The 71795-nt window shown below is 39.7% G+C and overlaps 4 protein-coding genes across 4 annotated transcripts; 2 read left to right on the forward strand and 2 right to left on the reverse strand.

The window, feature by feature from the left end:
• Positions 1–20205: 20205 nt before the first annotated feature.
• Positions 20206–25244, forward strand: mrps22 (mitochondrial ribosomal protein S22). The gene is made up of 8 exons (XM_072392992.1): positions 20206–20353; positions 21003–21160; positions 21256–21420; positions 21603–21746; positions 23187–23270; positions 24276–24421; positions 24529–24637; positions 25136–25244. Exons 1-8 carry the CDS (start codon positions 20227–20229, stop codon positions 25226–25228), a joined length of 1026 nt encoding a protein of 341 aa, XP_072249093.1. The 5' UTR covers positions 20206–20226; the 3' UTR covers positions 25229–25244.
• A 412-nt stretch (positions 25245–25656) lies between these two features.
• LOC140314666 (coatomer subunit beta'-like) lies at positions 25657–36554 on the reverse strand. Its single transcript, XM_072392990.1, has 22 exons — positions 36531–36554; positions 35981–36118; positions 35718–35804; positions 35301–35427; positions 35051–35199; positions 34628–34774; positions 33130–33229; positions 32877–33019; positions 32110–32309; positions 31251–31361; positions 30709–30797; positions 30492–30598; positions 30270–30413; positions 30047–30177; positions 29694–29901; positions 29321–29431; positions 28683–28897; positions 28497–28589; positions 28158–28338; positions 27926–27997; positions 26375–27370; positions 25657–26242 (listed from the first exon to the last, which is right to left on the reverse strand). Exons 1-22 carry the CDS (start codon positions 36531–36533, stop codon positions 26153–26155), a joined length of 3642 nt encoding a protein of 1213 aa, XP_072249091.1. The 5' UTR covers positions 36534–36554; the 3' UTR covers positions 25657–26152.
• A 1616-nt stretch (positions 36555–38170) lies between these two features.
• LOC140313802 (retinol-binding protein 2-like) lies at positions 38171–40055 on the reverse strand. The gene is made up of 4 exons (XM_072391780.1): positions 39943–40055; positions 38825–39003; positions 38601–38702; positions 38171–38322 (listed from the first exon to the last, which is right to left on the reverse strand). Exons 1-4 carry the CDS (start codon positions 40013–40015, stop codon positions 38269–38271), a joined length of 408 nt encoding a protein of 135 aa, XP_072247881.1. The 5' UTR covers positions 40016–40055; the 3' UTR covers positions 38171–38268.
• Positions 40056–70344: 30289 nt separating this feature from the next.
• LOC140313803 (lysophosphatidic acid receptor 6-like) lies at positions 70345–71327 on the forward strand. The gene has a single exon (XM_072391781.1). It carries the CDS (start codon positions 70368–70370, stop codon positions 71241–71243), a length of 876 nt encoding a protein of 291 aa, XP_072247882.1. The 5' UTR covers positions 70345–70367; the 3' UTR covers positions 71244–71327.
• The last annotated feature ends 468 nt before the right edge of the window (positions 71328–71795 follow it).

Here is a 71795-nt window from a genome sequence, read left to right on the forward strand (position 1 = left end):
ACTTACTTAAAAAACGGCATCTTCTTCTGGTTAAGGTAATCAGAAAATGCTCTTTACATGGCACTATCTCATTCATTCATTCATGCATTTATCTACATATTACCAATTAATCATCCCGCGATCAATTGCAGAACACTTTGCTGGAAAAAACGTGTCTCTACATAGAAGCATTCTTCAAATGTCTATTCTTTTCCACCTGTGATGGATATATTTCTATTGTAATAAATTAGGCAATTGCATTGACCTAACACCAAATGTCTGTCAGGTGCATAGCCACTGTGGTTGTGGGTTGAGCTTCAAACGCTGCCAAAACAAACAAGTTTTAACAAACAAGTTCTGTTCTTTTATGCTGTTTATGCTGCACCTCCAGAGCAGACAGTTTAATTTGAACTAAGTATTCTCCCAGTGGTCAGTTGCAGCAGAGCTCTGTAGCACAAAAAGACAACAGCTAAGAAGCTAAATCCCTAATCCTTGCTCCTTTGGTCAAAACACAGGTAATGTTTCTAAATTCCTGAAATGGTTCTGAGTTGCCTGGAAATGTTCCTTCTGTGAGAAGGGCTTATATTTTTGTACTAAGCTCCCTAATGGTGTTCAACTGTGAATGTGGAGCATTCATGTTCGGCATTCATGCTCAACCCTCGGTGAGTAAAATATTTGACTAAAAAAAAAAAAAAAAAGTTGAAGTATCGGTGTTGCTGGATCACCTTAGAAGACAGAAAAAAAAGAGAAATAAATATATATAAGTCCATACACTAAGCCCATCTAAGCAGTGTGAGCTAATGTCTTAAGGCAATGAGAGCTTAGCTGAATGTCCTGTTGCATTTTAAGTGGTACAGAGAGTGTAAGTAGATGTCAGGGTCTATGGTATTTGCAGTCTGTTTCCCTCTGCTTTTGCTTTCTATGTGGTGTCCTGCTTCCCTGTGGGCGAGCCGTCTGGCAGTATTTCTGATTACTTATTCTACCCACCTGTGGCTGATCCTGGTGTGGCTGTTAAAACCTCTGGTCTTATCAGTCCAACCTAACTAACCTTAACAGTAGATGACATTGGTACAGAGGAAAAAAATAAAATCCAGCATGGACACATTTACCCAAATTTCCTGATAATGCAATATCTGGAGATAAAAACAATATGAACTTGAGGTTCCCGAACACTGACACGCTGAGAATGGAACTGATCAACTAAAAAGTCTCTGTCATAATATAGATACTGAGGTATGAGGATAGGTGTGTGTGTGTGTGTGCTGGTAGGTAGGTGGGTGGGTGGCTGGTTGGTGGAGGGGGTGACGGTTTCTCAGTCAGCTCAGGATATTTGACCAACATTTGCACCCGTCCACCACCCCACCTCCCCTCCCTGAGTCTCCCCTCAGATTGATTAAATTGGATCAAGATGACACCGATAATTGGCTCAAGCTGGGGCCAGTGCGCAGACCAACGATCCATATCTAACTCCTTTTGTTGCAATGGTGTCCCTTTTCCCGCGCCGTGCTCCATTTGGAACGGTTTACCTTGGCTCCGCCACAAGCGTTTTAGCCCAATCCCCCGCTGAACACAACAGCCCGCTGACATCATGAGAGCGACGGAAAGGTTACATTTCTCGCAGATGTCTGGGAAATTATCGACGTACTGGCTTTTTATGGTCACTCATTTCATTCTTTTTGCTCAGGATTCCTAGGGGAGACGCACTGGGAGAGCAGATGAGGTGTTTTGGTGTGAAATGTTACTGTTTGATATCACAATCCGTGACCTCAGGGAAAAGAGACAGAATAAGAACTCCAGGAGATGATTTGTCTTAAGTGTTATGAATCCGTGATAGGAATATGTCTGCTGATAAATGCATACAAAAAGGAGATCATATGTGGACAGTATACTTTCTGGCAAAAGTGGAAAGAGCACAAGTTAATCATATCGGAATGATCTGGTGCACCAAATGCAGATATGGTGGATACAGTAGATCAGAGAGGAGTGCTGCTAAACAGCTCTCTGCTTCATTTCTTCCACATGGCTGATTTATTTTTTAAGGTGATGGCAAAGCAAAATGTTTGAAGCTCTAATGACGTAAAGTAAATTGTGAGAAAGTGCAGCAACATGAGCGTAGAAAAGCTTAATCAGAAACAATATACACCTCACAACTCTGGCTTGTGACCTGCCATTGCCTGCTAAATAGGTCTGACATGTTTGTTATGCTTAGAAATTCCTAACTACTGGAATCTACTTTCACCCTTCATGTTGCTGATTTTCCTGGCCACTGCATCGGCTTGGCTATGCTTCCTGTAAACCTTTAAAAGACACACATATATCTCAAAACTTCTGTGACATTGTCTGATAGTGCTTAGATATTTAGTCATCCAGTGTGTATGAAAAAAACGTAGGTTATACATGACACTAAGGGTACACAGAACGGTTAAATCAGGCAAGTTGTGCGAGTTATTGGTGCACAATCAGATGTCTGTCTTCCATTCTTGGCTGATGCATTCAATTACACTCTCCGGCACTTTATCTAATGTTGTAACTCAGCCCTATAGGCTGGGTTGATCCTGCTGTGCTAGAGCTGTGGACAAAAACTTGGCCTGTCACATCTGATTGAAGCAAAGCCTCATGTATCCTATCGCTTTGTCACCAAGGTTACTAATCAGATTTCCATCCAGTTCAGCCATATGTGAGATTTCCCGATCAAACGCTGTGACTTGGCCCCACTGGCCAGCCCGGGCCCATTATATAACATGTTTTCTATGTGGCGGGGTCAAGCACAGTGTAAAGCTCAGTCAGAAACACTATATCTGTCTTTTGGAGGTAGAGCCACCGTCAGGTTAAAAAAGAAAGGATTTGATATCAGCAGGGTCAAAGTCAGGACTCAGCTACATCAGGGGACAAATCTAAATAAAACAACCAAAGCCCTATCAATCTTAAAGTCTCTATTCAGTCATGTAGTGTTCCCAGAGAAAGGTGGTAAACTCTGTCTATGGTATATTTCTATGTCTGAATTTTCACTGTTAAAGTCACTCATTGAAAGAATATTATAGAACTGCTAAACTTGGTTTGAACCAATCAAAGAAGGCTACTGCAAGGTTTTGAGTCACCAAGAGCCAATCACACGCTCCCTTGTTTATTGACACTGAGCTGACCTTTAAACTCAGCCTGTGCCTCCAAAGAGGTAAGATATTAGTCATGGTAACGTAGTGTGTGTGTGTGTGTGTGTGTGAAAGCGAATATAAGGTACCTTTGTGGTTGTGTGAGTGTGTTAGTGTGTCTGTGAGGTATTTCACTGTGACTGAGCCTCCAACAACTGCAGCCAAAGCTGCTACCTGCCTGATTATCCAAATGACAGGAACTGGTAGAAGTGTAGACATAGACAAACCAAATTATACCAACCCTGAAACTCTGAGAAAGACTTTACAGTGTCTGGGATAGTTATTTGGAGAAGGAATACCCCAACACTAACTGAATGTCCTCACGCAAGAAATGAAGTTGATAAATGGAGCAAAAACCAAAGGATTTAAATTTTGTCTCACAAACTAAAGTAGTGGAAACCAGGAGAAACTACTGCATCTGTCCAAATGTATCACAGTTAAACATATTCATTAGATGGGCTAAAGTTAGGCTTGTGATATTACATTCTATAAAATGTATTCATAATATAAAATATACACATTCACCATAAAAAAGCCCATCAGCATGTACAAAACATAGAAAATGCAAATGTGCACACATTATCTAATTAGCTGAATCAACTCAAAGGGGATTACACTCAAGCATCTCTAAGTACAAGTCTTCATACAAATAAAGACAAACTTTACTAAAGCAAGTGACAAATGCCTTCTCTGCAACCCTGTACATGACATGCACCTGCAGCGTAGTGTGAAACATGAATAATAACCAGACCCCGACAACACCGATACATTGGTTCTGCGATGGGAAATTAAAGAGGCCTTTTTAGATTACACACATTGTAGAATGACAATTGCATGAATTAACAAAAACAAAATGTCATCAAACATAAAGATTTCAGGGAAGTTTGATCATTTTACTTAGTGACTCACTGAGGGGGGGGGGGACTGTATTGATTTATTTTTCAGGAGTCTAAAAAAGCAGTCAGTCTGGAGAACGTTTGGACTTACTGTAGTTTAGATTATTATTCAGCATGAAGCACTACATACTTTGGCTTGTCAGTAACTCAATATAAGATATGTAAATCAAGATAACGCGAAACCTATATCCTGCCTCTCCAAATCCATTTTTGAGACTCAACAACAGTGGATTTAATATTATGGATCTCTGGCACACTCCCCAGAACTGCATCCAGCTAATATTATCACGCCTACTTGAGAAAAAAAGTTACTTAGAACTTCCAGAGGAAAGTAAGCTATTGATGTTTTTGAATAAGAGTCTAAAGGAGCCACATGTATCCTCAGTTGTATTTGACTTTACGCACCTTCTTTGATTTCAAGCTGTGGTGTTGCTGCCACACTTCCAGGCGCAGTGTCAGTCAAACTCTGAAATCCACGATTTCTGATGGCTTGCATTGGGCATTAAAAGGTTTTCACTATATCAACAAAGCAAGTCCTGCTGGTAAGTGAGCTTGTGTTGCATGGAACAAAGTATGTTGTTGTAGTTGTAGGAAATTGTGTAATATTTGAATGAAAAAGTTACAACACTGTGATGTCAACTCTCAGTGAACACGTTGCTGTTGTTCTTGTGCTCGTTTGTCTTTGCGACCTGGAACGTTTGTTATGTCATTTAACTATTAGTCTGCTCTTCAAGTTGTCCCATTTTTTAAAGGCTGAAATCTTTTGCATGTGATTTGCCTGGATTTTAGCAAACATCTGCCCATTATTGTAATTTGATATAAAACACTGAGGACTGACAGAGTTGTAAATAAAGTTGATGGAAAAATGATCAAATATCTGCACATTTGCTATAAGCTGGTTTGAAATCCTTGATACATTTTGTTGACACGTTAACTAGTATACTTTTTACAGATGGCAGATTTAACTCTGCTGGATAATCAATTCTCACCAGTTTTATGTAATAAAAACAGAATATAAGCGGAAAAAACAGCTCATTTTTGTGTATGGCAAATTTATCAATCAAAAAGTCCCTTGTATTGTTTTTTATTATAAACTATATGCATGTTAAACTAAATGTAATCCTAGATGATTACAATGAACATGACCTATTTTAGGTGTAGTAAATGAAGTAAAATTGTCCACATCATGTGCTAACAATTGGATTTTTCTTTACCCTTAGATGTAGTTAGGCTAGCTGTTAAGTTGTGCTTGTCTTATTTACTAGACAGAGTAATAGTCATCTTCTCAGCCATTCCTCAGATATGGTCTAAGAAAGTTATTATAAATTCATAGTGAATTTATTTGTATCAGAGGTGGGACCTCAGCATATTTTAATATGATGTGCTTGCCTATTGATTTGTTTTCAACAAAAAACTGCAGTATAGTAAAGATGAAAAAAGTAAAAAGTGGAGGTGAGGCCCAGGTCCCATCCTGCCAGATGTTAAAACAAGATCGAGAGTGAGCCAGAGCCAGTGAAAGGCAGTACATTTTACATGTGACAGATGAGATGATGCCCCTGCTGATGTTAAAACACATCCAAAAAACTGACACCTCATGAACTCACAAGTTTGTGTCGCAGGTGATAACATTACCAGCGTTGCACAAAAAAAGAAAAGCAGAAATTGGAACGGTTCCAAAGTGACTAAGTTACTTCAGAAATCTTGTAGGATATAATGAAGGCTGTCTTTGGAAAGAGTGGAAAGAGACAGACAGAGTGTTGGGACAGAGACAGTGTGTGTTGAGTGGTGAGGGTTAGGCTGATTCTATTTCGCTTAATGTAACGATGGAGGGCTGGGAGCCCCAGTGCTGCCTATTTTGGGCTCTTTAATGTAAATAGCTGTTACTGCCTCAACGCTCAGGCACATGTGAATGCGCCATAGATGTGTTATATGACCTGTCTAACCAAACAGCACTCACAGACACAGAAATTCCTGCTCCGGCTCTTTTCCCATCACTGGATTGAGACACAGGCTGTTGGGGGCTGGGGGGTGACGGGTTGAGGAGACGAGACAAGGAGACAGAATGAGAGAAAAACTGAGAAATCAGGGGCAGGCAGAGAGGAAACATTTCTTTGGCATGAAACAAAATACAATTATCAGAGAGACATACTTGTCTTAGACAGAATTTATGTTAAGAGAAAAGGAAGCAGAGATCTCCTGGAGTGAAAAGTTCATGATCTCTTCAGAAATGTCTTCTGTATGGAATTCAGCAGTCTCTTGGGAAGTTGAAGTGCCATGACCTGATTGGCTGTCGGCCTTAGAGTGAGACGCCTGATTGGCTGTGACACATTCCACACTATAACCCACTCCAACTTACATTCCCATTGATGTAGCCCTATCAAATTATGCTTGGCTGTTTAAGAAAGTTCAAATCTGCTAAACTGGTATCAAGACCAAGTTCAGGGGGAACCAAAAGATTTCAGCATATCGGTATCTGTCTCAGTGGCTGTTTCACCACAAAATTTAAAAAAGCCTTCTTTAAACTGCTCAGTATTAGTATATTTTCATATTCTTTTCTCCCTCCATTCCTGATCTTGTTATGTCTCTGATAAAATGCCATTATATAGACTTCAGCTTCACAGTTTGGAACTATGTCCACATGCACCAATTCAGCTTTTACTACCATCAGTCATCAGCCTTGTCACATGTGTCAATCCATGACATTCGCACCCTGGCAGTCCTCACCCCTTTGCCCCATGAACTAAAACAATACACTGCATCCTTCTATTGTGCCCGCTGTGCCCGGCTCAGCAATCGTCAACCCCCACATTTTGTCTCCAGAGCCTCAGCAGTGGCGGCATAGCCGATGTGTGGGTGCCCATCCTGTCCCCAGGCACGGTGCCTGTGCGTGGTCACGCGTGCCTGCGGCGCTGAGTCAGCAATGAAGGGAAACGGACGTTCACACATGCATGCATAAGCGGGAATCCATTAAGCTGCATGTAAAACAAACTCAACATGGGCCGTTTCCTTTTCCTATGATGGAGGGCTTTTATCCTGACCCAGAGGCTAGCAGCTCGAGGGCCCGTGCCTATGGGTTAAAAGACCAGGCCAGACCCTGAGGTTATTTCATGTAGGTGAGAAGCCAAAGATGAGGCCAGTGCAAACTACAGCTGTTTCACATTGTTTGATGCTGCACACAGATAAGTTCTGAAATATTAGCCAATGGCTACTATACTGAACTGTCAAACAGTAATCTGATCATTTTGGATGTTAATGGGGACATAAGCTATCTGTTTATATTATAGAGTTTTACATTTTTTCCTGAAATTTTTTTCTGAAATGACTGATCCTACATGTTACTGACCCTGAGGTAAGTCATCTCTCCAAAAATAAATTTATTTAGACTGTCAAATTCTGAAATTCTATTGACTAAAGAATTATGGTTTGTTTTGGTGTGATGATGTGAAAAAGGAAACTGGAGCTTGCTAAACACTACAGAACAGCTGAGCCTCACCAATGGCCTTTCATAGCTGAGTCTGCCTCCCATCTGACCTAATAGTAGACGAGATTTAATCTTTGACTTTATTTTGTTTACACATGGTTACTTCCTCTTTTACTTGCTGTTTGGTTAAAGGTAGACACTTAAACCATCTTGGAAGGATTATGCATTAAAAACATCTTGTCAATGAGTTGCAATTTGTAAATTTGCCACTAAATACCACACTTGTCTTTTGATGAATTGATGCTTCAGTCTAGTTTCATGGCAAAAAAAAAAATTTCTGGGTCATGTGACCCACACATTTAGAATTTAGCCGAGGGGCTACATTGCCATAGGTTATTATATCGTCTGTTTTGATTATTCTTTCCTAACTGTAACCAAGCTGTTTGTAAACAGTGATGTCACATTAATGGGTAATGCAGGAAAAAAATGGAATGCCTTCTGAATGGGACATTTCAGTAAAATCTTTTCAAAACGCCTGTGGCTGGGACAGGAGTCAAACTCAAACGGTCGGCTTTGTGTCGTGTGTGTAGCCTCCAGAACTCCTCTGAGCTCTAAACCCAGACGTTATTGTGATTTGATACTCACTATTAGCAAAAAAGGCAGTTTCAAAAATGCACTGAACTGTCTGTCAGTGTAGGCACAACTGCATTAAATGTATATTTTATGTAAAAGTAATAATTGCCATTGCCTACTGCAAAGTCATGAACATAAAAGCCACAAAGAGGCACGAGTAATGTGGGGATATAAATATGCTGATAAAATATGTATGCAGTAATGTAGATGAAATGTTATGGTTGCTAGTTTTGTTGCATAAACCTTAGTTAATTAGTTTGCTGGTTGGTTGATTCAGTTTGTTAGATCATTCAGTCATCACATGTGATGCGATACGCGTAAATGGTTTTAAAGTCAACACAAAATTGAAAATTTGTAGCGACTGAACAGGCTCAGGAAGTAGTGCTTATTTGTGGTCAGTCTTCATCTGTATCAAGTGAAGCTTCCTGTTAATAGTAATGACAACAAAGAGAGGAAAAACATTAAGTCTCGCAACCTTCAAAAATAACTTAAAAGCTAAGTGACGTTAATGCATTACATATTTACAGATTTACATTAGCATTGTTCCATGATTTAGCCCTTTTAATTTAGTAAAAAAAGAAAGGTTAATTAGTCAAAGTTTTTTTCAATTCCCTTTATTAGCATTTTGTAGAGCAAATGTACATACAGTTACCCTTCAAATTCAACTTAAAAAACAAAATTGTACAGCTTCAGAAAGTAATTTTTTAGTGCACAGGGAGAACATGCATATTTCAGTAGAACTATCTTTGTTATGAAAATGTTGAGTCGGTGTTGTTATAATGGTTGAACCCGATTATTCCTCACAATGAAATGTGAATTGTAGTAAGTGAAAAGAAAACAATTAGGCTTTATGATTCAATATCTCTAGTTTTTATCGTGTGTGTGTGTGTGTTTGCAAAACATCTCAAACTGTGAAGAGTACTGATCTGAAAATGATCTGCCATCATCACAACAGCCCAGTGTGTAACTCAGCTGTTCAGGAAAGTTTTAACTGTCCTGCCCTGTGTGCAGCTGCAGCCAGGTTAGACGCCATGAATCCTGTCTCCTGTCCTCTCTTGTTTATCAGACTCCAACATCAGCAGTGATCCTGCACTTCTATGAGCCAACGAGTCTAACTGTGTGCTTTAGAGCTGGCAGAGCATCAACAGAAACTGCTGGAATGATGAGGATGAATAGAAGCTTGCCCAAAAGGTAAATGAACAAATAAGCTTGCGGAGCAAGGAAAACGATGAGAATGAAAGTGGCAACACGAGGAAGGAAGAAAGCGTGAATGAGGAAGTGAAGTCTTCCATGAGTCAGGGGTAATGTCAAGGCTAAAAGCACGTACAAACGCCTTTCTGTGACTGCCTGTGAATGCTGGATATTGGGCTTGTCATAACTTTAACAATGGGGCATGTGGGGCTTAGGTGCAGTCAGAGAAAACAAAACCCCTTCAAATTACATCATGAAGAGGATGAAGATATTTAATGAAATGCCTTCCTTCAGGTTATAAAGAACAGAAACAAATTAAACTCAGTGGAAACAAGATGATCTCCACCGCATACTTTCACCAACAGTTTTAGAATATTGGGAAAACACTGTTCCATTCCATCCACTTATACACTAAGATCCACATCACAACAAAGACGCCATGCACAGGGCTGCATATTATTCAAAACAGTCTCCAACTGGAGACTGTGGCTCAATAACCAAGCACAAATTTTCAAAACAGATATGGATCTGATCTATTCCACATTTTGAAAGCCCCAAAATTGTTATCAGTTATGTTGTTACAGTTTTGATGAACCCTTCAAAAAAAGTCAAATGATTCAGGTGGAATTGCATTAACATGGCATTTAAAGCATTTTTCTCTTCTACAACTGATACAATGTGGTAGTTGGGCTGTTTCCCTGGTAATACGAGAAGGGGGGGACTTTTCAGAGGAAAGCAGCTCAAAGCTAAGTGAGAGCAGCTGATGTTGCATCATACTTCAAACATTCTTCAAATTAACAATATGTCAAAGGCTATGGAGTGGTCTCCAGCACACACACAGATGCGCGCACACACACACACAAACTTGTTTTTCAATCTTTGTAGTGATTTACCATTGGCATAATGTATTCTCTGGGCCATTACCCTAACCCTAACCAGCACAGATGAATTAACTAACCCTGAAACTAACCTTAAAACTAACTATACCTTAATTCAAACCCATACCATGAAACCAAGTTTTGAACCTCAAAAATTATTTCAAACTTGCAGGGACCAGTATTTGGCTCCCATAAAACACAGTGGACCCCACAAGTACAGAGGGGATCGCATTTTCTGAACTTATGAATATAGAAATACAATTAGACACACACAATAACACATATGCACACACAGATCTGCTTTAAGATGAGGTAACAACCCAGCACCTCTACAGTACACATGTTGTACAATAGTACATGGTGTCTAAAAGTCTAAGTCTAAAAACTTAATACACTCCTACAACTTTTCAAAATGCATTATGGGACGTAAAACCAGCAGATACCATAGCAAGAAATCTGCCTTTAAATCCCTAATCCACCAACTCTTTTATCATAAGGTTATGTTCTGAAGAGGCAGGGGGGAGATTCTCACCAGTGGTGGATATTGCAGATGTTTCTGAACTGTCTGAGGCCAGCTGTTGGAATGTTTTCCCACCGCATGAAGAGGCAAGGGTAGCAGCACCATTGGCTGCCCCTACTGGGTCACATGACGTGACCGAAGAGAACCTGACCAGTTGGTTTAGCAGCTGAACATCGTTGCTGTGGTCATCTCAACCAGGCAGACCTACGCAGGCTCTGGCCACTGATCTGTAGCCAGAGGGAGAGAGGAGGCGACAGTCAGCCACATCAAACGCCTGGAGCCTCCCACTCACAAGGGAATACAGGGCTGCAGGGCTTGAGATTCACTATGGTGGATAGACTGAGATCACTCACCCAGATGGACACACATACACACACGCATGCACGATTCAGTACAGGCATATTGTCAACTACTAAATGACTTTCATGAGCACAATACTGTGGCCGATTTTAATTCTCCATGTTTCTATCGTTCTTACCTGCTGCAGATTGAATGGGTAATCATCAGAAGGAACAAGTTCAGCTGCAGCTTAGTGACTGGTGCTGACAGACATGTCCAAACATCTTTAATGTTGGCTGCTAATTAAGATTAAATCCTTCTACACAGCACTGAGAAGCAATTTTACATATGGGTGTAGCATGTGGTGTAAGATGTGTTACACAAAGTTCGAAATGACGGAGTGTGAAACATCCTTTGACAGTACATTTAAACATGGAATAAGACTAAGTGCACTCAGTTAAAACTTTTCCTTGTGACTATTATTCCAAATATTTCACTTTATTCGAAGAGTTGACAGCAACATTGTAAACCCTAAGAGTAATTTATTTCTAAGAAACTCAGCTTTTTGTGTAAAAACGGAAAAAGGCCAGTAGTTCCAACTAAGAATCACATTACAGACAGACTGCTGTGTGATCAGCTAAACAGAAGAAGAAATTTGACAAAAAAAACAGAAGAAAAAAGGAATGACCATAAATTTAGATTCCACTTTTCCTTAAATTGCCAAGTTTGATTTCTCTAGTACATAATAGTATATAATAGAACTAATAATAATAGAAATAATAATTTCTTCAGGTTTAGCACAACTTAAATAATTCAGTTCAACATTGACCGAGGAGGTGCTATAGAGCAGATACACCTTCACTTCATAAATGGTCAAAAAATGATTTCACAAATCAAGTGAATAAAGTAGGTTGAAAGTAATGTTGAAATCAGAGAGAAGCATTCTGTTATCACCCGTAGAACTCTGACTTGATGCCCTCTAGTGGTGTGTCTTCTAAAATGCATTAGACAAAAAAACCCTGAACAAATTATAGAGATGCAGAGAATATTCTTATGTAGCTTTTACGGAATTTTCAGAGTGGGGAATAATCAAATAGTTGGACCAGAGAATCAAATATAATATTATATAATTCATAAGAAAACATACATACAACATATTGAATGCATGTATACAAAATACTGTAATAAAATGCCCTCTTTTTTTACTTCGCTGTTCTTCTGAATTTCTATCCTTCTCATTTCTTCTCAGTTGCTAAACCTTCTGAAGCTCATGCAGTGTAAGTATGTAGGCTAGTGTAACCCCTGTTCTCTTTGCATAGCTGTGAGAAATCCAGTAACATGCACACAATCCAGCTGCTTTACTCCCTGGTCAACAACAACAACAACAGCTGTTAGCATCTTGCGTGTTGCTCCATTTCCTCCTTGGCCTCAGCGCTGCAGACCCACCTTTCTCGTGCGCAAATCTGTCGTGACAGACATGACAGTTATTAATCACCTTCTCTTCCTTCTGTTCCCAACTGGATCCGAGTATGTGGCTAAAATTAGTGGCCGGCTCAATCAACAAGTTGATTTAGTGGTAGCAAATGTGTGTGTGTGTGTGTCAGTGTGTGTTAGTCTGTCTGAGTGCTAGGGCAGATCAGAAGCCTGATCCCTCTGGATTTCCTGTTCCTACGGGACACTGATTCGGCTGTCTTTCTGTGAAGAAAGCATTTACATTTTTCTCTGCAGCCTTTTTCTTGAATTTGTACTGGTAAATATCAGATAATATGAGTAAATCCCTCCAAACAAATCACACTTGATTTCCCCAAAACTCTCTATTCCTTCCCCACACACTCCATGCACACAACACCCCAACCACTACCAGTCAAGCAGAGGTGACCTCTGACCTTTTAAAAAGCTGGGTATTAGCTACCTTATCAGTGCCACGCTCCCCCTGTCACCTCATCTCCAATCCACCCTGATCTTGAATTATAAAAATAACAAAGTGAGAGTGGAAGAGGAGGTGCAGGAGTGTGTGCTTCTTCTCGCATTGCATTTTATCCCCGGATGACTTTGGGTTTAGTTGAAAACAAATGCAGTGGGGTTGGAATTTCACCAGGGGATGAAGGTGAGGCTGAAGTCAGGTTAGTGAATGAATACATATGCGCTTAAATGCAACAGTGCATGTGAGTGCAGAAACTTTTCTCAGCAGTAATAATGTATAAGTATGTCACGACACTGGTCTTATGTTTAAAGAAAGCTATCACGTCTGTCAGTGATGTAAAAGTTTACAAAGATGCCAAATATAAGAGCTTTATTTAGAATTTAAATGTAAAGGCAACTGCACCTGAAATTAAGTATATTTCTGTTATTATTTAATGTGATCTTTCACTGGAATCCATGCTGCTCTAATTTTGTTGAATCTTTCCACTTTTCATGTTTATCAGTGAAACTGTCACATGCAGATTTTATAGCCTTCAGGAGAAGGCTTTAAAGCGGTTGAACTTGTGCCAGAGGACACTGTCTCCTAATCTGAGATCTCCAGAAGGCTTTATGGGTTCTATTTTATGCTGAAACTATATTTTTCCACTCTGATCAGTACTTTAGAAACCATTTACATCCTCTCATCTCTGCACATAACAAGCAGCTGTACTTCCCTGCTTGTCACTCGAAGTAATGCTCAAATCGTATCACCAACGTCTTTTTAGTAGTATTGAGGCAAAATACTATATGGGTGAACATTTTTGTCATGTGGTTGACAGTAAGATGGAGGCTTTTATTTTTGCACCTCAACATCTCTCTTCTGGTATGACCTTTGCTGCCTATCGGGCCTCTTCCTTCGAATAACTACTCGTGAAAACTGTACAAATAAACAGTTGTAAAAAGCTTTACTTGTCGCATTTATTTTTCCACATCCGGGTAGTCTTGAATTTTGTTTTGTTAATGTTTTTTTCCATGCAGTCTTCCAGTTTTCTTCATTACATAATGCAAACTGGTGCTCCCTTATGCAATACAAAATTATGTCTGCTTGCACTGGTGTATGTTGAAAATCGTATCTGGTAGTTTTAACTTGTCTTTGTGATGTGTTCAGGTTTTATTTTACTACTCAGGGCCTGGCAACATGAAGAAACAGCAAATCCAAAAGCAAATGCACCGCAGTAACATGGGATCGGAAATGAAATATCAAAGAAATTAAACACAAAATAATGAAGCATGTCAAGGTGGAAAACTGGACATGGATCTGGCTAAGGGTAAAGAAAACCAGGCGGTACAGATACTGAAGAATGTAATCGTAGATGAACAACAGATTCAGCTGATCAACAACTGAGAGACGGGGCCAGATGCATGGAAGTCTTTGTAGTTTCATGACTAAAAATGGGAAAAATGTGCATAAGTCATGCGTATGCCTGGGTCTCTTAGAAATTCTGATCATCACGGGGCTCTACATCTTCACAAACTTGATTTCCCCTCCCATTTTTAGCCATGAATGGAAGCAGACACTCCCCTAAGGGCAGTTTTATCAAATGTGAAATTGACTCAGTCGTCAGTGAAGAAGGGAAATCTGTTTTATTTGGAGGTCACAGTTCACAAACAGAGCGAAAACTGCTGAGTGGAAAAATCTAACAGAACCAACCAACTTGCTTCTGTTGCAGGCAAAGAATGCTGCACAGGTAAAAAGATATCAGCAGCACCAGAGCTACTTGTGGATGGCTGCCTTTTGTAAGACATTGTGGTGTGCTGTCTTTTTAAGCAGCTTTTTTAAGCTCATAGCAGGTTATGGGTTAATCGTGTGTCAGAAAATCTGAGCTATCTCTAACTACTTGCTCTCTTTTTAAAACCTCATTAGCAAGAAATTTTATAGCCATTGCACATAACCGTTACACACAGCTGCAGTTATTTATAGACCCTACAATTGGATGGCAGTGTACTGCAAAGATTAACAAAAATGAGTAAAACACTATCATAATCATCAGCCTATTTGAAATTGTCTGTTTTGTTTTTTATGAATTTTTTTTGTTTGTTTCTTCGTCATATCAGGGTTACATTGCTCTGTAAATGTGTGTCTGCATTGTCTGAACAATGTGTGAGGTGCAAACATCCTCAAGCCCGCATTTGTGTGTGTATCATGTATGCATCTGGTCCCAGGTGTTGTTCAAGCAACTCGACAAAGACAATTATTTCAAAATAAAACAGGAAGTAAAGCTGCCATAAACAAAAAAATGACCAAAAGACAAAATCCAAGCAAAACACATTCAAATTCAAAGTCAATGACACCCTGCTGCAATTTCAGCTTCTCCAGGCATCGTGTGTCATCCCTGCATCTTTACTTTTAACATGTGTGTTAAGTCATATTGTAAAATTCTGCTGAACAGAAATAGTATAAAAGCATACAAGTAAAATCTCTATAGAGTGTGTATTCCTATGTATGTGTGTGTGTGTGCGTGCGTGCGTGTGTGCGTGTGCGCGTGTGTGCGTGCGTGTGTGTGCGTGCGTGTGTGTGCGCTGCGGTTCCTTCTGGGAAGCCGGAATCAGTGAATATAAACAGATGGATGAAGGTCAGTGAAGGTGCAGGTGAACTCTGCTCCCATCAGCGTTCATACCTCCTACCTTCCCTGACTCTGACCTCTCTCACCCCACCTTCAAAAAACCGCACACACTCACACTCGCACGCACACTACGAAACACAAAAAATCAAACTCCCACTGACTTTTTCCTTTTAGTCTCTCTTCTCTCAAATGGTTGTAAATGTCAGAGGCCTGTGCTCCACTAAACAACCTATTCTATGATAGAAGATAATAGATTTAAAATGATTCCACCTCATATGTGCTGGTGGCAAAAATGTTGACCTCAGATACATAAATAAAGGCAATATTCCTTTTCTGATTTCTGCAGAGGCCTCCGTAATCCCTTGTCTGTATCTTTAAAGTCTTTTTCAAACAGATGCACATGTGTGCCCCAGCACATTTTCAGCTTTTTCATGAATTTATTAGCGAGGTTACATCTTGCAATTGAACCAGTCATTCCGTATTAGTTTCTAAGTAACAATAAGAACTACATGTGAACTACACGTGCCCCCTGCTGAGTTTTTGCCCTTTTTATAAACATTTTAAGGCAGAATCACTAAACTGTGGGGATTTTTTTGTTGTTGTTGAGACACTTAAATATTCAAGTTGAAATAATTTTATAGCCAACCACCACCTTTCCTCTTATCCTCCTTAGTTTCAGAGGGAGGTTGTGGAGGTCCTTGACAGTAATGTCACTGTGCCCCCCCCTCACATCTTCTCCTCCTATCGCTGTGTCTCCTCTGACCTTCTGTCTGCCCTCTCTCCCATCTTCCTTCTTCTTCAAAGACACGGAGGAGGAGGCGGAGGAGAGAAGGACTGGCCTTGAGTGTCCACTCCCAAAGCCACAACAGCTCATACGCAGGTGCAAATCAAACACACGCACACACACACACACACACACACACACACACACACACTACAACAAACTTCAAGTTCTTTCTTGCATCGCACTCCTACTTCTCTGTGTCTTAATGTATATAGAAATTAGTCCATATAAGAACACATTATTTACACACTGTCTTGTAATATTTTTGTGTAACCATGAGCCTTGAGGTTAAACATCTGTTTTGATAGACAGACCTGTCCACAGTGACAGCGTAAAACAGTCAAAAATCTTACAAAGGTCACGTACCACACACTCTGCATGACACATTTAAACATTTAGATTTCTTATGAAAGACAATCGTGTCTTACATTAGAAATAAACATTTAACCCTAATGTTCAACTGCTCAGAAATAACCTTTATCACGTTGATTTTACACAAGATGAATAACACTGAACTGCTGATGTTTCTGATGATTACTGCATGGAATGACCCTCACACCCCTCATGTCCTGTTGGGACTCAGCAGGAGAACATTGTTAAAATGAATTTCACTTCATTTAATTTCCCTGTTTAGCCGTTTATTTGGGACGGCAAATAAACACACATTTTCACTTCATACTGTTATTCCGAAAAGCAGACAATAAAATTCAATTCTTCCATCATCCCCTCTCACAGTCCTGCATATTTGATGCTCCAGTTGTTTAAGTTTAGACATCCTCTTCACATTTTCTCTTTCTCTGCACACACACACTCACACTCACACACCTTTCCGTTTCACCCCGCTCTGAACCTGCTCTCCGTTGACCGTGCAGAAAGCTAAATAAACATATGCGGCGAGTCATTCCCAGTGTGCCCCACTACCACCACAACCACCTCCACCACTGCTCACCACACTCTTCACTACCCTCCACCCCCACCCAGCCCCTCTTGCACACTCAGGTTTCACCTCTCAGCTTCCTGCTGCTCCCAGTCACGCTGACACACACTCTTACACTCAACCTATTGACTCTAAGGGTGCAGCGGTTGAAAAAGGGCCTTTTTGAGTACACTGAATTCAAGAAATACTTTCACAGTGTATAAAGGTTTATGTAAGTATATTTAAAAAGTGGCAAAAAGTGACACCGTGCAGAATTCTTTTATTGGGAGGTTTAAGGGAAAACTTTGTGTGATTAGGTATCTAGACAGATATCTGGCTCCTTTGGAGAATTGAAATCAAGGTTTTGCAATCAGTTCAACTTCAACTTCACAGAAGAGGTACTGATCATGCCTCCATCTCTCTGGCACTGTGCTACGGCTGCAGGATTACTTTCTGTCAGCAGAGTGACAGCTGGGTACATCTGGTTGTGTAGGGGCCTCCTACATCTCAATCCACACGTCATTTTGCCGGTGTCTGGGCCTCCGGACTCGCTGCCACTGCTCACCTCATTACCAACTGAGCCACACCTCCATCTGTGCACCTAATATCTAAATTTTACCACAGATTACCGGGGGGTGGTCTTGGCCCAAAGGAGGGGGAGGTGGAAAGGGGGATACTGGGGAGATGGGAAATAAGATCCTGGAGGAAGAGTTTGTGCATGGCACATGTGGTTGCATTAATGCGCACCAGGGCTGTGTGGTAGTGGAGTAGAGGGCATGGCGGCTGTTTTTAGGGTTGTGGCTACTGTACTTTGTGTTGAGGGACAGACAGAGAGAGACAGACAGAAACAGACAGGGAGATGACATCATGTGATTTAAAATCTAAAAGGGTTTCATTCTAAAGTTTCTGTTCTTCTTCATATAGAGAAACTTCATATGCTTTGTATGAGCCTGGTGTGACTGTACATCCACTAATTAGTTATTTCTTTGCAGTGATAGCCTAATATATGTAATTGCTTAGCACAATAGAGCTCGATTACTGGCCAAAATCTAGGCTTTCAAAAACACTGCATTAAGTCACACTGCTGCAGTCTGATCACAGAGTCTGTTATTACCAGAGAGACAGACAGATTCTACTGAAATCTCTCCCTCAATGTAATATGAATATAAAAACAAAAAACGAAATAATTACACAGACACCATGTTTCTGGTTACATATTTAGCCTTTTAAAAAGAAAAAAATACATTTTATTCTTATATTCAAGACTGTTTATGCATATCTCCTTTGGAAGAAATGGACTTCAGGGTGTCAAATGAATGATAATACAGAATATTGCCAGAAATAAGTTTTTATTAAACTACTATGCCCTATAAAATGCATTTAATTTGAAACCTATTAGTATCTGTTCCTATTGAAGGATATTTTATTAATCTTACTGCGTCAAAATAGCTTTTAGAAAATGGATAAAAATGAAAAACAACAGAAAAAAATAAAAAAATGAACACGTGCAATTAAAGCAGTTTTAAAAAGTTTTTCTAATTGAACACAAATCATTTATAGGCAGTCAGCTTTTAAATATCAGTGTAAGTAAGTATCTAAATCTTGTTTAAAGATCTAAAAAACACCCTAAAACACATAATTTACCAGGATTACTGATCCTCAGCTGTTGTTCATTTCCTTACTTTAGCCTGTTGAGAGACCTGATCTGGGTTTTAGTCAAGGGTAGATGTGACTGTACAGAACTGATAAAACTTGCGGAATTTTTCTTTCTTTTTCTTTTTTGTAATTAAGTCAGTTTTGAAGCAATTTCCTAAAGATCTCAGTCCTTTCAGGACAGTGGTATTCTGAACTGCATGAAGCACTGCTGCAGGACCGGGACAGTTTCAGCAGTTTTACTCACCACACTTTTTGACACTATGTCAGTTTCCTGTGCGAGACGCTGGAAAATAAAAAATCTAAATCTATCTTTAATTTATAATTTAGATTTGACATATGCATGATACTGATTCTAATTGACTTGATTTGGACTGTATCTTCGAAGTGCCATGAGATTACATTTCTTGGGATTTGGAGCTAAAACTAAATTGAATTGAATTGAATGTACACATGCAGAAGTTGATGTTGGTTTGCACTTTACAATTTGTCTGTTGCACTTTCTTGATGTTATGAAACCATCAAAATGTTATTGTTGCATTGTACATTTTCAATGACACCTGAGGTGGTCAGTAAAAAGTCTGAAAGTCAGAAAAGGTATTTTCTGCTGAAATTCCCTAGCTTATCGACAAGAAAGAAATTCTTATTCATTTGTCAGGAAAGTTCATACTTAAAAGAAATGAGAAATAGATCAAAGAAACACATGACTTCATTGGCCTGTAATCATTAAATATGAAGTCATCTGCATAATGGATAGGAGAGCAAACACATTTTATAACTTCATTCAGTTTTATTCCTAATTATATATGTCACATGTATAAGCACAATGGTTTGGTGTTAAATGGGACCAAAGTTTAAAATAAACCACAAGAGAATGTTTTTAGAAACATTGGTGTATGTTTTTCTTTGCAAGAAGTGTATAACTTATCCTCCAGACAGATTAAACAGTTATCAGCCAAGTCAAGAACACATTGTAATGGCGAAAACGGAATGTGTCTGCGCTATGTGGAGCTGAGCCACAAAGATAAATACAAATGTCTGTGAGACTCTGATGTGAAAAAAAAAGAAAATAATAAAAAAAATCTATGCCGGTGCCTTTTCTTTCAAAGCCAGTGATAGCTTTGAGGGCAAGCTGTAGTTTTGCCTGATAAGTGGTAGCATTGTGCCACCTGGTGGTAAAAGTGCAATTGAATCATTATCATTATCGTTATCATTATCGTTATCATTATTGTTATTGTTATTGTTATTGTTAAACACTTTTCTGTTATTTTTTTTGTCCAATTCATCATCGGTTGTGAGGACGGACAATTGCGTGTTGAGACTACAACGGACTACATATCCCATGACAGCTTGGCTCTTTATGGCATGAGACCTTGTCGCGTAAATGAGGTAATAGTAAAGATGGCGGCGCTCGGTACAGCACGGTACCTGTTTCGGAGCTACTCTCGGGTGAAAAATGTGCAGAGGAGTAAGCAAGCGTTCATGAGGTGTAGTGTAAGGACGTTTTGTAGCGAAACACACGAAAACGGTACGTTTTTATTATTTGAATTGAATTGCATGTGAATTATTTTCACATTTACAATGCTGACCTTGTAGCTTGTTTTGTTAGCCTCACTACCTGTAGTGCGGGTGACAAATGGCTTTACCCTAAGATGGTAAGGTTATGTATAGCTGTAATTACATAGTTCGTAATGGTATAGTTTATTCTTTTTAAAGCGATTATAGTAATTTTACGTTAGATGGGTTCGGTAGTTTAGTGATTTATAAACGTGAGAATACTGGTTCATATTGCTTGATGCAATTCCTATTTAGTTGAGGACGACGGGATCTTTGGTCAAAGGAATTACTATTAATCATAAGAGGTGCTGCTGTTTGATGTAGTTGATATTTTGTTGAGCTGTATGACTTCTAAACGTTTCGGATATAAGAGTAGGGTTTTTGCAGACCATTATGTAAACCGTTTGGATTTTTGTGAATAGCCAGAAGACCTGTACATTTGAGACAGTGCGTTACTCTTATTGTTACTGTTTAGGGTAAGGCTCATGTGATAATTAAGTGTTTTTTACACATGAAGTCAGTCAAAAAGTTATTTTGAGCCCTATTGATGCCTGTATGATAACTATAGAAAGTACTTTTTTTTTTTTTAAAGTTATTAAAGTTTGTGATGTTCTCTGCAGCCCCCACAGACAATGCAAAGCCCCAGTTCACAGATCCAGCTGTGCAGGACATCCTCACTAGGATAACAGGCCTGGACCTGCAGAAAGTGTTCCGACCCATTAAACAGGAGCTGAAGCCACCCACATATAAACTTATGACGGATGAGCAGCTGGAGCAGGTGCTGTTTTAAATATTTAACCTATTTCAGCCACACACATACCCACACACATCATGTTACACTTGATTGATCAACTTCCTTGTGTGTGTTTCCAGGCATTCCAGATGGCCACAGAGCAAGCTCAGAAGCTGCTGCAGATGCCCCCCGTTCTTTCAGAGAGGAAGCCCATCAACGATGTGCTGGCTGAGGATAGGATCCTGGATGGCATGGACACAGCCAAATTAGTCTTCACAGACATCACCTACAACATCCCACACAGGGTACACACTGTTGTGTTCTGTTGTGTCTGTGTGTGTAATTTGTATTTGGAGCTGAACATCAAGTGAAGATAATTGTACAAGTATCAGCCTTGCTGTGATTGTTGGCAATCTAACCTAAATACTTAATACAAGGTTACTGAATGAGCACCTATTTGATTGTCCGTCTCTTTGAATTCCCTCAGGAAAGGTTCATAGTTGTACGGGAGCCTGACGGAACTCTTAGAAAGGCAACCTGGGAGGAGAGAGATCGGCTTGTTCAGGTCTACTTCCCCAAGGAAGGACGCAAGCTGACAGCACCTCTCATCTTCAAAGAGGAGAACCTGAAGGTGGGAAACTGCAAATGTCTGACAGGATTAATGAACAGTGTTTCTCTCCTGTCTTTGGTAACTTTTTATCCTCCAGTTCCTGCCACAGGCCTTTTCTTCACAGTTGATACACTGTTACAAAGAGCTGTACTTTTATTGATACCTGCTGCGAACAGACCTTATCTCTGCGAGCATTTCTACTATTTTTTTTTCTGCACTGATCCGTGTTGTACACCAGCTGAGCTACAGTTGTCAGTACAGTTCTTGTAAGTATTTGGAGTGCTTTTGCCCCAAAATGCAGTAGATAAAATGAAAGCGTAATTCAGTTTATGGGATAAAATTCCAGAGTCAAGCTGATGGGAACATTTTTCCAACTCTGACATCACTAAGTCGACGTATTGAATCCTCTTTATATTATTGTACTTGCTGACTATTTTCCCTCTACTCAAATAGTATACACTTGGAGCAGAAAATGACCATTGTGACTGCACATTTTGATAAGTTATTTACAAGTCCCAGCATCCTGCTCTCTAGTTTTCCACATTTAATAAGCCAATTCTGGTTTCACTAAACTGCCATAACACCTGATAAATGTTCCTGATAGGGATCAGGATATGATATTTTTAAGCTCAAAGACTTGAACCAAAAGTGCATGTCATGTAGGGCCCTATGATTGATGGAATTTGCCAATTAAAACGGAATCTATTTTTTAACGTGGAATTTTTTTATCATAATTTGATTGAAATGCTGTTTTCGTGTTGAAGAGGAACGTATGTCTGGAGAAAACTGCTCGGAGGGAAGCAAATCTGGGTGGCACAACAAGCGCCCTCAACAGACTGAGCCCCTCCCCCTTCAAAACAATGTAAGCACGGCGAAGCGGCTGTCCACGGCTCTCTTTGTCGGCGAAAAAACTCAGAAACTCGGCACTAACTCTACAGTACAGAGCCGAGCAATACCAAATTACTTTTATGTGACAGGTGAACTGTTGTTCTGCAAATTTTGCCAGCACTCAATTGATCATAACTCACAAGGACTAACTAGTCCTATAGCTTAAGTAACTAAAGTTAAATTTGATGAAGTTTAAAATGTCTGGTTGTTGTTTCATGACAAGTCAACTAAAGTTTCATTACTTGCTGCTTGTTGTTGATGCACTTTTGATGTATTGAGGATTTTTTTTTTCCACCTCAATAAATTTAAGTTAATTTCTGTTTAATTGGTGTTTACATTAAAAACACACTGTTTTTGGTAGTAAAATAAGAGTAAAAGAGGAAAAAAACAGGATTCCCAAAACCAAAAATGGAATTTGGGAAAAAATAAAACAGATTTTATAGGGCCCCTCTAATGAGGTTTTTAACACCTACACAGCCGTGACAAAAGGTCCGGTTGTGCAAAATAACTGAACCCGTGTGTTTGTGTGCGTTGAACATCAGTGTTTTTTTGTTTTTTGTTTTTAAATATTAGATGGTGTTCTCTCAGGACCGTCATGAAGATGTGTTGAACTTGTGTCTGGTCCAATTTGAGCCAGATTCTTCAGACTACATCAAAGTAAGTTAAAACTGAACTTCTTGTTGTTTTTGAGCTGAAAATGGAGGAAAAAAAAGCTTGGTTGGATTTTTTCAGTTCTTGAGAAGCTGTGCATGACATTAGTGTCAATCCAAAATGAGCAGAACTCTCTGTCTTAGTGATAACTTTCCATGGAAGTAATGATGAAAACCTTTTGTTTATGTTGTTGTTTTACTCTTGTTGAGTCTGTGTCCTTGTTTGATAGGAATTTGACTCATCCGTAGACTGTAAATAAAAGTAAAAGTTGGACATAGTCTGGTGGCAAGCCAGTGCAAAACTGCCTTAAAGTGCACCAGATACCCTATAAATCTTCAATGTGATGGCTTCAAAGCATCACTGGCTGGAAAAAAAGAAAAAAGAAAAAGAGACTTCCATTCATAAAAAAATGAATTCTTTTGTATGATACTAACTCACATGATACTCACTGTCGCCTCCCTCACAGCTCGAGGGTTCCTGGTTTGAATCCCGACTGAAGCCTTTCTGTGTGAAGTTTGTATGTTAGGCTCTACCCCCCACCCCCCCGCGACCCTAAATTGGATTAAGCGGGTATTGAAAATGAATGAATGGATGGATAATACTAACTGAATGCATTCTTAGTGCATGTCATTTAGGAGAACAGATCCACTCCTCCTGGTCAGTGTGCAAATGGCCATTTTCTTGTCTATATACGGTCACTTCTGGCTTCAAAAAGACTGGCTTCAAAAAGAACATGATGGCCAAATGCCAGTTAACGAAAATTCACACAGTTAATGGTCTTTGGAGGTGTTTCTAGGACAAAAAATATTTAGCTTTAATCATAAATGCTAATAAGTTCAGGAATTTCTCCACTTTTCTTTCCCTCTCACTTGATAAATATTGCAGACGGGCATGAGAACATGAGATTCTTGTTTCATATAAAGAGCCTTAGGATGACGAGCCACAGATTGGCGAATCACAGTGAGGAGTATATTGAAAATACTATAAATTCTTTCTATGTTCATTGACTAGGTGCATGCGGCCACATATGAGGATCTGGACAAGCATGGCAAATATGAACTGCTGCGATCCACCAGGCACTTTGGAGGCATGGCCTGGTACCTTGTCAGTGCTCGTAGGGTAGATGGGCTCGTCGTGGACATGCTGAAGAATGAGTTGTGAGTTCTTGTTTTTTTTTTTTCTTTCACCTGCCTTTAAATCGAGCAGTTGTAGACATACCATTACTGCCGGCAGGCTAAGAGCACTTTTGTGTTTGCTTCTGCAGGCTCCAGGATGCTGTGAGCCTCGTGTCTCTGTTCCACATGGTACATCCTCACAGTGAGTCAGCTCAGGAAGCTGCCAGCCAACAGGCCACAGGCACCGACCTGCTTAAGGTGAAAACAACTCAACCTTGACTGAGAACATCTGCTGATTCATTGTTCTATTTTACACCCCTATTGATTTTGTAATGTGTATAGCCGTTTGATCTCGCTAAAAAAAACCAAAAATACTGTCCTCCCAGGATGCTCGGGGTAAATCAGGAGTCAGAGTAGCTTGTGAGGTCAAGTCGAGGCTGTCTCCTCTAAAGTTTCCTACCTGAGAGGTTTGGCTCCTGCGTGGAAGTTGTGGGGCCAGGTCCAGGATACATCAAGTCTAATTAATGCTCACAGCTCCCTGATGCCAAAGGAGCAGGGAGGGTCATTGAGAATGACAGTAAAGGTCTCTTATTTAGTCAATGTAGATAACGGAGGTACTATGTTAGCTCTGTTTAGTAAGCCTTCTACCAATACTATTAATATTTATTGCACGTAAGGGTTTTCTTTTGGACAGCCCCAATCTTAGTGTAGCTGTGTCCTTTTTCATTATGTTGACGTGTGACGCTGTCCTTGCAGATCTATGCCCAGAGGGAGTCCCAGAGGTCAGGCTACATTGAGCTGGCTCTGCAGACGTTCGAGCAGAAGGCTGCTGAGGGCTCAGCTGCCTAACTGCACATCACCAAAATAGAAAGATTTTTCTTCACAATCCAGAGGAACAGAATGGGATTTAACTCCAGTATTTAAAAAAAAAAAAAAAAAAAAAGGTGATGGTTTCTGTTCTTTCCCTGCTTTGGTCAAAGATGCATCATGACTGAGAGAAAAACTTTACACTCAGCCGCCATAAGTCTGAGTTAACCTGACGCCTTTAGCTGTTTCAGCATAAGAAATGTTTCTTACGGTGAGAATTTGTCTTTGTGTAGCTCATTTAACTTGCTGAGTAACACTGATGTAAATAGCAAAATAAAAACAGTCTTTGTACTTGAATGTTGTGTCTTCGGAGTAATACAATCTGAAGCCTGAATAATAAAGGGGACTTCATTGAGATGAGATCATTTTAATTCAGCAGCAGCATCCATTCGTCTTTAAGAGAAAAAAAAAAACAACATTAAAACAAGCAACTGTAAAGGCACTTGTAACAGCAACACTGCCCTTTGTTTATGTGATTTTCTATGAAATGAACTGTGTTGACTGTGGCTTTCAGATGTAAATCACACTATGAACAACAGCAATGGGAGAAAAAGGTATGGAATAGCACCCAGTGGCTCTTTGGATTATTTAGTGTTTCTGAACAGTTTTTCTACACAGAAGAATCATGGTATTCAGAAAAGTTGTCCTTGCAAAGTAAGGTATATTGTTCTAAAAATATTGTTCTTATTCAGAGGCTTTCATAACACTGATCAACAGTGGACTTCAGTTGATTGAGGAACATCAAAAGATAAAAGTCCTGACGTTAAATATCTGATGGTGTAATAAAAGCAACCCCTAGTTTTAAGTAATCCTCATTTTCCATATAAAATACTTTTGTCCCTCTCTCTTCAAAGGGAATGTTAATGTACTCGTTGTGGATGAACGCCCTTCTTTAAATGGCTGCTTTCATTCACCCAGCAGATCGTCTGCTAGGTTGACATCTGCGGTGTCCAGATCTTCCAGATCGAAGTTGTCCAGATCCAGATCATCCAAGTCCTGCAATTTAAAATATTTGTAGATAGGAAGGTGTTGGGTTAATACTTTGCTTTAAAGCAAACTAATTCTGTGGATAATTATATATATAAATATATGTTGAAGAGTTTATATAGTTTAAAACCTGCTATTTACCTCATCATTCAGCTCTGCTTCAAGGTCTTCTGCTGGTTCTTCAGACCCTGCCTCCTCCTCTGCTGCAGTCCTCTCTTCTGAGCCTAAAATCTCTGGCTTAGCTTCCTCCGCCTTGTTCTCTGTCTGAACCAGAGGCGTTGTGGTTTCTTCCTTTTGTTTTGGCTCTTGTGCTGAGACTGGCTTTAACGCTGTCAGGATATCTCCAGCTAAGTCTTGTGGTGGATCAAAGGTCAAATCTTCGACTGTGCCGGGTTCATCCAGGACTGGACTGTCTGAGCTTTCGAAAGCGATGAGCTGCTCTATTGCTTCGTGTGACTGTGCCGTTTCTAGAACGAGGTCCTTAGCAATGGAAGTCTCTTCTGCTGCTGTGTTCGTCATGGTTGGCTCTTCTGACGGGATGATATCCGCTTCCAGTTTGTCATAACTAGATATTTTCTCACTTACTACAGATTCTGTTGAAATTATCACATCAACTGGCATGTCGGTGTTAACTAGGACATCCTCTACTGCAACTGCCTCACTCGTTTCCTCTTCAGCTGCCAGGATGGTTTCTCGTTCAGAAATACAGGTAGAAGGCTGAGCTTCAGCTGTAGGAGTTGCTTCCTGAAGAATCACCTCAACAGGTGAGCTGACGTCTTCAACTGAACTGAACTCTACCATCTCTGACTCTTTGGCTGGAACCTCAGCGATGGACTCCTGTAAGAAGCATTCCTCTACAGTGACCAAAGTCTTTGATTTCACAATGTTGTCCTCCTTCACGTCTTCCACCTCACAAGACACAGATTGTTCTTGGTTTGGCTCAACCTGTTCCTCAGTTTCAATGACAGGAGGTGAGTCCTCTTCTGTCACGACATATTTTTCCTCTGCCACTGAAACAGGAACAGTACCGGAATCCTGCTTTAGTTGAATGGGCTCGTCCACTACTACTGCTTCTGAGTGCGCAATCTCCATCACCACGGGTGCAACGAGGGCTCCCCTCACGCTCTCCTCCTCTTCCTGTACAGCAAGAACAGAATAATTGGGCACAAAAACTAGACAATGAATTCTTCCAAGTATGTGTCTTGGTGTCAGATTCTTAGTCAGATGATTTTCTGAAATGATAAACCTCAGCTGAATACATTACATTTTTGCTTTTTGTCATTTAGACATAGGGGTTTTATTTGCAAATGTTTCCTGTGGATTCACTGAGACGTGACTGGACTTTTTTTACAGATGGAGCAGCAATGCAGACGTTTGTTTGATGGCGCTGAAGAGCATAGCTTAAGCTAATCACTGTAGCTTAAACAGAATCTTGCATAAGCTACGGTGAAAGCATTAATCATCATGAGAAGTCATCTGTGCTTCTGACAGTGAATCCAATAAGAACCTGGTTGGGGCTTCATTTGACATCTTTCTGATTTAGCTGCACTGATATTACTGAAGTGTTCACTTTCGACTTGCAACTGTTCTGTCCATTGACAGGATGTGACTTTGGCACTTATTCAGGCATGAGACAAACATACGACTGCCATGTCTGAAAAGTACAGTAAATGTGTAGATCTGTGTCCTCACCTCAGGATCAGTGATCTCTCCTTTGGGCACGAAGCCTGCAGCTTCCTCCAGAACATGTCGATTCTCATTGGGCTGAAGAATGGAGAAACGGGGAAAAATATTATTATCAACTAAAACGATGCACAATTTTACAGTTTTTTACTACAACCTATTCCTGTGCATAGTGTAATATAAAATGTCTTCGTAGTTTGTTAAAGTTTTAAAACACAGTTGTGCTGACTCTCTCACTGACCGTGACAAGCGGATACTCGGCAGCAGGTCTGACCCTGACATGAGTCTCCTTCAGGTACTGCTCAGCCAGCACGGCTTGCTGGAGGCCAGGGAACAGGTTGCTGTACTGGCTTGGGTCAGCTAGAGCATCTGCTGCTTTCTGGTTAACCTTGGACAGGCTCTCCTTCCAAAGCTTTACCACCCTGGAGGAAGACAGGCATATGCAGCAGAAGTAGCAGAAATGGGACTTATTTTGACCATTCGTGTCTTCTGACACATGAATGCCCACAGATACAGCCAGTATTCGGGAGTGTACCTCTCAGTAATTTGTTATGCACTCTGAGAAAAAATAAAACTTTACCTTGAGACATGGCTGGGCATATATGTTCTTGCTAGGAATGCAGCCTCTGGCAGTCGTTCTGTTTTGATAAGCAGGTCCAGACATTTGTCCAATCTGGGTGAATCAAAAAAAGAAAAAGAAGAGTAGTGGTGAGAAGATAAAAATATATAAAACCAGCTCCTTTCCTTTTCCTGCTCAAACACTCACCGCCCCTGCATGAAGTAGGTAAGGAAAGCAACGTTGGTCTTCCCATCCTCTTCTGCCCCCTCAGCCAGTTTGCCCACCATCTCCACATTGCCTGAGGTGGTTGCCAGTAGTAATAATCCCCCATAATCCTGTGCTTGGTGCAGACACTCCTGAGCCAAGCTAAACTGGCACTTTGTCGTGGCGAGTTCTGCCAGCTGCTTCCACTTCTGCTCTGACTGAAGCCCCCACATGCAGAGTGTGCCAAAGAGAACATATATTAAAACATATGCCAAAAAGACCAGAGTAAGGATTCTCACACGACATAGTGCATGAGCCTCAGTAATACACTCTGAAGCAGTGTGTTGTTGACGTTCCAAGGTTCACCCTTTCAGACCAATATTCGGTTAAAACACAAGTTTTAATGAAAGAAAACAATTTAACATGGATTTTTTTATTATGATGTGCATATCCTCCAGGTAACACACATAAAGTCCTCAGACTCTTTCTCTCAGAAAACTTTAATCAGGGCAAAATGAGTTCATATAGTACTTTCTCTCAGATACTATGTGGTAGCAAGCTGTCACACTATACTGAGATGGTGAGCAAGAGTTCCTTTCTGAAGGACAGCCTTACACAACGACTAGAAACTTGTCTCTGACCTCTGCCTCCAGTGCCAGATCGTAAGCTGTCTTGAGCTCCCCCAGGTGCAGAGCGAGTTCAAACCTATGTTCAGGGTCGGTGGACACAGCCAGTGCCTGCTGTCTGAAGCCCTATGCAAAACAAGAAAACATTGCAAACGATAAAACAAACATCCCACAGAAAAAAAGACTGCAATAGAACAATCCTCCCGACGACATTTGCATTATAAAGTACACGCAAAGAAATTCTACTCAGAGTTATTTCTCAATCTGAATACCAAATGTAAGCTGTAAATTATGTATTCATCCGTATTTGTGATTTTTAGTCAGTTGAAGCAGAAAGAAAAGCACAAAGACAAGCTTCAAGGATCGAATGTCAGGAGGGCAGTCCAACCTGTTTCTCCAAGAAGTGGGCGACCTTGGTTCTCTGTTCCTTGGGGATTGTTGGCAGAACCTTGTCAGCCGTGCTGAAATCCTTCCTCATGACAGCCGTTTGATACTCCAGGACAGAGAGTAGCAGGGAGTAGCTGACAATGTTGAGCTCTTTGTCTCCAAGATAGAGACGGTCATCCTTTGGGATGTAGCCCAGCAAATACATGGTCCTACAGTACACCAGAGAGTAACCTGTTTTTAAGACTCACTTTTACAATATCTTTAATCTACTGGAAGAAAATTAATTAAAAGTATCAATAAACTAAGAATAAACCAAAACATTATTTTTTCTTTGTGAATTGACAAGTGTGATACCTGTCCATGTGAGCTATCGTGATGATCTCTCCTCCAACGTAGTAGTTGAGTCTGTTAACAGAGCTGGTGTAGATGAAGCAGTCGCCCACCCATACACCTGTCTTTACCAGCTCCTGGACCTCCCCCAGCACCTGGTCAGCATGCATTAACACGTACAAGAAGAAATTAATCAAATATAGCAGACAGAAAGAACACCACGAAAAAAAACAAAAAAAATTCTGACCTCAAAGGCATCCTCTATCCCATCCTCCGTCATCTCCGCCTTGGACTCCTGGATTGCTGAAACCCGCTCCGGAAGGTAGCGCAGCACAAAGAAAGACTCTTCTGTAGCAATACACACCAGGTCCCCAGAGTCAGACCAGAAGATCTGCAGACCGGAAAGCAAAGTGTTAGTGGAAGGCCAACTCAATAAACTGTGCACTACTCTCAATGGATTGTGACTAACGTGCTTAGGCTGGATCTCAATACGACGGATCAAATCAGCATTCTCCCAGTCGTAGAAGCCCAAGCCGCTGTTCGACCTCACGCCCAGTAGGACGCCACCAAAGATGCCTGAAGGGCAACGAAGAATTATTACACATAGAGGTGAAGACACATACGTGTTGTACACACAGACATACACTAAACCCACCATGTATGACAAAATGGGGAATGAAACTTACTGTCAGCCCCAAAGTCGGGTTTAAAAGTCTTCTTCTGTTTAAAGTTCTTAAATATTTTCACCATAGAGTTGCCTTCCCTGATGGCATACCTGTAAACGTAATAAACAGTTATAAAGAGTTAATTCAGTTATTCTTCAGTGTACTTCTAAACTGTCAAAGGAGTCGTGGTGATTTTGAGAAATACACACATTTGCTTCCCGATGAGAGAAGATTAAATCAACGTCGCCCTCTGAGTCTTGTGTTAAATATGAAGTTGAAGCTAATTTATGTTATACAATCTCAGCATACTGCTATAATGTTTGACATCTGAAGGAAACAGCGAGCCATGCTGTGTCTAAAGGTAGCATTACTTGCTGGCTATAACTACATTCTCCGATTTCTTTCCATGACCTCCTATAAGACTATAAGCTTTCAGTATTTCTGCTCACCTGAGATAAATGTCTGGTAGCTTTTATGTTTGTGCCTCACATCAAACTATGAACAAGAAAGCACACATTCCCTACATTTCTAAAGCTTTCCTTTAATTCAACAGGAACACTTACTGTGAGGAGTCATGTGCCCAGACAAACTCCTGAGCAGAACCAAAACTCTTATTCCTCAAGGCCATGGCAGTGTAGATGATGTATTCCCCATCTCCACACACCACGACAAATCTGCCAGTGTAGAAAGACACACATTACTAACCTATCTAAAAAGAAAAAAAGAGAAGAAAGTTAAACCTCAAAGAAGGAAATTACACACGTTTCACCTCAAAAAGTCAACGAGCATGCTGGTAGCGACAATGTTACCAGTCAAAAAGGGTTGTGTGTAATTCCTACACTGTAGAATATAGATATACAGTACAGTCCTGGTTTAATATTAGCCTTAACACAGAGTTTAGCCATATCATCAACAAATCTTACAAATACCCGTCGTATATAACGTTTTGCACTTTACGTGGATCACATACCAGTATATGGCTTATCTTGCACTGATGGGTGTGTACTGACTTTGTATAGAATTTGCACTGTCCAAATTCAGTAGATTTGGTGCTAGATCAGGCCAGTGGGGCCAAGCAATCTCAGTAATCTGGGCATTTTGGGAGGGTGTCAGTATCCCTGGCTTCTGCTTTTACAGCAAGATGAACTCTGCATACCATTTAATTCCAATAATTTCCATCCCACAACAATTATTTACACAAGTCATTAAGTCAAGATTAAGTAGACAAAGTGTGTGTACATGAACTCATGAAAAAGTGTCAAATCTAAAAAAATTTTATACAACTGGACTGAATAGCAATAATTTTGCAGTAATTTTGGTAAGAGGAGAGAGAAAGGTAATCCGCACCTCTGAACCAGTGTTCTCATTGGCTTTCCCATGACCTTTTGTCACCAATGCCTCCACCTATCACTAATGGCTCACCTTCCGTTGGGGCTGTGTTGGATGGTCTGTGGGTAAATCTCACAGCTGCCCATGTCTTTGACACCGAGCGGGAGTCTCTCTCCGTCCTGTATCTCAGTCTCTCCCAGCACCTTCAAATTGGCCTGCTGCACCTCCGAGTGACGAGCCCACATGATCTTCCCACTGGCATCCATGGACATAGCCGGCTCCTCCCGACCCAACTGAGACATAAGATGAGGGAATAAAGAATTATGGGGTGATAGACGTGACAAAAAATAAAATCAACTAAGTATGTGGAAATGCAGGTATGGGTAGTTTGTGGTCAGTAGAAGGGCACCTTAAGAGGTCAAAGAGCCTTACACAGTGCAACCTGCTATATAACATCATTCTACCTGAGAAAGTGTATTATATGACTGGTCAAAGCTGCTGTGACAGATAAACGGTTCACGCCCTCTTATTACCTGTGAGGATTGTGGGATTGAACAATTTTACCGTTTAAAATGCAAAATCAAAATTCAGTTTGCTGTAAAACATGTCATGTAAACATGTTTAGTCAGTCAGTTTGTAGCTGCTGTTTTAGAGTTGCAGTAGCAGATCCCAGTAAATGAAATAAAGATTAGTTCAAAAGGTAAACTGAAGACTAGAACAAATAAAGTCTGAAGGACACTAAGGCCATCACCAGAGACCTTCCATGTATCTATATTCTTTTAGTCAAAGCTCAGCCCTTTGTACTGTACAAGCAGAAAACCTGATTTAAAAAATTTACAAGTCTCAAAGAGAGTACACACCTTGATGATGATGCTGCCTTCATCGTAGCCCAGAGCCACGCTGTTGGAGCCAGGCTGTCCACATACACACCACACCCGCTCCATGCCATAATTGAGTGTGTTTTCTAGTCGGTAAGTGTTGGAGTGCCATATTCGAACGGTGCCTATGGAACGATAAAGTAGCCAAACTGAACCATGGTTCTGTGCTCATTTGGGGAAATTGGATTGCCGCATGATTGTGTGTCTGTGTGTGTTTTCTGCCAGTTTTACCCACCATCCTCGGAGCCTGTAAGTATGATTGGCAGCTCAGGGTGGAAGCTGACGCATGTCACATTCTGCGCATGACCCTCCAGGGTTTGAACACAAGTTTTGTTCTGGTAAATAAAGACAAAACAGATGCAGTCCACTTATCATGTGAAGTGTACTGTACCATGTTTATTACATATGACCACGTCTACTTTGATGGTATGCTATCAATATTAATAGTGAATGTTGACATAAATATCAACATAGACAGAAAGCCTTTCAGAAATGCATTTTTGCTTCCACTATAGACACTCCTACCACGGTTTCTCCCTTTTATATAAAATGGATTGGAACATGTGAGTTTAACAGAAATGTACAGTGCACATTGATCACTGAATCAATTAATTAATATTAAAAAAAAACAGGTGGATGAGAAAGATCTCGATAGGAGTTCATTATACTTTGATTGGACTTTTGGGGCTCATCAACACACCAGTTTTCAGGGGTAACAAATTCTGACTAAGATATATGTAAATCATTCTTTTCATACATTAGAGAGACAGCAAAAAGTGGAAATGATGTGTTTGGGTGCTTATTAACTTCCAGAAGTAGATTTCACAAACTAGTTAGGCAACTTATCTTGATGATATCGCCTGACTCTGCTTCCCTGTCTGCCCAGAGTTGTAATCATGGAGTCAGAGCCACTCTGGTTCCTTCCTTCCAGTTTTCAGACTGGGCACGTCTTACAACATACCGCATATGTCAATACCAATAATGGCTGGAGGTTCAGTGGAGGTTCAGTGGAGCTTTGACCCCTGGTTTTCACCGTCTACATGTTAAATAGTCTTTGGGAAAGACACTGAATCTCACATTGGACCTGGTGCATTCATCTGCATTAACATACATCAGAGTACATGTATGATGGAGAAAAATCACTTTACAAACTGAAATACAATCAAGACTAAGAGGTGATGAGACTAAAATGAACAGATTTGTGTGAATGGATGACTTTGGTGTGTAAAGTGCTTTGAGAGGTCAGAAAAAGTAGAAAAATTCAACATAAAAGGTAGTCCATTTATCATTTCATTCAAGTTTGAGAGGCCCTAATAAGCTGATTATAAGCTGAAAAATATTTGCTGGCTGTTACTATATGTTGGTCAGACTCTAGAACAAGGAATATTGGGCTGATGATATACAAACTAAACCAAAGCTGTGTACATTTGGGTTGAAACAGTCATTATCCAGCCAGCCAGTCTGTCAGGTATTATACATTGTTCAGTGTGATAAAAAGTGCATAATACCTTTTAGATCCCATAGTGTGTTGCATATTGTCTTAAAAGTTAAAGGAATTCTGAACATTTATGTTGTAATTAATGCTAAAATATGTTCTTTATTGTCTGTGTTTTGCCAGATGATGCATTCGTAAAATAGGTGCATGCTCTTTGACACAGAAATAAGATTTTTTTTTATCACAAATCAAAGTGGAACAAAATAAAAAGCACTCAGTCCAGTGTGTGTGTGATTACCTGATAATCCCAGATCTTGACAAGGTGATCATCAGCCCCAGATATGAGGTAGGGCTTGTCTCCTCCACTGTAGTAATCAATACAGTTCACTCCCTTCTCGTGGCCCTCCAGAGTGAAATTAGGAGTCCTGGAGCCCAGCTGCCACACCTGCAGCACAATTTGTATCTTAGTAAGTAACTGAATACGGTGAACAAATTGAAGAAAATAGTACGTCTCACTTATTTGGTGCTTTAAGTGTTAATGTTTCTTACAACTGAGATTAGATTTCTCAGAACTCTTGTAAACACAGAAACGTTTTCTCTCTCCCATATTTCTCCCTTTTACCCTAAACCAAAATCTTTAACAGCGCATGTCCTAAAACAGTTGTCCTTCGTGACGAGCAGTAAATGCTTTCATGTTTGTGTGTGATCCATGTGTGTGTACCTTAATGCTTCTGTCCAGAGAGGCACTGGCAAACTGGTTGTTGTCTTTGGGGTTAATGACAATCTGCATGACATAGTGAGTGTGTCCCTCAAACACCTGACTGCATACCCACTTCCTGTCCCAGTCCCACAGTTTGATCAACATGTCATCTTGAAAAACACACACACCACATACAATAGGCTTCCGTACATAGCCAATATCTCAGTTTGAGCGTTTGATATGTAGCTTTGTGCAAGCAAAGATCGCCTACCACTGCTGGTGAGGATGAAGGGCTGTGTGGGGTGGACGGCGATACAGCGAATGTAGTCCGAGTGAGCCTCAAACATGTGCACCCGCTCTAAAGTGTTGTAGTTGAACACACGGATCTGCATGTCATCCTACGGGCAGACAAGATGATCTAAAAGTGCACACAATTCTACAAAACTGCTTCTACCACCAATGGTCAGTACATCTGAAGTGACCTGAAAACTGAACTATTGTTAGTTTTACAATAAAATGTGCAAATGACATTCAAAACTGAGGGGATGACAATAACCAGTAACATGCAGCGTCATGGAGGTTTGAAAAGAAGACACACTGTGAGTTTTTACAGGCAACAATAGCAGACATTAGTTTGGCAAAAATAACCCAGTTTTCACCAAAGTAACACGAGGGTTAAAAGTCTTACTGCTCCAGCAATGATCCAGTGTTTCCTGGCCACGAACTTGGCCACTCTGACAGGCAGATCACACAGCTCAAAGGTTTTCACCATCGTCTGCACAGAGGTCAAAGCAAAAAGCAAAGCAACTGTGATGACTTAAAGTATCCTCAGCATCATAAACACAAAACAAAGAAGTACATAAACTGTTCCCACGAGAGTAATGACTGAATGCGGTGAGAGGTGAAGTGTGAATGAGTGATAAGATGGATGAGCAGCGGACTCATAGTGACCTGACTCTCATGGTTCCACACCACAACAGTGCCGCTGTAGAGGCTGACCACCATCCATGGCTCAGTGGGGTGCAGGTCCGCGCTCTTCACCCGGTCTGACCGAGCTGTCAGCCGCCGCTTGATGTCCAACCGGAGAGGCTGTTTTAACGAGGGATAATCACAGTGAACCAACCGTGTCACTCATCGGCTTTTCTCGTTAATCTCCCTTTATTTAATTTCAGATTTGGGGGCGTAGTTAGGGAGGGGGTGTGTCTGTTGCCACTTCCCATGCCACATTTTGTATGCATGCCTGATCGAGTTTTGTTCACGCCAGTGAACACTAGACTATTATTTTATTCCTCCCACTCTTCATTTGATGCATTTATTCAAAATCGTACAAATGTAATACTTTAAGCTTAAACGTATAAAGTTTATAATGGTCCCTGCATGCGATCGTATGGAGTGTCATAGTTTTAGGGTACTAGTGATTTAAAGCAGTGTCATAACAATACTACTAGCAGCAAACAATTTCAGGCAGTGATGTAAAGTTTTGTGTGTTTGTTACACCTACCATGTCTTCACGTCAGTGTGTCTCTGAGAAAGCTGTCCTGTAAAGAAAGAAAGCTCCCTGCACTGGCTGAGTTCGCTCTGCGGATCTCAGTCGATAAACTTTGACAACCAAGCGGGAGAAAATAATAACGTTACTTCCGCTGAGTATTTTCATAGGTGTGGTTACGCGGCTGCGTAACCACACCTACCAAAAACCAAAAACTTTTGTTTAATTATTTATTTCTTTTTATTTTCAATTTTTTTTACATTCGATAAAAAGGAAAACCAATTCTTGACAAGAAGAAAGCACCATGAATTCTAGTACAGATTATTTACCACCTGTAAATCAGTTCTCTACAATTCATGAAATAACTTCTAAACTCAGTATAATCTTGTACACGAAGGGCATGGTAGACTCCATTTACCGGTTCCTTCTGTATAATTACCTTTAGGTCCAAAAACAATGCCTGATCTTATTTTCATTTTGTAAAATAATCATCAAATGGGCAAATATAAAGGTCGATGTAGTCATATATCGCTAAACAAAATTCTACAGTATTTCACTTGTCATTGATGACATCAACGGTTTTTTTTTTCTGATGAGCACATTTTTTTTCATTATTTTTAGTTATCTTTTAAAGTATGTATGAAAGCTTTTACTTTGAAACAAAAATCGACACTTTCCTGTTTTGATGTCTCTGTCGGTTTTCAGCTTTTTTCTTTTCTTTCTGGCTACGTGGATTCTTTGGCTCTTCCTGTGAGTGCAGCTCTAGATCCGGCAAATAAGCCAGGAGAACACGTTGTACCTAAAAACCCACAGAACGCAGAAGAAGTGCAAGACTAGTTTGGCCGTTTAAATTATGTCAAATTTGATAGCTCTTCGGGTTGACTTTGAGCCGTACAAATTTTATGTGGATATTATTGAATACATTGGATATCATTATTATCTCAGTTTGTTTAATAGTATACAGAAATCCAATTATTCATTTTCATTTTAGAGAAAGCCTTTCACCCTTCACTGTCACTGTCAAAATTGAAATATTCGCACTTATGTATTTTTAATAAATGGTGAGGAGGACAGTGTTGCTGCCAGTTGGGATCATTATTCAGTGCGCTCGTGTCCGTTTTTTTGCTGTCATGTATGTCTCAGACTTTTTCTTCCATTCCCCTCACCAAAAAACAACATCATACACTTCTGTTCACATTATTTTCATTCTTGTCATGCTGAGTGTGAAAGGACTTGAGATACCATAACATGATGAAATAACAACAAACTTGACTGAGACTATTTTTCTCTGAGCAGATATCTGTTCTCTGTCTTGCTTCCTCCTAATAACACCATTATGAAACATTTTCATCAGCACTTGACTCCTCCTGTTTTATAAACATGTTAACTGCCTTTGATATCACAGGGGGCTTGCTAACTTAATTTTATTTTTTTCTTACCTGTGTGTGTGTGCTAGCATTGGATGTCTCTTGTCTTTTCTCCACCATTTCAGCTTACCTGCCTTTCATACAAAAATGATACCTCTCTTATGGATTCTGTCTTCAGAATATAGCAGGTAGCATTTAGGAAAGCTGGATCATGTGTTGTTTTTTGGTCATTGTGGTGCACATTTTACTATGAAAAACCTTAAATCAGAATAACAGTGAGCAGAAAAGTTGTATTTGATCATTTTATTACAGCTCTCCACATTTCAACAGACAGCAACATTACACACACAGCAGTTGGTTTTGTACAGACAACGTTCCCTCCCATCTTATTGTGCTTTCTTAAATACTTGATGGCAGACTTTGTCAAGAGCCGTGATTTCCTGAAAGGAAAGGCACAGACATTCAGACTTTGAGCACAGTTGCACAACCACACACACAGCTTATATCTATCTGAGTTTTTCAGATAGGTAGATTTTTATTACTATTGCCCTCAGATATGAGACAAGTCAGTATGTTGCAACTGAGAAAGATCCCATCAAGCATCTTTCTTTTAATGTTTATCCTGTTAATGATAATGATATTGGACTGGCACCAGGGACACACAGGAAAAGCACATCCCATGGCAAATATGCCAAACATTTAACCCTCTTGTTCTCACCAGGTGCAGCAAGTCTCCCTCGATCCACTGTTTCCAGCCGCGATTTGCTTTCTCCCCTTTTTGAACACACACCAGCTTGTCCCCATCCCAGGTGACCAGAGTCTGTTGCATCACCAGAGAAACATTCAAACATTGGACAGTGCATCGGTGGTTGGTTTTAATGGTTATAATTCAACTGATATCTGAAAATAATGCAAGTAAAGGAATTCAGAAAGCAGCCCAACCATGACTTTCCGGTTGTCCAGGCCCTTTGTTTGCTCCTCGAACTCCTCCCCCACTGTGAAGTTGACCTCATAGTTTCTAAATGTGCTTGTGGTCTTGGTTTCAAACTTGTCTCCGTTCTGAACAATCAGTTTTGTCTGATGCAGGTGGGAAGCGATCTTCCTGGTGGCAAAGTCAATGTCTGCAAATATAAACAAATCCAATGTTTTATGCGTAATGGAGATGTGAAGGCTTTTTTCATCTGTGTATGCACAGATACACCTAAAGCACACACTCCCAGAAGCACACAGGTGACAACTGGATGCTTATTATGCTTTTCTCCAATTGGTTCTTCTGACAGTCTGAATTACCCGTTGGAAATGACCTTGCTCCAAGTCAGAACAGGCCTAAATGAGATTCTCCTCCCCTTTCAGCTGGCAAAGTGAACCACCCATATTGACTGTTTAGATATTCATATCCTATTTGCTCTAAAATGAAAATTCAATTTCTGCCCATTACTCTTACAGATGAGGCCTCTATATTTACCCTTCTGAATGTTATTTTTCTCCCATTTCCATAAGGATGTCATTTCTCTATCCACTCTATGGAAATGAGCTGGAGGCATTTAGGATTTCCAGGATTCTGTGTGTGCTGACTGTGCTGGGGTTGTTTTATAAATTGCAGATAGTCTTGAATAATGAAAGTGTTTCTGGGCCTGATCAATGATGAACCAAAAAGTAGGAGAGCTTTCTTTTTTTTTTTTTTCTCCTGAGGAGCCGGCCTGTCACCTGATCCAGGATGGGAATCCGTCTTTCATTTCTTTCTATTTATTTGGCGTTGTAACACACAGCAACTGCTCAAAGGGTGGAGGTTAACTTGGCCTGACAGCAGCTCAATTAGGAAATGAAGAAGTGCCACAGTCCTCCTGTTTAATCCTAATCTCTCTCTACCTTTCTATCTCACACTAATGCTCTCTCATAATATCTGTCGCACCCATGCCAGATTTTTTTGATAAGATCTTCCTCTCTGCTTGGTCGTGTCTTTGAATGGAGCCATCTGGTGCTTCGGGCTAAGAAGACACAAAAGCCGCATTTTTTCCTTCTGTGCAATGTTTTATGTGTTATTTATGAGTCGTACTTACCGATTGCCTTCATGATGTCCTCAAAGTTCTCATTGCTCACCATCTCCCAGCGTCCATTGTAGTCTGCAGGCATTTTTTTTACAGGTGTGTGGATGAATAACAGTTTGCCTTGAGATTTGTTTTTCAAATGATGAGAGAAAGTTCAGGGGCCCAACCCTTTATATGCACATGTGTTAGTGTGTGTGTGTGTGTGTGTGTGTGTGTGTCTGTTTGTGTGTAAACCAAAGGACAGGGTCCACCCCATATCTCCCTCAGAACAACGAGAGTGTGTGTATGTGTTTGCAAGTGATATGAGGTTCAGGTTTCAGTGTTTTATTGTAAACACTCTCTTTAAATGCCTGTATTGCACTGTATGTATTACATTAACCAAAGCTTTTTGTAGTTTGTGCACATGCCTCTCTGTCCACACATTAAGCTGATGCCCTGTAAGAATTAACCGCACTATTTTTTCATTCCCCATTTCCTCCCAGCAAGCCTACTCCAGCAATTACTCCCTCAAATGGCCTGGAATGGATGAAAGATTGAGAGAGGCATCGATAGATACGTTCACAGACAGGCAGCAGCTAATTTCTGCGGTATTTTTAGGGACTTGCAGTAAAGAGATTCTTCTCTTGGTTTCATTAAAACAAAGTTTTAAAGAATTGGAAAATATATTACTCGCCCAATGGCGACCAAACTCAAGTTGTTCCCCGAGAGTTCCAACGTCAAGCTCTCTTTCAGAATAATTTTGGGATAAGAAGCTTCAGCCAGCTGGAACTACTTTATCAGCAAGAGTGTGAGGATATGTTGATAAAGTATTCATGACAATTTTTAGTGCTAAATCTCTGAGCTGCTTGGTGCCAGTTAAAGAAAAGTTGCTGGATGGTTTGTTTTGAGGATGCAGTTTATGCATCAGACTGTGGTTTATCAATTTACATATATAAATTTGATTAAACTGTCATCTAATGCCTCCTCTATTTCCACTCTTTATCTGAGATACTTTGACACAGAGCTATGATGAGTACAGTTTGATCTCTGAAGCTCTTTCATGTGCTGATATGGTTTTTATAACTGCAGTACTATGGCACTGTATCTGATGGTAACACTGAGTTGATCCTCCGGGGATGAGGTTGTGTGGAGGGTTAAAGGTGAGGTGAGGGGTGTGTTTCGTGGTTTATCAGAAATGATAAGAGAATTGGAACTACAGCAACACTTTAACCCACAGAAAATGAACCGATTGAAATACCCAGCTGCACTTCTTAACCTTATATGACCTAATGTCAGCTTTGACAAAACTGTCAACAATCTGCTGTGTTTTTTTCTGACCTTTGAATTACTTTTGAAATATACAGGACGTATATTGATCGACAGCATCAGCATCAAATAAGTGACTGCAGAAAAACTAGAGCTGCACTAATCATTTTCATATTAACAAACAGAAGAACTGCGGTGCACAATGGAAGTGTTGCACGTAGGGATGAACACATGAAGAATAATCATCAGACTTTGCACTGTCCAAAACTTTGCATCTCCTAGCTTACTGTCTTAATTTGTGGGGCCTGCATATTTAAGATGGGCACTTGCTGTACTCTATCAACAATATTGCTTTCATCAGCAGCAAACAAACTGATAAAAACTCAAATATAGTCTCTGTAGACTAGATGCCCAGCACTAAAGCAGAAGACTGTCAAAGGTAGCAACTGACTAATGAGCACAGTAGAGCAGTGAGCAAATAAGAGACAATTATTTCCCTCAGGACTTGGTAGAAAGCAAAGTGAAATAATTAGTGGACGATACACCTTCCATAACTAAAAAAAAATCCATATGCTATTACAAAGAAATGATTCAATAGTATACAATACAATACAAAAGACATATAGATGTGAGTCATTGATGGAAAAGTTTATATTTGAAATGCTTAACAAATGCTCACTAGTCTCTAATTCGACAAAGAAACAATTTACTATTTTATGTGCTGCTGAAAACTGCATATGAATGAGTGGATCTTTAGAAATCCTGTTTCAAGCCACTTGCTGAGGTTATTATGCAACAGAAACCCTGAAAGGCCCTGCAAGCCCTCTGCACTGTACTTAAATGCTGTGTTACTCTTTCTATCAACACGGCTCTGCCCATTTTTGAACACAGTTGAATGTGTAGCATTTCTCTGTTTGTGTTTTTCTTCTTGTTGTCTCTTCTCATGCCAGGCTCAGCAGGAAAAAAGATGATGTCACTTTGGTTGGTAGTTGGTGAATGCTGGCAGGCTGCTGCCAATCTGATTGAGACACCCTTACATGTTCTTAACAAAGCAAATCAGTGAAGTTGTAATCGTTTTTTTTAATTTATTTTATTTCAGTCTTCATCATAAATGTTGCAGCTTTCGTAGACATATTCATGTTTTGTTTAAAATCTTTTGTTGCCCTCTCAGCCTTGATCAACATGTCCTCTTCATTTCACCACACAGGGGCAATGTTGCTACACGTGAGTGCTAGCTCCTCATGAGAGGGAGCGACAGAATTGCATGCTGTGTGCAAAATTCCACCACATGTTATGCTTTGATCAAAGTTAAGATGACGCAAAGCCATCTGGTAACTGAGAAGCCGACTCAGTGGAGGTCTGCTCCGTGGAACTTCCATCTATCTTCCTTGTTAAAGAGAAAATAACTGTTTACTGGCAAACTTCAGGTCTCAGAAAAAAGAGGTGCAAATCTGAATTTGAAACAGCATTTAATAATCTAGTTAATAACAAGCTATTCTGTTTGTAAGAATGACTCTACTACACTAAGAGCTTGCACATGTGTGTCTCATAAACACGTTGCACTTAGGGTCTTATTTATATTGCATGACAGCAGTTTCACTTCTATTCTGCCTAATTCACACCAAATGTACACTTTCATAACCTTGAGGGCACACACACTCACACACACTGCAATGATATTTCCATGTATATTGCAACAATGCACATGTCGATGCACATCATACGGAGGAGGACAGGCGTAGATACGATCTTATAATTCTGCTTCCTGTCTCTCCTCTACCTCTGAGAGTTGAATTTACCCTCCCTCTACCCCACTCCAACCTTTGAACAATAAGACATTGTTCATTGTGCTTGCATGCTGCGTCACTCTCTGCAATACAATTTCAATATCCAGAGTGATTCAATTCAATTTTCCTCATTAGGACAACATTTAAGGCTGTGCTTTGCTAAGCATCCCTGTGCATCTCTCACAGCGGCTCCCCCGCCTCACCCATCTCTCCCTCCACCCTGTTGTTTTAGAAACATCAAAGGTAAGATTAATCACAATCCTCAGGGGAGACAAACGACTGAGAGAAGTCGGTTTATGCTTATGAAACTCTCATTGTGGATTTCAGCAGAGAGTAGATATGTTTGTAATATATTTTCGGCCCACCTATGGATCCTAATTGTGCCCTGTCTCGCTGTGCGCTTTGATGTCCCAGACAGAATTGAAAAGGTCCCAATGTTCCCACACAATGAATAATTTTTTGCTTTTATCCTTGTTATTTGAAAAAAAGAGGTTCAGCAGTGGTGGTACAGACGTCAGTACAAGCAAACATGGAAAAAGACAAAGAAAAAATAGCCATATTTAAGGAGCTTGCACATGGCACATGTTTGTCCACACACAGACATGCTGGAAATTATGTTTGCACATACTAAAAAAAATAAAATTTCAAACTAAGAAGCAAAGCTGAGTGCCAGTCCATTTTAATGGCTTCTACGCTCACAATGCGCATCATCAATGTCCCTCTGAGAGCAGAAAATAACAGATCTTCCGGTTGGACAGCCCTGATGTCAACAGAAAGTAGCCTTTTAGGTGTCACAAACATATTCCCATGCCAAGATACCTGTGGACATATACTCTATGTCGAGGTCACCAATGTCTATTCTAGATGTGTGTTACTGAAAAAAGAAAATGGCCAGGGCTAAATAGCGAGCTCTGTGCCCTGTGCATTTATATGCTGTCATGAATATATGCATGTGTACATACTTTCCCATGGTTGTCTGTCTATGTATGCATACTAAAAGCCTCCCCTTGGCTCAGCATCCTCGCTCTACCAACATGTGCAGTTTGATCTGGCCCATGCCAGCCTGCACAGCCAGCCCATTCTTCCCTCCATAAATCAAATCTCATGTTCCACCTCTGCGTGTGTCATCCCGTCCCCTCAGGGGAAAAAGTTATGCAGTTCCAACCTCAAGCAGTCCACATGATGCTTCCTTGCTCACAAACCCTCCAAATCACCAAGATAATCGGAGGAAGGAAAAAAAACACATACTATCTGCCATCCTCCGCTTTTTTCTGCAGGAAATTTGAGCTGGAAAGTACAGAGGGGGGTAAAGAGGATGACAGTGCTAAATATTTCATGTTTCCCTCTTGGTAGATCCACATGGTATGAAGAAGACCTCGTTTTCCACAGAAACATTAGCGACTGCGGAACTGATTGCGGGAGTCAGAGCAGCTCTGTGTTTCTCTGTATGTCTTTTGCTTCTCTGCTCCTAAATAGGCTTGGATGGTGATGCATAAAATATGGGGCTTCCTATGTGTAACTGGAGAGGCTGTGGGTCTTTAGGGATCAGCCTGGGAAAGGGTGTCCAGATTCATATTCGGCAGCGTAGGGCTGAGTAAGTAAAAGAAAGGAGGAGGAGGAAAAATATCAATTTTGCATGGTTTTCACTCGTCTCTTTTTGTGTTCAGATCATTGTTCAGATTAATGAGACAATCCAGAAAATTAGGCAAAGTTCTTTTTCTTTACTGAACTTCTTATTTTGCAGCCTGGATACTGAACTATTTGACTGTGACTTTTTGCTTCTGTTTGTGACTTTTGGTCCATGTTGCCTACTTAAAGACTTCCCCTGAGTTAGTTTGGTGGCTGCGACGCCCTGCGCTGCTGCCAGTGCTGCGTGTGACGTCGTCAGGTCAGTTGTTGCCAAGCTATTAACACCCCTGTGCATTCACAGCGATCTCTTCCAGCTAAACAGGTATACTTTCAGTTACATTTCCAGTTTTCCAACAGTTTGTTAAGTGATTTTCATGTCTTTATTAATAAAGCTTTTCTCAATCATTTGAAAAACGAAATTTCTCTTTGGGCATTAATGAACTATTATTCATTTTCAAAATTAAATTTCAGTAGACTGTGTGTCTTCAGCTAGAAGTTGAAAAGAGGTACTCCTGAACATTCAGTGGCTATGGCACTGAGGAAGAATAACATAAAAATAGAGTGCTTCTTCACTTTAGATTGTCCAAAACAAACTTAAAGGTTAAGTGGAGAAAGGAAACCTATTGCTGAGTGGTGAAAGTGGGACTCCTTGTTATCTGTACATCCCCAGGCTCATTTATACAGAATTGTCACTTGCATATTGTTTAATTTGGCTGAAACAGACAGACGTGTGCTCTTATACGTGCTCTTATACTTTCTATTCTAAACATTCATTTGTGCAGGTACATAAGATGTCACATATTTTCATATCCATTGCCATTCCCAATACTATTAAAAAATTTAAAAAATAAATAATAACATACAAAAGAAAAAAAAAGTTTTCACACTGGGAAATTCAACATTTCTTACAGGGACACAATATTTTAATCCACTGCTGTCGCATTGCGCAAATAGACCTTTAATTCAGAAGACATTGGTTAACAAATTATTGTTTTTAAAGAGACACGTGATTATGTAATTATCAAAGAATAGACAAATACATGGCACAAGCAGCCTAGTGAATATGCATTCTTGTAATAAATAATGACATTCTTCTCTCCCATAAATGAGTACTTTCTTTGCCTTGAACAGTTAAACTGATACCAAGAACGATGTCTGCTTTCTTGCAGCAAGCGATTAAGCCGACATATTCTAAGTAAGCTTAAATAGTTCAGGCAGCATGATCTGACATTAATGAGGATCAGTGGTTGTGGGGATTCTTCGTTTGGTTTCCAATTTATTTTAATTTTGACTATATTCTCCATATTGCTCCTAATTCTTGCTCAAAACATGTCCCAATGTCTTGTTAAGGCAGCTCAATGTTTGTAAGATATCGAATGCATTTTTAGGTGAAGAAGAATCTTAGCTTTTCACACACAGGGAATTTGACCGCCGCATTATAAATGCACTCTATGAAAAATGAGCATCAAGCAGCAATTAAGAAGTTAGGTGTCTTGCTCATGGGCACCTCAGCCACAAATAGTGGTTGAAGCTGGTTAATCACTTCCCCAGCCCACATTTTGTCCTGATAGGCAGGAAATCAAAACAATTTAATCTTCTAGTCCTAATTCACCTCTCTAGCTGCCCACTTGCATTTCCCAACAATGCATTCACATAATTTCTTTGTATGTTCATGTCATCAAACCCTTGCACAGACATGGATTGTGCAGGTTTAGAGAGAAGAGCAGCTGCTGGTGATCTACTGAGACAGTTAGCTCCCAATCCATCTGGGTATGGGAAGTGCTCCAGTTGTCACAAACAATCTGCAATTCTGTCTGGCTGTGAGGAAAGGGAGAAAAGAACGAAGACAGAAATCAAAGAAGATAAGGCAAGGGACACGAGGCAATGTGGAATCAAGGAAAAAGGTAAATATTACAGAGCTTATTTTACATGTATTCCACACTGTAAGTGCACTTTCTGTGCCTGTGATGTGGGAAGCGCGGATCACAAAACTTCACGCCAGGTTCACGCCTAATTTCTATTAGTTATTTGGTGTTTCCACTGTGAAGCTTTCAATCTCCAAGGCCTTTGGGGGGTCTAGATTATCTCTTTCGTTCGGAGAAAATGAGCTGAGCTGGAAGCTACATTACCTCTCCTGCCTTGTGTGAGCTAATTTTTTCCCACACCATCATTATCCCGCTAAAGCCATTTGGAGATGCACAGTGGATTGTTTCCATGTTCATCAGTAAGTGCCTGGCATTCCTTTAGTCAATTATCACCAGAACTGTCTCTGTGTGATAACTGGGGCCTCAGGCTGTCCCTCTGTGCCAAAACGGATATACAAGGGACAATTTTGATGGTTGAGGTTTTGACAACTTATTCCAAATTTAAAGCAATGATCAGTCATCACTAATCTTTACTCCCTCTTGAGACTGGATGATATAATTCAAGCAACATAGTGCTATGAGTTGTAAGCAGCGTTAGTTGTTTAAGAGGCATAACGTCAAGTAAGTTATGTTTTCTGTTGACTGCAAATGTATTTATGAAGGTGTGCAGGGATATAGCAGCCTGTTTCTGCGCTTGCATGCAATTGCTATGAAATTCATAATATAAATTGATATTATATGATAATAGTTAATATTATGTTCATATTAATATAGTATTATATTAATATATCAATAATAATGCAAATAATTTCATTTGAATGAATAATTTCATCTCTCCCAAATTGTCACAAACCCAATGCTTTGTTAAAGCCATTCAATTTTATCTGTCCTTTACAGTCGACTTTGTGTCCAACAGAGAAGAGAAGCTGTGTCTTCATGGTGGTGGCAATATCATGGTTTGGAGCTGTTTTGCTGTATCTGCCCCAGTTTGCCATCATTATTGGAACAATACATTTTTAAATATACCAAAAAAGGAAAAGTTGGAGCAAGACTCAGAACTTTAACTCAAAAGAAAGTAGGTCATGCGTCAATATCCTGCAGCGATGACAGACTATGAAGCATCTTTAATAATACTATTAACAATTCAGCAATACAATAATTTAGCTCAGCTCCATTATGTCTGAATAACTAAACACAAACAACACGCACAAAAAAGTTTAAACTCTAGGCCTAATGGGAGTGGTGTACATGAGAAACAAGTATGTAATAAGACATCCATCTAACATAACATACATTTCTTAAGTGAAAAGCTGCACCTGTGCTGTTACTGGATCGCAACCCCAACAAATGTGCTTGCTTGCAATCCTACACTTTTTGTGGTGCTATTAGTGGACAGCATTCGACATTACAGAAATGATCTGGGCACATTTGGACTCATGAATCTGTGTGACTGTTATTCACAAAAAAAACTCCTCGAAGCATATAGGTAGTTTATTCATACCTTTAAACATGACCCATTTCAGGTCCTCTAAAGTACGTGTGCCAAGAGGGAAATACCACTCATATGACCATTTCCACATTGAAGCAAGTATCATTTTCAGGTGTTATATTTAATAAGCCACGAAGGCCTCTCAAGGAGGCAGGATGGGAGGTTGGAGGTTGCTGCGAAGCACAGAAATTTCAGTAATTTGCTTTTGACCGTGAAAGGGTGTGCTTGTAGACCAATATGACAACATTCTTTGACAACTTCTTTGTTACGTTTAGTCCTAAGCAAAGTGTGAATATTGTTTTAATGAAAGGTTGTTGTGATAAGGCTCAAATTTATTAGGTTTTTTTTTGCAATTTGCTTGTGGAGGAATTTTTTACTCCTCACATGCAATGGTTCTCAGCACAAATAGATTTCACATTTTTGGGCCTCGTGAGAAAACGACCAGTTGAGTGGTTTTCAAGAGGAGGACAGTCTGTTCACTGCTGCATTTCAGCAAATGCAGACGGTCGTTTGGATAAGTTGGCCATAAAAGTTCAAGCTTTATGGTTGGAATTTTTAATTGTTTTATTCAAATCTCTGCAATGGCCCCAGCCACACATTACAGTCTGGACTGGGTATAGTTATCTTTAGTTGACCTCTTTTACAGGCCTACTCAGCATTCTTTTAGGATTTTTGTAATAATTTAGAATTTTGGGATAAATGAAAACCCATTGTTCAACATCTTTGTCTGTGTCCTCGTTGCCTAACTGTTTTGTCCCTGGCCGTCTCATTTAATTATAATGTCATCTGTATAACCGCTCCAGTGATTCTAGCTCGATGAAGTCTTATTGTACCCTCCAGAAGACCCCTTTCTTGACAGCTCCCACTTGTTCTCTCTTTATTGTGCGGCTTGTAATTTAATTTTCTCTTTTTTCTTGTATGTGTTGCAGCTTTTCGTACAACATGCTGGACTCTTGTAGTGGCACTGCTCTCTTCACTCTGTTGTTTTTAATCTGCCCCTACTGTTTTCCAGATATCAGTCACACAAAGATGCTGTTTGAACTGTTTTTATCAAAGTATTTTGTGTACATTTTTGATAATTTATCACATGTCCTTATTATCCCATGTGTATTTGATTCTTTTGCATCATCTTTCTAAAGATGGTGTTAATTGGAGGGGTCTGACAGTTTCACACATTCGGATAAATGCTTCGTACGATGAACTAGCGTCAGAGAAGGTTCAGCTAGTTGTTTTAGGCAGTTTCATGAATGCCTCCTCTCTGGCTCCAACAACTTTCTATTGAATTTTTGCTCTATTTATGAGGCATCTTGTGCTGCAGAATGAAGGTTTAGGATTTATAAAAAAGATTTAGTCACATACGCACACAAATACGAAAACACGCACACACCTGTGAAATAAAGGCACATCTAAAACTGTAATTTGAAAGGTGAACCTTTAAAGGACAATAATCTCTCTTAAAGAGATTTAATACAAATTCTGGCTTCACCAAATACTGTTAAATACTACAAACTTTAAGCTTAATCTTTTGTGGGCTTTGACATTGTACAATGTGCATACTGTATAAACTGAAAAGGTAACGTGGAGCACATTTAATCAAGAAAGATTTATTTTTTCTCTTCCAAACTAATGATTGCCTGCAAATTAGCCGCACACAAATTCAAAGTTATAGAATATTTTGAACTTTAATACTGTAGAAAACTATTTGCTATACAAAGAGGTTACAGTTATGATAATATTCTTGCAAAATAAAGAAGTCTTTCTCCTTTTTATAGTCCTACTCCTCCATTATGTGCTGCAGGTGAGTGTGCATGTTAGTGCATGTAAGCCTTACAATCTGGAGTGAACATCTTGATTTTCCTGCACTGAAAAAAACATGTTCTCGCCAAAAGCCTCCAAAAAAGAGGTGTAAGACCAGAGTCAAGCTAACGTTAGGCGCAACCAAAGGGACACTGCTGTTATCAGTTGTGTTGTAGACTTGCAGTATCTGTTAAAACACTGGTGGAACCACCAGCCTACAGAGGCAAGTGAGGCAAAGACCCTGGAAAACACTGCCAGCTTTGGAGTCAAAACTTTGACACTTCTACTTTGAGTAGTTCAAAATTTTGATTATATTTAATTCAATTTCAAAGTGAAATATGTTTTGTTTGCATTTAGTTTATCTAACAGATTAGTTTGCTATTCTTTTATCAATTTAAAGTTTTGGTACAAAGTCATAAAAACCTTGAGATACAGTATAAGTTTTTCAATTCATGGTTTTGAGCTTTTTAAATTGGTAAACTTTCTATTTTTCCTCTAGACTCTAGACTTTTAGAGGATTTCACAATAGGTTTCCAGGAACTATTCAATTAAGGCATTATCCATTCAAGTGGATGCAGACTTGCTGAAGCAATTCCTGCTGTCAGCAAGGGGTGTAAAAATCACATCATCATATCAGGCTTTGTAACAAGGAATTCACAGGCTGCAACCAAAAGCAGAAAAAATATGTGTCCAAAAGTTATTTTTCTTTCTTTTGGAGACGTATGAACTGACTAATTTGCAAAGATGAATCGAGGTTACCTAGAAACTGAAGCTACATATCCAACAACATATAACTGAATGGCAGGAAGCAGGTAGACAGGCGAGACAAGAATAAAGAAGAACAGAACCATTGGTTTGCCACACACTCTGTAATACTTTATCTTTGTCACCTCTGAATGACCAAACACATTGAGTAAAGCATTAGACAGTTTAAGATTTGGGTAGATTTGACTTAGAACCAAAATAAACATTATGCTTTATGAAAGAAGACTTAAAATGAGCAATTAAGACCATAAATTAACAATGACCAAATTGAGGGATTAAAAAAAAAAAAAAACTGAGAAAAACGAGATATGTCTCCATTTGCAGCTTTTATAGAAATATAGCAGGTTTAAGTCCCTTGTGCACCATCTGCAATTTTCAGAGATCGAGGTTATGTCTACATTTCGTGTCGAAGTCTGTGGATGTCAGTGAAGGAAACAACACACCAGCTGAAGTATTTGACTATGAGAGCTGTTTGATACACAAACACACACATTAAAAGAAAAAAAGCACAACACTGCTGTTGATATTAAAGTAAACTTTTTGGGCCAGGTTGTCTGTGCAGACAGAATGGACACTGTGATGTTAGTTTTGTGTCTATTTCACATTTTCATATTAATAGACTAACATGACAGATTAGATGTATTCTTTTTCAAGCTTCAGTCAAGTGAAGCAAACTTGAGAGCACTTTTTGTCTCTCTCTCCCAGTTCCAGCAACTGTTGAAAAAGTAGACAATGTAGGAGACATGCTGACTCATTTTGAGGAACTCTGAAGAGATGGTGTATGATAGTGACTTCCTCTATATCATGGTGACCTGAGAAGTACACAGACTAGGCACGCAAAATGTAAAAAATTTGCAAAACTAATTTGCTAAAGTTTTTAAAAATCAGTATTTAAATCTGGTTTCTAGGAAATTTACTGTGATTCAGATAATGAGGTTTAAGTGTTGGCCTCAAGCAGCATTACTCAAGCAGAGCTGTTTTGATGTTGTCATCACTCTGTTGGGTTTATGGATGCATTGTGTTTTCACAGATGATCAGGTGGTTTAAACGGTGCATCAAACAAGCTAAAGGGCTTTTAAATGTCATTTCAGAGTCTGAACTATAATTAGTTATTATGTTGCTTTGTCCAGAATTTGAAACTTGGCCCATTATAAGTGCTTTTAACCTCACTTTTCTGTGTCTTCCTGGCCCAGGTTGCACTGCCTCAGCCAACATTTATTGCAAGTTATAGACCCTATGAATAATTGATCCAGATTCTATTTAAAATCCTCACGAGGACAAATGGTATAGGGCTACACTGGCCAATATTTCTCCCTCCACATCCCAATAGGAGACCTCTTTACCTGTGCTACTGCAGTCATTTTTCCTCCCTTTCATATTCTCTTTTTTCTTCCTCCTTTCCTTTTAGCGTACGGTGTACTGTACCTTGTTCTAAGCCCCTGACACTATTTTAAGAACTGGATTCATACCAGGCAGTGTGTAGATTATAATGGAAGTATAGCTGCAACAACAGGACAGACAATCAGCATCAGTCAGCAGTGGATAGCATGGTAAGGATTTATCTGTGGTTTTGTAGTGGGCTGGCCCTTCAGTGCCTTAACCAGGGAGATAATTTGGAAACAATGGTGCGGGACTATACTACATCTATTAATGCACTGAGGTGAATACCACGATCAATGCTTATGACATTAGGCCTTTCTGTTGTTGAAGTAGTCCAATTTATGAAGTATGTGTGTGTATGTACTTGTCATATGACTGGAGGAGCAAGGTACAGTAGAACATCCATATGCTCAACCCACAGAACAGGCTGGATCTCGCTTCAACAGTGATGTCAGATCATTAGTGTGTACATGCTGCAGGGAAGACAGAAGATGAGGATCTAATGGATACGCAATCACAAATACACACCCATGGGTAGGAATGTGAGTCAGTTCAACACCAATCATAATGAGCTAATGACCCCACATCGTCACATTTATCATTCTCATTGTACTGTGAAATCACTGAAGCAGAAGCATCTGAAAATCTGATGATTGAATGTCACTGCTGTGGTTTGTCTGCTCTGGTTGTGCACACTGTGCTCATCGCATGAACATTTGCTCAGCAGTAAGATGTGAGAATACAGTAAGAGCAGTCTGAAAAGAAGACAGCCCACTGACAGAGCTCAAGATGCTGCAAGCCATCATTCACTGACAGCTGGAATCCTGCTTTCACAATATGCTGTAAAGACAACAATAACTACAATGATGAGTTGCATACAGCACTGCTCGTTTTCTGTGTGCCTCCCCTGCCTTCTCCCTGTATTTTCAGCTTGTCCAAGTCTTGATCATTTGGCAAACTCCTGATTTTGAACAATGATAAATCTCCCAGACATTTCTGTCCATTATGATGTAAAATGAGAGGTTGGTAAAAGCAGCTTGAATGAGACATAAAGGCCTGAGAAAGGAACAAGGGCAGATTAATTTGATATATAGAGTGGTCAGAGACTCTCTGATATCCTGCAGGATAAGAGCTTCATCAACCAGGGCACTCAGAAAATGGCACATTTCTTCCATAAATGGAGTTCAAACACCTACTGTCATTCTTCCACTTGGTGAAGAGCCCTTCTAGTCAGTTTCAACGCACCAGGTACCCCTTTACAGTCACGATAGTCACTTGACTTTGAAGACGTTTGAGACTTGGCTTCACAATGGTGATCTGTGGCTTTTTCTGAACTTCTCTCTTTCTCTAGCTCCCCCGGTCCACTGGCAAAGGTTGAAGGCTGGCGTTAGTGTGGAAGTCAAGCCTCTGTTGTTGGAGAACTCCATCAAACACATACCCCAGTTTTGAATCTCAGCCCCTTGAAATCCAGCTCAGCATCCCTGTTTTATGTGAGCTGATTTACCGTCCACCAAAACTGAACAAGGATTTTCAAGACTTTTCGGACTTTGTGGCTAAAATCGTTCTTTTCTTTTATTGGATTTTAATTTACATGTTTCTTGTGACTCAAAGATTATCAGTCAAAGAGTTATTGACTCTTTAACCTCACAGAATCTGTAACTGGTCGTACTCATGAAAAGGGACACACATTAGATCTTGTGCTCTCAGAAGCTTGTGCAGGTATGCTGAGAGAAAGTGAGAAAAGGATAGACTTCAAGTCTCTTTGGGGATTCCGAGGGACTGTCTGTTCAATTATCAGAGAGCTGTGAAATATGCAAAAACACAATATAAGATATATTTCGAGCAAGTCCATCACCAGTTTCTTCTGGCATGTTTGGAGCTGTGTGTAGGCATTAGAGGCACCGTTTTAAACTGACAGGACCTCAGACAGGACCTTTTCTGTTAATCTCGACCAGTACTCCTCAGCAGCAGCCCACAAGGATCCATTTTAGGTCTGCTCCTGTGCTCTCCCTATATGTTGGCCCTGGGGTCGACATTTGCACAACATGGCATTTCTAACCACTGCTTTGCAGATGATGTTCATATTTATCTGCCGTCAAAATCAAAAGGTGATTCTTTAGCTAACCTGTTGAGTTGTCTGAAGGATTTAAGATCAGCTCAGTGGTTGAAAGTTTTATTATTTTTTTTCATTTGAGGCTGCTTGGAAAAGCCCTACCTGCATAGAAAAGATTTGGAGACATCCACTTGCTCATTACGTGCCGGTTGGACTATTGCAAGTCCCTTCATTATGGTTTTGATCAGTTGTCTCTTCCTTGTCTACAGCTTGCTCAAAACGCAGCTGCTGTTTTTCTTATGTCCTTTGCGTTTATTTTTTCTTATTATTTCATTGTAGTGCACTTTGGGCAACTGTGGTTGTACACTTTGTTTTCCAAAACCTTAGCTGATTTCATGTTGCCATAGTGACATGTTCAGTAACTCTTACCTTCCCATAACAGATTGTCCTGCGTGTCCTGTAGCACACTTTAAGGGTGATCTGTATGAACTGGGAGTGAGAATGGGTTAAGAATTTATATTATATAAATTTTTTTAGTGTACGTTCTGCATACCCAGGATCTCTTTGCATTCGCTGATTTGACCAAACAAAAAGCAAAAAAACAAACAAACAAAAAAACAACAACAACAGAAGAACACCACATCTATGGTAATTGGTAACATGGCTCCATATATTGGACACAAACTGGGGTTTGTAAGATTTTTGGGGATTTTATAAGAGAAGGCCAGTAATCAGCATCAGGTAAGCCAGCAAAAGGAGATTAATGTTTTCCTTTAACTAATAAAATCGTTTTTTATCCTCAAACATAAACAGAGACAGGGAGCAAAGGTAAATCTGAAAATAAAAGCAATTTTTCTTGCTAAAATATCGTAAGTGTAGGAAGTTGTGCGTTGGATGTGAACTTGTCTTCTGGTTCAAAGCTGTATGTGTGTAGATGCTTCAAAATCAACCCCCTCCCACCTTTAAACACTGACTTTTATTCCTGTTAAAGCTGAAAATCACTTTTTTGGTGGCAACTTAAGAGCAGGGCGGAATTTACACATTCATGCTATCATCAAGGAGGAGGGAGTAAAGATCCTGAAAGCAAGAATAGAAACACTATGAACTGGCAACAAAAAATGGCTGCAGGCTGTGAGATCTGCCGCAAGGGATGTACAAAAAAATGTGACAAGAGTCACAAAAGAGTGTATTTTTACTTTTATCTGTCTATTTCTGATAAGAATCCCAAAATGCATAAATATCTGAAGAAATTCTCATTTTTACTCCCTATTTGCTTAAAAAAAAAATCAGAAAATTGTCTAATTGACACAAAATACAATTAATTCTATTCATTACACTTCCCAATATCTGAAATGCCTAGACTTGTGACAGTCTGTCACATCCTGTGTGAAAAAACATTCTGAAACGTGTTGCAAAGCAGCTCTATTTGTGTACTGAATGTTTCTGGGTGGAAAAAGTAACAATGACGATGATGTTGATGTTAGGAGAGATTCTTGCAGAGTTGTTGCTGTGTGATTGCACCTCATCACATTGCAGACATTGAATTTGTCTGTTCTCTTTGTGGATTAACCATGAACTGGATTGAAATAAGAGTTCATTCCTACTTATTTTTGTTATTTCTTCTTTCATTCATAGACCCTCGTCTTGGTGGACCTCTGAGATTCCACCACCAGACTGAAGGTGGTCAAAAATGTATGACATTTCTTTGTGTTTAAGTTTTGGAAATGTGTTGACATAACAGTTGTTCAACATTCACATAAACATGATTTAATTTTCACTTATGTATGTGGCTGAGCTGATCCACTCTACACAATCTTTATTTTCTCTTGAAATGCTAATTTCCACCTATCAAACTTAACTAAAATGCAAAATCTTAGTTTTCCTCCACATGGACTGTGTCTGCTCTGGAGTGGAGTGATTGTGATGACCTGGAAGGGTTTCATAGAAGCAAATGTTTACTGCCTGCCTTAAAATGTAATGAAGAGAATATGCGTTCTTTCTTTTCACTCTTCAGGTCAGAGGCATGTATGTATTGGAAACTTGTTATCTCTTATCCCAAAGTAATGGATTTGTTTTGTGAGCTTTTGTTAACTGGACGAACAGTACATCATGTGTTACTGTTGGAACACAAAAAGTCCTCAATGGTAAGAAAATAAAGACAAAGCAATTGTGAATTTAGATTTTAGACAAAATTCCAAACAGACTCAGTATGAAACCCCACAGAAGCAACTTTTTTATTAGAATCATGGTCTTTGCGCTATATTCATCTCTCTCTGTGGGTCCCTTTTGCTATGGTTTATTTATAGAGCTATCTGTATGTAGACGTGCATGCTTCCATCTCCTGCAACACAACTCTGCACTCCCATTCTGCTCCAAATTAAACAAGATTTTAAACTTCAGAATATTCTTAATTAATTTCAGATCCAGAAACGTCAGAACCATTTCTTCAGCCAACATACATGTGGGCTGTCTTATGTGTGTGTGTGTATAAGCTTGCATGTGGCAGTACGTTAAAAAGGCAGATGTCAGACCCTGAGAGAAATAGAATTGAGAGAGAGGAGAGTGGGCCAGCCCCAGCCAAGTCACTTGGAGTGGGTGGAGGAAGAGAGTCAGAGATAGCAGCAGAGTGGCACATGTATAATTGACAACCTCTGCTTCCCCTCCATAGATTTTATGACATTTTCTCACTGTAATCTACTTTTCCTGGCCAGCACATGAGATGCTAGTGGGTTGGGCTGCGAGTTGGCGGTCTGGATGGAAATGGCAGAGTAGAGAATAAGCTTGGCAAGGAGAATGTGAGGTGGAGAAAATGCCAAGGCAGCCTTGACATTATTTTTTTCTTTGGGTTTGCACTTTTACCAAGGGCAGGACTGTCAGTGATGAAAGAAGCAAGGATGGAAGGCATTGGGGTGAGGAGACACTCGCACTGCTAAAACCATTGACAGTGCTTTGTTTCAGTGTGGTGGGAGGGATCTAAAAAGGCGTCAACATGATTGATGGTAAGGAAACGTGAACGAGGGAGGAAAAAGTGCCCAAGGTTTGGTGCGGAATATATTCTCCACAGTGGATATTATGCCAATCAGAGTGTTCAGTTTATAAACTTAGTCAACATGCATATTGCCTCCAGTTTATGCCCACTTAGTCCAAAGTAATTATTAAAAAAAAAATGGAAACAGTGACAGATGATGGGAAAGGAAACACAACCTGCCAGATATCTGATTGTCTTAAAGCATTTATGTTAGAGATAAGAACTGGAGGAAATTATGGTGTATTTCAAAAAAGTTTACTGTGAGGCAAAAAATTAAAATAGCATTATAAAAAGTGTTTTAAAAAGCTATCACGTGCATAGTGTGATGGGTTGATGTTGAATCCAAAAACTTTTCCGCAAGCTTTGAAATATTATGTTGAGAGTCCGTTGCGGTACTGGAACATATGCATACTTGAATGGCAAAAAAAAAGACTAAATAAATCAGCATTTGTACACTTAACATAACATAACAAGCTTGAAAGTCAATATTAAGCATGATTACCTTGTAATCTTATAATTTCTTTAAGTAGTTTTCAGGAATAGCTCTCAAGGCCTCTTGAAGGAGATTCTAAAGCTCTTTTTTGGATGTTGGCTCCCCTTTGCTCCGTTCGTGTCAAGATGATCCCACACTGCTTCAGTATTGTTTTTGTCCAGGTTCTGGGGAGGATTCATCAGTCCATAAGACCTGGTGCCACTGATTTTCAGTTGAGTTCTTGTGTCATTTGGCATTCCTCGGCCACTTCAGTGGTAGGTAATCCTTCCAGAACAGATTTAACTTGTGACTGAGGCAGAGGTGGTGGAAGTACACTGGCAAAAAACAGGCTCAGTGAGATCAGGTGCGAGTACGGCTTACTGCAGTCTTTCTCTGGAAAGAGTCACAAAAACAAGGGACTTAACAATACAGATGAGACTTCATAGACCAAGCCTTAAAAACTTATTTTTGTGTTGTAGCACTCAGGTAAGGCAATGATGAGACTGCAGAATGGAGCTTAAAAAGGCACAAGTAGGTGATCAGCAGCAGGTGAAACAAATCTTCAATCAGCACCACCACACACCCAGCAGGAAGTCCCAGAGCCAGATCAGAGGAAGCAAAAGGAGACATAAGTAAATAAAAGCCAAACAAAACATGATTCCTGATATATAGCTCTTTGGGAATCACCAAATTGGTGCAAAAATTTTATTTTATGGCTGTCAAACTGGGTGGTCTTTGGTGCTTTTCTCAGGTGCATCTAAAGAAATTATACATCTTTACAAAAGGTTGCACATAAAAAGTTTTTTGTCACAGTGCCCCACCGATTTACCCCTTGAGTTAGGTACATTTTCCATAGCCAGTTCTTCTAAAAATAAGGGACAAGGACTCAAATGAAGATGAGTAAAATTGACAGTCAATGTCCAAAAAAATAACTTAAATACCTTCAGAAAGCCTAGAGAACTTTCACTCAAGACTAAATGATTGCAAGAAAATATGTTTGTGAGTAACCAGTGCCTTGCAATAGATAGTGGTTAGCATGCTTTCAGTCTGAAGATTCAAAAAGGCTTCCTGACATGTAAGCAAAGCTAATAGATACTCAGAACACAGACATCAGAAGAGCAAAATGTTGTCAATCTAAAACAACTCAACTCAAAGGTTTCATAACTGTTCGAGCAAACACTCTGTTATGGATTTTTACATCAGGTTATACAGAAAATTGGTGTTGCAGCAAGGTTCACTGTTGCACTGTTGCAGCATCACAGACATCCGACTGTTACTTCACTCTCAGCCACTGATCTGTACCATAGATCCCATCCCCTATTATCTCATGCACACAGCTGACCAGAGTCAGTTGTAGCTTGAAAACATGGAACAATAGGACAGCCTTTCAGTGATTGGTTTGTTCTCTGGTGAAGATAGGAATATGCTTTTTTTATTTCATGCCATTGTAGACTTTCATCCTCTTATGTTTGTTTCTGTGATTGCTATGGTTACAAGCCAAGCAGTGGTTAAAAGGCACTGATCATTCTGACTTTCTAACTTTCTAAAAATAATGCTCACACGTGACAAGAACTGTGAATTCTTGTTTCTGTCTTCATAAAGCCTCTTCATGACAATAATTATCTTGAATGGTGCAATGCTTTTATATCAAACAAGAGCCACTAATCCCCCTGTTGCAATACATTTAGCTTTGGCTGAAGACATCCTTTTCGCAACCCTAATCTGAGAGAACAGAAGCAACGAGAGCCAAATTAATCACATAGATGAACTAGATTCCTCCTCCTTTTCTATGTGTCATTTAACTTCCTCTCCTCTCCCTAAGCATTACTTACTCTCTCTCACCTTGTTGTTATTCCACGCATTGCAATTTCTCTCACCTCTTTGTTTTCCTCTGTTCAGATTAGTTGCTACTTATCTCTTTGCGCAAACTCTCTTCATCGGTTTCGTCTTTCACACCACTGCTGCCTCTTTTCACAATACTTCCTCCTGTTCTGCCCTCCCATCTCCCCTCTTTGCTTTTGCTTTCTTAAATCTAATTATCAACTATAACTTTTCAGCTGAGCTTAATTGTTTTTTCTCATCTTAAGGTTCCACATTATATAGCTTGTGTTGCACACCTTCAATCTCTCTTGAGGAATTATTTCTCCCGATATGGTGCATATCTGTTGTCTTTAAGAATTGTCTGAAGCAAACTGATAGAAATAGTAAGGATTGTGCCTTGCATATTCAAATTGAACTGTGAGACTTTCTGCAAGTTTGCAATTAAGTTATGCTTTGAGCCTAATTAACATTAGTAATGTCCAATTAGAGCTTGCCTTTGTAAGAATGTCTACAAGCATACCAGGTGTATATATATGCTGTCTGAGTGATCAGTTCCTTTCTCATGCCTACTGTCTTCTCTCTAATTTTGTTCTAGAGTGGCCTGTCATCGTGCATTTATATACAATGTATAGATTTGTAGGCATATAGTTTATAAGCTACTAATCAACTTCAGTGTGATACTTCCCTAAAGGCGAAGACGCACTGTGCAAACAGACCAACATGAGACAGCCATTCTACAGAGACCCAGTTTCTCCTTTTGCACATGCACAAACATTCACACACAAACTTAAAATTATTCTAAAGCCCAATGAAAAGCAAAACATCTTAATCGAATAAATTCAATTTTGAGACCAAAGTAAAAGTATTTGCCTCCTGGCAGATTGTGAGTGTGTGGTATTTGATTTGAATGCGTTGAACTATTTCAGCAAGACGCCTTCTTTCATTTAATTCAGAGAGAGTGGGTACCTCCTCAAGCCTTTGTATTGTGTAAAGGGAAGATAAAAGGACTGAACTGCTGATGCTTGGTGTGAAAGCTGTACAGAGCTAAATATATACGATAATATACAAACAAACACACTAGTTATACAGATGTTGCCATCTCTCCTACTTGTCAAGGCCTATCCATGCAAAGAGCTTGAAGTTTAGCACTGTAGTGCTTCTAATTTATATCTGGGTGGCCTTACAAAAACAAAACACTGATTTCAAATTTGAGAAAAGATGAACTCAGTGATCAAAAATGTTTCTTATGGCTATTATCTAAGTGATCCCCTTTTTAAAATAATTGAATGACTTTGAAATGTTTATCTGTGCTGTTATTGCATCCCAGCTGGAATGTTAGTGTTAGCCAGGTCCCTTTCAACGCTGCAGTTGGTCCAGAATACTGCAATTCATTTGCTAACATGAACATGTAAGCACAATCACATCTTCCCTATACTTGTTTCCCTTCACTAGCTCTCCATATGTTTTAGGATTGATTTTAGGGTTTTATTGTTGACTGATAAGGCACCTAATGATTTGGCTCATTCTGGTCTTTTGGATAATTCACAACCATATGTGCCTTCTAGATAATTTAGATCTACCGATGAGTTGCTCAGGATTGAAGCTGATGCTTGCAGGAAAATGGGCCTCTGCTGTTGTAACTCACAAATTATGGAACCAATTGCCCTTGCATGCTCGGTAGGCTTCAACGCTTCCCGTAACCAAGTCTCATCTTAAAACACACTTTTATTTATTAGCTTTTAATTCCTTAATTTACACTATTGCTTTCATTTGATCATATTTTTAGTTTTTGCCTTTTCTGTCAGTTCATGTGATGCCTTAATTGCTTTTAATGTACAGCACTTTGGTCAATGAGCGGTTGTTTTTAGATTAGCTTTAAAGAAATTTGACTTTACTTGACTTTTATAGTTAATCAAACCTTGTTATCTAAAAGAAACACATTGAAAGATGAACAGCAGCAAAAGTTATGAAGCAAATACTAAGGCTACTTCCCACTCTCCACAAACATGCATTTTATGTTAAATGTTAACTCTAAATTGACCTGAGGAGCGAGTGTGGATGGTTGTTTGTCTCTATGTGGCCCTGTGATGGACTGCCTACCTGTCCAAGGTGTACCCTGCCTCTCTCTCGTCCAATGACTGCTGCGAGAGGCTCCAGCCCCCCACCCATGACCCTGAGTTGGATTAAGCAGGACAGAAAACGAATGGATGGATATCACATTTACATACAGTAGGTATTCTTACTATCCATTTACAACTTGATTAGAGCACCTTTGGCATCAATGACATCCTCAGGAATTATCCTAAGATCTTCACAAAGTCTTTGTTTAGAAGTTTATCCCTTTCCTCTTTGTATAAACATTTGACTTTAACTACGCAGTTTAAGTGTGTAACAGCCATGTTCAGGTCTCCAGGGAAAGCCCAGTTTAAAAAAAAAAGTGTAATAGGTTGGTACATAACAAGTGGTGCTCAAGTGATGTGATGCCAGCCCGACAATAGATACCTATTAGCACTTAAGCCTAATGATGTTTTTTCTGCCTAACCCTTACAATTGTAGACAGAATTAAGTTGAAAAGCAAAAATTCCTTGGACAATGTTGAGTTGGATGGAGCTTAAACGTGACAACACTCTCCTGAGTTAAACTCGTTCATTTCCGCTGACAGTTTGATTATAGCTTTCCTCTCATTTGCATAGGTAATCAGCCTTTAATTTTTGGAGCTGTTGAGATTTAAGATGGCAGCCACTAATTGGAAATGGGAGTAAATAAAGTTCTATTTGAGCTTGAGTTTCCTACTCCGTCTCGTTGCATCTTTGCATGGGACTAATTCCGTGTGGTCCCCGCAGCTCGGGAGAGATGAAATAGTTTTCTTTTTTTATGGCCTCAGATGAAGCAAATGAAGCAGGTTAATTGCCTTGCCCCAGCTGGTAATTGCAGAGAATGGTTTAAAGTAAATAATCTTTTTAAACTCAGTGCTCTTCCACAACGCTGTATTTAATAGCCAAGATACAGATAAATGTACAAAGCAGTCTTCACAGTCATATTTACCTGCTGTCATTGGGAAGCAGCATTGAAGAGAAAATTTGTCAATTTGTCCACATACCAATAATGCTCAAATGCACACAACCACGACCTTATGAGTCAATGTTCATGTCATTCTCAAACTACCAGCTGCATACTGATGCCAGCACACAGACACTGACTTTCTCTGTAGGCCACGAGCACGGTTCATTGTGAGTCCTGCTGTTGCAGAAATGGACATTTTAATGAAGTGACCACAGCAATGGCTGTCTCTCCAGCCATCCTGGTGTGGCAGAAAGGCACTTTATCCACACTGGACAAAATGGGTCAGTGATTTCATTAGAGATATAGACAAAAACTCCAGTCAACCACTCCCCCGAATTGCATTCCTCCTTGTACCTTTACTCACCGTGTTGGAGAAACTGTATTAACTCATTTATTCCACTTATCACTTGAAACACATTTCTTTTGCCGGTTCTCTCTTTCTAAATGTTCTGGCCGACTTTTAAGAGGTACCACTCAAATTTGCAAACACTTTGATAGTGAATTGATATTGGCATGACAACCTGAACCAACACAGACAATGAATATCAAAAGCTGCAAGCGTAGCCGAGGTAAAATTTTGTTGATTATATACATGATTTAAACTTGGACGAAGTAAAAGGGGGAACAGTGCTAAGACGTATCGTTGAAATGTACAGCAATAGAAAATGTAAACTTGGGTGGTATGATATTGTTATCAGACAAATTCATCTTACCTTTCATGTTTAAGTTTCAGTAATTTGAATAGGAAATGCCCAAGATTATGCCTTTCAGAACACTGCCTGCTTGCACCAACTATATGGCCTTTCACAAACTATGAAATGTTGGAGATGGGCTTTTTGGCTGGAAACTGTCTTGATATTTCATAAATCTCATTGCGATTCTTATGATCATGCCAGTTTTTTATATAACTTTTTTTCATTGATATCTATGGATTATCTAGGGGTTTTCAGTGCTCTCAGAGGGCCTTAAGCCTCTGTAATGTTCCATTTGCACACCAATTCTGTTTGGATGAACTAGCCTCAAATGATAAATGGACCCTGTACATATATCGTGCTTTTCTGGTCTAGTTGACCACTCAAAGCGCTTTTAGAGTACTTGCCACATTCACCCATTCAAACACACACTTGTACAGCACTTTTTAGTCTATACAGTCTTACTTTTCTCTGCCACACACATTCACACACCAATGGATGCAAAATGGGGTGCAGTGTATTGCCGAAGGCCACACTATTTTTTTGTAACAAACCACTTAATTTCATAGCGGAAAAGATTTTACAAAAAAAAGCCACAATCTCAATTAGGCAAAACATCAAGTATTAATACAATGGAAACAGAGTTATATGGAAATTCACGCCATACAGCCACCATATATATATATATATGTATATATGTATATAGACAAGGCAAGGCAAGTTTATTTGTAGAGCATAATTCGTACACAAGGCCATTCAATGTGCTTTACAGCAACATAAAATCACAAGGCAGCAAATAAAATCATGAAAACAAAAATAATCAATTAATTAAATCAAAAGTGAAGGGTGCAGATAAAATACTTTCAGTTGTCATAGGCACAGCCAAATAGAATTGTTTTCAGCCTGGATTTAATCATTGTCAGAGTTGAGGCCTGTCTCACATCCTCTGGAAGACTGTTCCAGATTTTAGGAGCATAAACCTAAAACGCAGCCTCACCTTGTTTAGTCCTGACTCTGGTCACCTGTAGGAGACCCCTCCCTGAGGTTCTCAGAGTCAGAGTTTGTTCATATGGCTCTAACATGTCAGAGATGTACTTTGGCGCCATGAAGAGATTTGTACACAAGCAGAGCTATTTTAAAGTCTATTCTCTGAGCGACAGGAAGCCAGTGCAGAGACCTGAACCTTGGACTAATATGGTCGTATATACACACACTATATCGTCAATGCAGTGCTGATTATTCATAATATATATAAATAATATGAAAATAATAGTATACATCTCTCTCTCTCTCATACATATATATATATATATATACACATATGGAGTCCTGGTTCTCCAGAACACACACACATGCAGTGTAGATGCATGCAGTGTAGGAAATATGGGGTTCAGAGTCTTGGTCAATGATACTATACCAGGAGGCACCAGACAGATCGACTGGTTGATTGGGCACACCATCAGCAGAGGCTGAAGGCCGTAAAACCACCTAGGCCAGGTTCTGACCTGGGGCCCTTTGCTGGATGTCATCCCCCTTGATCTCGACCTGCTTTCCTACCGAACCCCTTTCCACATAAAGGACATGAGCACTCAAAAGTACAAAAGACACATGGACTGGCGAAACCAAGGATCAATTCATCAACCTGATTAGGAGACATCTGCTCTACTTCCTGAGCCAAAGCCACAAGTTTCCTGTTTCCATCAAAACAGCTTTTTTTTCCATACAGTTTTGATACTGATCATAAATTGGCTGCATTTATGTGTATAGAGCTTCTCTAATCTTGTTGGGTTCTCAAAGGGCTTTCACACTATTCACACAATGACTCACATACTGATGAATGCACATGGAGTGATGTGGGGTTCAGTGTCTTGCCCAAAGACACTTTGACATCTGCAATGAGGCAAATAAAAAATCACACCATCTACCCTCTGAGCCACAGGTAAAAAAAAAAGAATAAAAAAGATAAAAAGTTAAACATTGTTCAGATATTGTACACTTAGCATTGATCGCTACCTTAATGAGAAAATTCCTTCTCGTTGCATTCATTTTCTTCCTGTATGATAATGGACTACACCCGAAAGACCACTGCACTAAAACATTCTTATGCCGCACTATTATGTTCTCTTATTTCGCAGTTACTAAAGAGAATTTCTTTTCCGTGAAATCATAATTGTGCTTAGATTAGTCTGCAGACAAGTCAGGCTAATATGAGAAACCCCTATGACAAAGGAATGGTGCAGAATAGAAAGACCAAGAAGAGACAAAGAAAAATAGATTCTTTTTTTCCTCTTCCGAAGACACACATGCCTGCCTTTCTCCTGTCTTCATCTTTCTAACCCACCCTTTTTCATCTAGGTTTGCATGTGAGTGACAGGCCAAGCTTTTTAAATCAGTATTTTCTCCAACAGCACTAATCACAAAGATAATCGGTCTTGAGAGACACTTGAGATTCTTAAATATTAGAGCCCAGAGAAAATGCTATCTTTGTTTGTGGAGAAAACAATTTACACTTTTTGTTCCCTGCATGCATTGTTGGTCTAGCCACCCTAATACTCATGAGAGGATCCACATCTTCAACTTGAGTCCCTGAGCCAGGGAAAATCACATAATTGCTGTCATTACAGAAGCCATTTTGATTTTGATCTTTCAAAAGGTTATGGCTAAGAGAGACTGGGAAATTGGAGATCAGGTGAAAAAGTGAAAGGATGAAGTTTGAGTATCACTGCACATAGTGCTTTATTTTACTTGGTATTTTACAGTAGTACACTTTTAGATGAGAAAAGTAAAATTTAGAATACCAACTATATAGATATAAAAAAGAAACTAATAATGTCATTTAACTATTTTCTCTTACACAGCTCTTGCAGTGAGGAAAATACTAATGTATGCCCTGTTTTCTGCACAGTATATTTGCTTCTTCATCTTAATATTGTGCTGTTATTTCAAACAGAACAATGACAAAACTTCACAAAAAGGAAAAGGAAAAAAAGGGGGGGGGGGTTATAGATTACATCACATACTTACTCTGACATCTTTTTGTCTGTGCATTGAGGAATGGCAAAGAATTCCATTAATGAATTTGTCCCCCAACACAATTATAATGTTTGTGCCTATCCAAAACCTTAATTATTTCAATTTCTGCGCACAGGGGGCATTACTCAGGTCCCAAAAGATGTGTCTTCTTTTTGCGTGGTTTGCACTGAACTCCACCAGAGGTGTGTTTGCTAGATCTTGTAACTTGGAACCGGACACACTTGGAACCGGACACATTAGAACAGGTCCAAAGTGGTGGACCTAGCAATTCTGGAGCCAGCTTGCATTGTAAAGTGGTGTGTCACAAAATGCCAGGAAAACTCCAACAGAATGTGAATGTGCAATTAAACTGTATGTATACATACCGTATACACATTCATGTTGCCGTAATGTGACTGTAATGAAGGTCGCCATTACGTGTAGCAAAATAACTGCCATGTGATGAATTGTGCTTGAATATGTACAGTGAGGTAAGAAATTATGTCACCAAACAAATGGATATTTTATTGAAAATGAATATGTTTTGATGGCTCCCTCTTCAGCTGGAACTGAAGGTTTGTACTGTTGGAAGCACAGAATGTTTGGTTAAATTAACAATTACTTTAAACAATTCTCTGGAAATAAGGGATGATTTAATTTCCAGTGTAAGTTTCTTACCTCTTCTGTTTTCTGTTCCAGAGTGTTTGGGCTAAAAGAGTCCATCTGTACCAGAATACCCTTTTAAAGTTCCGGGTGAAACCATGTCTCCATTAAGGAGGGAGGATAACATGTTTGGGATAAAGTCAGTAAGGTTTCAGAGTGCAAGGCATATTATGCAGTTGTATCAAAGCCTTTTTGGTTTGTTTCCAAGATATTTGTTTGTTATGATGATATGTGCAAATGCAACACAATTATTTGCGCTGCAGGGAATATCCCCCAAATCTGCTGCTTGGGATACCCACGAGTGCAAGAGTCACTTCAGTTGAGTGATTTGAGAAGGGAGAAGAGAAGGGAGGGCTCAGGTGTGTCATCTGTCATGCTGCATTCATTTCTGCAAGAACTGACAATAAACAGGTGACCAATGTCTGCTCAGAGCAGGGCTCTACTGACAGCCAAGACAAGGTGACCAAAATATTCTATTACTTTGGTGTATGCAGGAGGAGGAAAAACAAAACAGCTGCTCAAGCTTTACTCTAAAGTGAGTATGTTGTCAAGGTAACAAAAAAAGTGGTATCCTCTTATCTTAAGTTTCACTTAAGCTTAAGCTTAAGCTTCGCTTTTATGCATTTTCTGAGTAAAATGTCAAAAGTTGTCACCAAACGAACCGCAAAGGTGGTAGCTGGCAAGTTCACAGGATGTCAACCAGCAGACAGACACAACAGCCTTCACAGGTTTTGTTTTTTCAGCTTGAAGTTATATTTATGAAGAACACTTTTTTTTGTTTTTTTGACATTGACATTTTTTTTTTGACATTGACATTTGACTTTGACATTGATGTGTAGGTAAAACATTTACTACTCATATGTACGTCACACATCATCCCTACTTAAAAAGAAGATAAGATCCCTTTGATCCCGAATCAGGGCTCTCAAGTTCTGAATAGGTTTGTATCCTAACAAAGGTATTAATACAACAAAAAGAGGCACAAAAAAGAGCTCTGGTGTTATGCTATGTCAGTGCTGCTGCTAAACAGTGGTACATTTTGAATGGTAGATTTTTACCAAAGATGAAAGACATTTTAGCTTATAAATCATGTATGGAAATTACCTGTTTTAATAAGTTATTTTTTCCCCTCAAAATAACAAAGGAACAAACACTCCTGCCTCTACAAACCAGTCTTTTATGCAGTAAATGCAGTAAATATCAGACAATCAGCAAAAACAAGGCTTAATTTATTATCTTCCTCTCTTGGTTTCACACTTGATAAATGGCAGATAAAACGTGCAGCTTTAGTCTCACAAACCAGGTGATTCTTTCAGCTTCCTTTGTGCGTGTGAGTCGTGTTTTATAAAAACAATTGTCATTGGTTGTCACAAATTGTGAATTCAAGTTTTTCAGACAACTGCCAACAGAGTGGCACCTGTATTCATGCTGACATTGATTGACAATTGTAAGATATATGTATGTTTGCTTTTGCATGTACAATTCACCCACAAAAGAAAAGGAAAAAGCCTACTTAGCAAGTCTGCTCAGCTGTCAGGCTTGCAGATGAAACCAAAGAGCATGACAGCCACAGGCAGAAAATCACCTCATCGGAAGGAAGGAAAAACAAAGACAACTGTGGTTTACTCAGATCAATGGCATAGGAAATTGTTCTTTTTTAATTTAATTTAGACTTGAGCCTTTTTGACTTGAAAATACTTGATATTTTGCAGAAAACAAAATGCGTAATGTGTCATTATTTTTTTTTTTTATCGGTTTCTAAAACCTTTTTCAAATCAACTAACTGAAAATTCTAATCAATTAACTTTATTAATTTTCAGTCCCTTTACATCAATTGCCCAGAACTCCCAGATCCAACACAACAGTGAAGTCACATAATAGATGTATCAAGATTTAGTTTGGAAAAATTACACCAAAGGTCATTTTGAACTATGCCAACTGTGCAGGTCGAAAATTACGACAGGGAGGCAACAACGTCCAGCTGTTCGACATTTGAAGCTACATAAAAAAAAAGCGTCTTGAGCGGCTGTGGTCGCTCAGGCCGCTTCCAACCCACCGCCTGCAGTAGCTGCGACCAAAGCGGCCAGAGAGCGCCTGAATCAGCCGGTGAAATTCTCTGTGGTGAGGCCGGTTTCTCAGGACGTTATGGACCCAGATAGACCGACGGCAACGGGCCATGCGTTTCCGCAAATATGCAGATGCAACACAAAGAAGGCTGCCCAGAGTGCGATCCATGGTGAAAGACGGAACCGATGTATCGATGGATTATGATATATGCTTGCTATTTGAAAGCCCCGCCCCTTCGGCCGCTTCGGCCGCCGCTACTGCAGGCGGCGGGTTGTGAGCGGCCTGAGCGACCACGGCCGCTCAAGACGCTTTTGGTGTGAGCGTTCGGTTTGTCAGTTAACTAGTTAACGTTTGCTTAATGGCTAAGTACGTTTGCTAGCTTGCTAGCTTAATAATGGAGGCTTTTAATCCACATTTTTTGTATTCCTGGGTTGTTGTTAAATGCAAAACCAGCACTTTTGTTTTTGATCCAGTTTCAGTTGCACTTGCTGCTGACTTTGGCAAATAAATGCAACCTTAAAGAAACAGTTAGTATTTCTCGAAATCTTCTATTATTATTATTATTCTGCATTTGAATTAATAAGGGCTCAAAAATTCAAAGTTTAGGACTTGGACCTGATTCTGGACTTCCACATCTCGATTTTGGACCCGTATATTGTTATTTGGGACTTGACTCCAGACTTGATTGGAAAGTCTTGATTGTGACTTGCAAAACAATGCCTTGTTCCCACCTCTGCAATTTACCTCCTTATGCACGTTTGGATGCGCCACAACTGAAGGCAGAGTTTTGCATTAAGGGAATATTTTAGGAGACCAGATCATAAAAGGCTGACTTACACTTTAAACCAGCAGTGAAACGTAATCATGAAAATATTTCTGTTGTTTTTCAGTTCTGAACATTGACCATATGGAAGATGCACTTATGAACTTCAGAGACATGCTGCATGTTGTTTCTGGTTTGCATCTTTGTGGAGAAGACTTAAAGATGCAGCAGGAAGATGAACCCAAATGCACGTCAGAGGTTTGAGAACTACTTGAAGATCAAAGAAGACTAAAGATGTGTGCAGAGAGTCATGGTTACTCTTCTGTAATCACGAAGTAAACCGAACATTTCAGGAAGCCTAAGCATGTGAAGACTGACAAAAATAACCCTTCAGAGACATCAGAGGAAGCTATTTATTGACAGCTGATATAATAATTTTGATTGAAAAATGCAAGTTAGGGGTAAACTCCAAGGTGGTCTGGATGCCATGAGCATGTAGATTAAAAAGGTACAGGGAGGAGAGTTTCTGCTTTTGCCTAATTGTTGTATTTTGAATAATATTAGAAAAGAAAATTATTTGCTACCTGACTGTACACGCCCACACATTGTTTCACTTGAGCGCTGCAGAGTTTGAAGTTTTCCATTCTTGTCAAAGTTGTTTCCTGTTTCAACATTCTCTGCCTCTTCAGCATGTGGAAACGCCCTTTGTTCACACTTACATTTAAGACAGTATGCTATATGAGGGCGGGATCGTTGTGGTTTGTTTCACAGCTACATTTGCTTGCGCACACTTCTGCGTTTCACTCACAAACAGAACGCTTGAAAGCAGATGGAACAGAGCAAGACATGATGAACACAGCTTATGCTCTCATCTTTGGATTTGTTATCACTCTTGGTTTGCCTCTCAATGCAGTGTCACTGTGGATTCTGCTTCGTCACCACAGCCTCAAATCACCCAGTGCCGTCTTCATGGTCAACTTGGCCATCTCAGACCTGCTGCTCATCGTCTCTCTGCCAATGAGGGTCTACTATTACATTAAAGGCACATGGACTTTCAGCAATATGGCATGCATCTGGGTCACAATGCTCTTTCGCAACAACATCCGTTCCAGTTCTATCTTCATCACCTTCATCAGTGTGGACCGGCTGCTGGCTGTGGTTTATCCTCTGAGGTCACGGCACCTTCGAAGCTCATCCAAAGCCTGGAAAGGTGCTGCGCTTATTTGGCTGATCGTGTTGGTGGTGAACGTTCCGGAGAGTGTGGGCTTTCAACGGCATTTGAGTATGCTAAATTTCACCTGTTTTGAATTTCAAACTGAGAATGACATGCCGACCAGCTTCCTTCAAAATAAGACTTACTCACCACAACATGAGACCCTAAGCATGGCTATTGATTATTTTCAGCTTGTTTTACTTTTCGCAATGCTGGTAGTCAATATTGTGTCCACTGCTCTGGTTTTATGGACAGTACAGAGACATCTGAATGAGTCTGCACTGGTCAATAACAAAGTAAACGTCATGCTGATTTTTGTCATGAACTTAATGATGTTCACTGTGTTCTTCCTGCCGGTGTCCTTGGTTGTGTTCTTTGAGACCTTAAGGCCTGCACTGAGTTGTCTTGCCAGCTTGAACTGCTGTCTGGACCCGCTGTTGTACTACTTTTCTTTTGACGGTTTCTGGAAGAGAAAAGAGGAAGTGGATATGTCTCTTGCAAGAGAATAGTCGCTGAATGTAAACAGAAAGAGACAGGTGGAATTATGCAGTCCCTACATAGACATGAAAGAAAAAAAAACATGCTCAGTTTTGAATAAAACAATTTTCTTGATGCATGAGACATTAAACAGAAAAACAAACAAGGGCTCTGACAGCTTGTGAGTTGTGAAAATGTAAAACCATCTGAGTTGATGTTACAGCACTTGACAAAATGTGTCAAACTACCGTTAAAGCAAAACTGTTCCAAGCTGTTTATTGCCAGAAACTCAATAGAGTGTGCTTTTAAGTTGACTTGAAGTCGGAGAAGCCCTGGAACTATTCTGAAAATGTGATTCATTTGTGATTTGCAACCATCTGACAATAGCAGTAACTTGAAATTAACAAGAATTGCAATAATAACTTATTCTAAGTACTGTTAGCCGATTGTGATGTTCTTTATATGTTTGCTGCAGCAGTTGTAATAAAAAAATGCTTTTCCAATTTTTTTTGTTTGGTGATATTAACTAATCTTCCGTCCTCCATGTTCACTCATCTTTTGATTGTTTTTAAACTTCACTTGGC

Source organism: Leuresthes tenuis, unplaced genomic scaffold, assembly GCF_036924035.1.
Source record: "Leuresthes tenuis unplaced genomic scaffold, fLeuTen1.0.hap1 SCAF_9, whole genome shotgun sequence".
Taxonomy (NCBI): domain Eukaryota; kingdom Metazoa; phylum Chordata; class Actinopteri; order Atheriniformes; family Atherinopsidae; genus Leuresthes; species Leuresthes tenuis.

What these genes read in the sequence shown, in the direction of transcription:
- mrps22 (XM_072392992.1), top strand. Translation starts at nt 20,227, where the DNA reads ATGGCGGCGCTCGGTACAGCACGGTACCTGTTTCGGAGCTACTCTCGG. An exon ending in TCAAAGAGGAGAACCTGAAG is followed by an intron (nt 21,747 to 23,186) that starts GTGGGAAACTGC and finishes TTTAAATATTAG; the next exon opens with ATGGTGTTCTCTCAGGACCG. An exon ending in CAGGCACCGACCTGCTTAAG is followed by an intron (nt 24,638 to 25,135) that starts GTGAAAACAACT and finishes CTGTCCTTGCAG; the next exon opens with ATCTATGCCCAGAGGGAGTC.
- LOC140314666 (XM_072392990.1), bottom strand. An exon ending in ACTGGATCATTGCTGGAGCA is followed by an intron (nt 35,428 to 35,717) that starts GTAAGACTTTTA and finishes GTCTGCCCGTAG; the next exon opens with GATGACATGCAGATCCGTGT. An exon ending in GGATAGAGGATGCCTTTGAG is followed by an intron (nt 30,178 to 30,269) that starts GTCAGAATTTTT and finishes CATGCTGACCAG; the next exon opens with GTGCTGGGGGAGGTCCAGGA.
- LOC140313802 (XM_072391780.1), bottom strand. Translation starts at nt 40,015, where the DNA reads ATGCCTGCAGACTACAATGGACGCTGGGAGATGGTGAGCAATGAGAAC. An exon ending in TGGACAACCGGAAAGTCATG is followed by an intron (nt 38,703 to 38,824) that starts GTTGGGCTGCTT and finishes GTGATGCAACAG; the next exon opens with ACTCTGGTCACCTGGGATGG. An exon ending in AGGGAGACTTGCTGCACCTG is followed by an intron (nt 38,323 to 38,600) that starts GTGAGAACAAGA and finishes CTTTCCTTTCAG; the next exon opens with GAAATCACGGCTCTTGACAA.
- LOC140313803 (XM_072391781.1), top strand. Translation starts at nt 70,368, where the DNA reads ATGATGAACACAGCTTATGCTCTCATCTTTGGATTTGTTATCACTCTT.